The sequence below is a fragment of the Diabrotica virgifera genome, chromosome 2, assembly GCF_917563875.1.
Source record: "Diabrotica virgifera virgifera chromosome 2, PGI_DIABVI_V3a".
NCBI lineage: Eukaryota > Metazoa > Arthropoda > Insecta > Coleoptera > Chrysomelidae > Diabrotica > Diabrotica virgifera.
The window spans coordinates 204,210,333-204,282,421 of NC_065444.1; positions in this window are offsets into that span (position 1 = coordinate 204,210,333).

Below are 72,089 nucleotides of genomic sequence, written 5' to 3' on the forward strand. Positions count from 1 at the left end.
GTATAAAACCTTGAAAAACCATAATCTCTTTAAAAAAAAGTCGTACAACGTTATACAGTGGACCATTTTAAAGATAATTGAGTTCTATTCCTATTACATGTAGCATTGCATATACCTAAAGTTGCGTACAAAAAAGTTACAGAACAATATTTGCGAAATAACAAGGAAAATTGCCCAAAATTGCTGTGAGTGGAGAACTTTGAAAAATCATATTTCGAAAACTTTACATCCTAATTACCTCTACTAAACAATATTTTAAAGAAGAAATATGTAGGTTTTTTTCTCTAAAGCAATGTCTATACTTATATCCTCGTGGACAAAAGTTATGGGACAAAAAACAAAATTTCTTTCTCTTGGGTTTCTTTGTGCTTCCTCTTTTGAGTATATTTTTGTCAAAAAAAGTATCATTGATTTTAAAAAGTGATACTTAGATATAAAATTTAACCAGGAACAATTTTTATGTAGATATGTTTGTACCAAAAGTGCATAGAACTCACACTAATGTAACCTGTGCCCAGGGACTAATTCACCCATTTCTCAAAAACGCACCCCTTTAAATGGTAGCACTCCGCGGTTTTTTCATATATAGTTATCCATTGACTATATGAAATAATGAAACCCCGTTAACGTTGTAGTTCCTTTTAGCTATCTTATTTTGAATATAATCAATAGCCTAAATTCCAGGTAGTCAAGTAGAGGACATCACTCTGTGAACCAGTAAATATTATAGCCAAAATAAAAATATAACTGCTACTTTTGGATACTGCACACGTACCCTCTCAAATAAAGATGATCACAAAAAAGTTTTTAGTGAAAGAGCACATACATATCGAAGCCTACAGTGTTCAGGCTTTGATCGAGAGAAAATGAAAGACACTCTAAAATTTGACCATTTTAACACCATGAGACTGGCAAGAGCCTAGTTAGACAAACATCAGCAAGAACTTGCATATTTCAAAAACTTCAAAAAACGCTGTTAGATAAAAACCGTCACGTAATCCTCCTTTTGTACGTACAAAAAATAATGTTAACAAAGAGTTTGCTCTGCTGTCAACATGTGTTTTCCTACAAGTCCAACACATTGGAAAGCTTTTTTATAAAACCGATTTCAATGATAAAAATAATATGAGGTGGATTTCATGAGGTATAGAAGGCAACAAGTAACGTTTACAGCACAAATAAGTCGGCTCAATAAACCAATTATCGATCACAAAACAAAACTACCTGACTTAATTCCACTATTGCCCTTTATTCCTGCGGTTTGTCATGCTTGTTGACAAAATTTAACACATAGAAATGAAGCCACATACGATTACCACCAAGGAGATGAAGACGATGGCCTCTAACAATTTTGATCCTTGTCGTCTATAATTGTACTGAATTATTATAATATTATATTATTTGTCTCTAATAAAATAATAGTATAAAATAATAATAGTTTAACAAGTTTGTCTTGTTTATTTCGTAGGGACCTTAACATGAAATGTCACCTTATTTAAAAAAGTTGTTAGACGTAAACAACACTATGTCCAACTATAAATTAAAAAAAAAATTATAATGAAAAGTAAACTTCAGGTGTACAACACTTCATAGAGGGAAAAACGATTATACATACGACACAAATAATATATTAATCTTGATTAAATATAAGAAACATTCGAGTATTTACTGATTACAAATTTTAAAAATGTTAAAAGTACTCTCCTGAAAAAGTAGAAAAATGGACATATGTCCTTTACCTCCGGGGTACAGAAATATAAATATTATACACTAAAACTGCAATTTGGTGAATGTGGCCATAAGAAATAACACGAACGCCTCCACCAAAATATAAGGTGCATTCTGATCGTTTTTGACGTTTTTGTCGTGCAGGCTTGTCGGATCGTAAGTAAGAGGGGTCGTTGAAAATAAAAGGAGATGGTGAATACAAAGACATAGAAAAATTAATCATGGCGGCATTGGCAAAACGGCATTACATCATATATCCTCGCTATTATCGGTCCGATTGTTACGTTTGAGGGAGGGGTTACATGAAAAGGGAGGGGATATCAAGGCTAAAAGAGAAAAATACAAACACAATGGTATTGCCGAAAACACAATATATCATATCTTCGTTGTTATTGATCCGATTTTGACGTACGAGACGTTAAATGAAAGGGGAGTGGATATCCAATAAGTAGAGATAGAAAAAAAACACAATGACATTGTCAAAAGGACACTACATCTAAGCTCCAATGTTATTGGTATGATTTTAACGTTCGAGACGTTAAATGAAAGAGAAGGGGGTAGATAATATATGCTAAGATAAAAAAACACATCAACATTACTAAAAGTCTCATATTTCGTTGTGTATCTTTGTTGCTATTGGTCCGATTTTAACATAAAAGATATCGAATGAAAGGGGATTAGACACCCAGAGTATCATAGAAAAATCGCAAACATGACAATATTGCCAAAAGAGCACTTCATCGTATCTTCGTTGCTCTATCAAATACAAATGGGCGAGAAGGTATCACTCCAGATAACAAATATAAATATAAAAGATTTATCACACAAAGATTTATCTGAAGCTATTTCCTTGTGGCATTTTTATAATGAACTATTTTAAATGGGAAATAAGCCACAATTTTACCAAAAAAATGAATTTATTAACGTTTCGACGCCCAAGTCGGGTGTCGTCGTCAAAATACAAAATAATACTGATTTATTAATTATATTTAATATATATAATACAGTATTATTTCGTATTTTGACAACGACACCCGACTTGGGCGTCGAAACGTTAATAAATTCATTTTTTTGGTAAAATTGTGGATTATTTCCCATTTAAAATAGTTCATTACACAAAGTTAAATTTTCAATTATTCATAAAATTGACGTTTTTAACTTTTTTAAATTTGTTTTAAATATAAATAGAAAGAAATAGACATTTTAATACAAATTTCAGTTCTCTACAAATAGTCATGATTTTGATGTAAAATAATTATGGTAGGGGGGAGCCCAACCGGGGATTTTTGCAGTTACTTGAGCGCGTCAGATTATCATATGGGGAGAAACCTGGTACCCTGCAGATGTACCTCTACCATATATTGCCTCTTAAGACAGGGGAGTTCGTTAAGGGGGGCCCGAAGAAAAAAATCTATCCTTAAAAAAACTCGAAATTGTCAGATTAAGATAAGGTAAGTTAAGTACATGCAAAAGAGTATATATTTCAAAAATCTGATGATTTGAGCGGGGCGTGAGGAAATTGGTGAGTCCCAAAGTTTCAGAAGAAAAAAGCGAATATTTCGCGAAATGAATGACAGATCGAAAAACTAAGAAATATGTGCTTAATATTTTTTAAAAATCTATCGAATGATACCAAACACGACTTCACACGGAGAGGGGTGGGGAGTAAATTTAATATTTTAAATACGAATTCCGCGATATTTCGCGAAATGAACATCAGATCGAAAAACTGTAAAATACACTTATTTAATATTTCAAAAAAAATCTATCGAATGGCCCCAAACACGACCCCCCACGGAGGTGGGGTGGGGGTTACTTTAAAATCTTAAAGAGGAGCCCCCATTTTTTTATTGCAGATTTGGATTCCTTACGAAAAAATAAGTAACTTTTATTCGAAAGATTTTTTTGAATTATGAATAGATGGCGTTATAAGCGGAAAAAACGATTGTTGGAAATGGAAAATTAAATTAAAAAATGGAGAGCGCCCACTAAAATGGAAAATGTTACTTAACTTTTTTGGTTTTAGGACCTACTCTTCACCACCCAATTGGTCTCCAAAGCCCTCGAGTGACTGCACATTTAGCTTACTTTGCTCCCCTACCATTAAGGAAGCAGCAATTCAACAACTCAGAATTTCTCATTGAGTTTCTTGTGGCTCGCTTGACGATTCACCACCCAATATACTAACACCTTGTATATCTAGAGTAAAAAGTAAGGTGTGTCGCCATATTTAACAACCCGCCTGCGCCTGTAGATCACACACACCATTTTACACTTTAAATCTAGAGCCTAATACTCTAACTTATCTATGTCGGTTGTCAGCTCTTAGGAAAAATTACTGTACAACATGTTCATTTCTCACAGAGACAAATGTGCTTGAAATTGCGTCCTTGCGCTTTACGCTAAATTTAAACTGAAAACATTCAAGCATGATGGTGAACTTTTACAGAAGAGGAGCGATTTTACACTAATGGTTATTATGTTTATTTGACGGGTGTAATTATCTTTAAATTTAGTTGTGATTTTTGCTGAACTTAATTTGTATGTGTGTTTTAATCCAATTTGGCTCTAATCATTAGGAATCTGTTTACCGATGCGCATGCAAATGACTACATTGTTTGATACGTGAGAGGATAGAAAAAGAATTCAGTAGATATAATTATTTCCGATAATTATTATAGTCCGAGCATTGCGCACAACATTTTGCCATAACCTAAAATAATAAACTAAGGGATGAATATGTGAAAATATATAATTGAAAATGTTCATTATTAAAAAAGTTTACAGTCCTAAAGTACCTCCACTTTGCAAAAAAATTACAAAAAATTTATACAAGACACTAAAGAAAAGATAAGTGCTTCGAACCTGTTATTGGACATAGCGTCATAAAAATTGCAGCATTATGATACTATGCACTTAGCATATTATGACCTTATAGACCAGGGCGGATCTGTAAAAATATTAGTACATTTGGACGTTGAGAGGTGACTCAATTTTTTTTTGCAGAAATTGCTTGAAAATAACTCAAATAATAATATTTGAGTTATCCTCCCTCTCAAAAAGGCCCGGAACATTGTTTAAATAATCAAAATGTCAAAAAATGAAGGAAAAATTCCATTTTTTTCTTCGTTTTTTTATTATAACTTTAAAACTGTTCATTTCCGAGAAAAGTTGTACTGGCATAAAAGTTGCATAATTAAATTTCCTACAATATAGAATTGGTTAAATTTTAAAAACTCTTGTTGCAAAATAGCAATAATTGCGAAAAAACTATACAAAAACAAGTATTCGCATTTTACGTTTTTTCAACCATTTATGCTACACTTATGACCTTCATATTTCACCCAGAAAAACTTTATAATAGAGTAAAACAATGTTGTAAATTTCATTAAGATCAGTTTAATAGATTTCGCAAAATAAATTTTGCAATCCAGCTTTCGCAAAAAAAATTCGTTTTTTTTTAATTGTTACAGGACTGAAAATAAAGAAGATAGCAAGTTGAATTTTTTTTGCGTATAGAAGTGTACTGTACCTTTTATTTGCAATTTGCAAAATTAAAATCGATTAACTGCAACGGCGTCAGGAATTTTTTTAAATAAACATTAATTGTTGGTGCTACGCGCAGGACAGCGGATAATTTGCTCTGATTGGGCATTTCAATGACCTTTGATAATGATTGATACATTTTAATTTTTATTACATTTCGATATAAATAAATAAATTTGTTTATTGCAAAATAAAAACACACTCTATCCTTTGAAATAACACTTTTTTAGCAGAAACTTTCTTTGTTCATATATTTTAACTTAGAGAATAAAAGTTTATTATTTTTAAACATATGCAATTGTTTAAACAATATTTCACAAACAATAATAAAATTAGTTTGATTTTTGTAGAAATAAAATATTAAAATACAACAAAATATAGAGTACGAAAATAATATATTAAATAAAGATTAGAAGAAATTTTGATGGAAATCAACTTGTGTGAATCGAACACCGCTGTCCTGCACGCAGCACCAAAAATTAATGTTTATTTAAAAAATCTCCTGACGCCGTGGTAATTATTCGATTTTAATTTTGCAAATTGCAAATGAAAGGTAGAGTACACTTCTATAAGCAAAATAAAAATTCAACTTACTGTCTGCTTTATTTTCAGTCCTGCAACATTTTTAAAAAATGAATTTTTTTTGCGAAAGCTGGATTGCAAAATTTATTTTGCAAAATCTATTAAACCGATCTTAATGAAATTTACAGTGTTCTTTTAGTATATCATCAAGTTTTTCTGGGTAAAATATGAAGGTTCTAAGTGTAGCAAAAAGTCTATGTAAAGATGAAAGATGAAAGATGAAAGATGAAAGTGGGCAAATAATCAGTGACCAACAGAAAGTCACAGAAACCTGGAAGCATTATTTTCAGACACTACTTGGAACTCAAGTAGACATGGAAGATGAAATGGGTATGATCTACGTAGAAGAGAATGGAGTAGAAGCTCCAACCATAGAGGAAGTTTTCGAAGCCATTAAGGCCCAGAAAAACAATAAAGCTCCGGGAGTTGATGAAATACCAGCAGAACTACATAAGGTAGGTGGCGACCACCTAGCAAGTCACATCCACGCGCTCATCAGAGACGTATGGCAAGAAGAGAAAATACCCGACGACTGGAAGAAAAGTATAATATGCCCGATCTATAAAAAAGGAGACAAACTCCAGTGCAAAAACTACCGTGGAATCTCTCTACTATGTACAGCATATAAAGTCCTCACGTATATTATAAACTAGCGGCTCCAACCACTAGCAGAAAATATTATTGAAGAGTATCAGACGGGCTTCCGACGGGGAAGATCGACACTGGATCAAATATTCACAGTAAAACAGATCTTGAGCAAAGCATGGGAACACGATATTGATGTTCACAACGTGTTTGTAGACTTCAAACAGGCATACGACTCAGTCAAAAGGAACAAACTATACTATATATTGGCTGAATTGGCAATACCACACAAGTTAATAAGACTCATTAAAGCCACAATGGATGAAACTCAGGCATGTGTACGAATACAAAACCACCGGACAGACTTTTTTAACATTTCGCAGGGACAAAAACAGGGAGATGGGCTGGCCCCAACATTGTTTAACCTGGCACTGGAGTATGCGGTTAGGCAAATGCAAACTGGACGAGGAAATCTACTGACCAACCGAACGGTTCAACTGGCCGCTTATGCTGATGATATTAATATTATGAGTAGAACATCAACAGGAGCACAGGAAACATATGCAGAGTTAAAAACACAAACAAAAATGCTAGGTGTGGAAATTAACACAGAGGAAACAAAAATAATGACTCAGACGAGAAGAAATATAGTCCCAGAAAACATTATACATGAAGATGACATTGAAACGGTTGAAAAGTTTACATACCTGGGAGTAGAAATATATGCCGACGAATCAGAAGATGGAGAAATAAGGAAGAGAATAACGCAGGCAAACAGAGCTTATTTTGCCCTCTCCCATATATTTCGGTCAAAAGGTGTCCACCGAAATACAAAGATGAGAATCTATAAAACCTTAATTCGACCAATAACATGCTATGGCAGTGAAGTCTGGGTGCTGAAAGAAACATCCAAAAACAAACTCGACACATTCGAAAGGAAAGTACTTAGGAGAATACTAGGACCTGTGAGGGAAAACGGAATCTTCAGAAGTCGATACAACAACGAGCTTTATCAACTTTATAAGGAAACGCCCCGTCAGACTTCATTAGATTACAAAGATTGCAATGGGCCGGACATGTGATAAGAATGGGAGAGGATAGGCTAATGCTAGAATGCAAGGAAAGAGACCGGTTGGGAAGCCACGAAAGCGCTGGAAAGACACAGTAAACAGCGACGCACAAGCCCTTTTAGGGGTCCGTGTATGGAGAAGAGCAGCCACAGACAGGCAAGGGTGGAGGCAAAAAATAAAGGAGGCCAAGGCTCAATTTGGGCTGTAGTGCCTTAGAAGAAGAAGTGTAGCAAAAATGGTTGAAAAACGTAAAATGCGAATACTTGTTTCTGTATGGTTTTTTTCGCAAGTATTGCTATTTTGCAACAAGGGTGACTATTTTTTTAATTTTTAGCCAATTCTATATTATAGTAAATTTAATTACACAACTTTTATGTCAGTACAACTTTTCTCAGAAATGAACAGTTTTTAAGTTATATTCAAAAAATCAATAAAAAAATCGAATTTTTCCTTCATATTTTGACATTTTGATTATTCAAACAATGTTCCGGACCATTTTGAGTGGGAGGATAACTCAAATATTATTATTTGAGTTATTTTTAAGCAATTTCTGCAAAAAAATTTGAGCCACCTCTCCACGTCCATCTCAAAACAGATGAGGGCTGGACTATTAGTACTGAACAAGTTGTCAACTAGGCCAGTGTCGCAAAATTATCTTTCCGCACATACAAAAACCGGTTTGGAAACAGCTGTTGGGAGTTAGCTAAGGGCCATAATCATAATCCTTCTTCTGTAGGTGTCATATTAGGTGAAACATTGGCGACTTGTTCTTCAGCTAATCGAAATAGTTGTTTGACACTGCGTATTCATGTCCAACCCCGTGAATGTTTTAGAGTCTGTTTCCTTCTGCCGCCCTAGATTTTAACCTACATGATAAACTAAACGATCCTGTACCAGTCGCCTCGTATTATTCGTAGGGTATTCAAGGCATTCTTCTATGCAACCACATCTGAAAAGCCTCTGGGCGATTGAATATATTAGAGTATGGAGTCCAGGTCTCGTTGCTATTTAACTTTTGACCAGATAGAGCATTTGATTATTCTTTGATATAAATTCAGGTTTTAGCGATAGTTACAGAAGAACTATTTTAGTCTTAGAAATTTTTTGTGAGCTGCTTCAATTCTGTATTCGATTTCTTTACTGGGGTCTAGTTGGTCTCTAATGTATCATCCCAGATAATTAAAGTGAGTAACTCTCTCAGTGTTTTCATGATCCATTTTTAAAAAAGCATTATCATGAGTTTGATAATTAAATATCATACATTGACTCATTGATCCATTTCTCTTTCTGTCGTATTTACGCAACCCAATAACTCTTGAAGGCTTTGGAGACTGTCGCATATAAATACAGTGTCGTTAGACTATCTAAGGGTGTACTCACTACGGAGAGCAATGGATTGTATCCTCGCTCCGACCCTTGCTCCCTGGTATTTATATTCGTGAATTCTCGCATTTAAAATAATGTATTTAGTTTACATAGCGATCGAAACTATATTTTTGCACGATTGATCATTTTTGACTGTTTACCGTGACAGATTTTACGTCAGTAGGTGACATTTACTAGCAACTCGACGGTAAGTAATCCAACTCGACGGTAACTACTCCAACTCGACGGTAAGTAATTCACTTACCGTTGAGTTAAGAAATCTCTTAATTTTAATTTATTTTTTGAAAGAATAAAGAAAACTAACGAATTATTTATTAATATCGAAACTTCTTAGGCCTATAGCCAACATTTTTTCTCTTCAAATACGCGATCAAAGTTGAAAACTTGGAAATATCAATGCCATCATAAAGAAACACGGTGGATTTAATCATTGAATATTTTGCCCAGAGGCTTCCAGGAGCTTTCAACTGCATATGTATTTGAACGAAATATGCCAATAGAGTCTTTCCTTCGATTCTTAAATTCTTGCCTTCGCACCATTTTTTAAAACTTTGTAAGGTATTTTGATAACGGATTTTGGATTTTTCGGGAATAATTGCGGAACACCCTTCTTCCCAAGCCTCAATTTCTTCAAATTCACTTTCGCTCATATTTTAATTTATAATAATCAAAATTGTACTTAAAATTATTGACAACTAAATAAAAACTCAATTCTCCATTGTTGTTATGCACCCTAGTTACTACCTAACAACCAAAGTATCTGTCTTGATAAAATGAATGAAACTAGTCTATATGACGAAAATGTTTAATTTAATAATTTATAATGGTATCAATCGTGCAAAAAACGTCATAATCATGTCGAACGTTAAGGGTAACCGATCTCAGACAATAATTGTCTTCGATCGGTATAAAATCCTTACCGTTCTCCATACTTAATATACTATATCGATCGCTATGTAAAATAAATACATTATTTTAAATGCGAGAATTCACGAATATAAATACCAGGGAGCAAGGGTCGGAGCGAGGATACAATCCAGTGCTCTCCGTAGTGAGCATAAATTAAGATTATTGATCAGTTTATCATTGATTTTTACTCTAAAGTACCTTTCAAAGCCGGTTTGAAAATTATTATATCCCATTAAATATTAAATAACAGCGACTTTAGATTGCATTCTTATCTTTGGACATCTCTTTGAATGTAACATTCGTCGGTTACGCTTCAATCGACTCGTACAACTGCTTTTTGCTTCCAGTAAAATTTCTGAGATATATAGGTCTCTACCGTCAATGTGTTTGGTTCTAAATATGTTCAGATGCATTTCATGTTGCACCCTATCAAAAGCCTTTTGGTAATTGACGAAAGCCATATCAATGTGTTTACGCTGGTTGGGGAATTTTTGGAAAAGTGCGTTTAAGCCAAAAAGTTCCTCACGTGTACCCATCACATTTCTATATCCAAATTTGGTTTTATCTAGATCTTTTATACAATTACCTCTTATTCTTCTATAAATATTGCCAAGAAAAATTTTCAATGTGTTGATCATAAAACTACTTAACCTTTATTCGTCGCATCTTTTTGCCCGTTGCTTGTTTGAAATTGCTATAAAACAAACTTTATATTAGCTAGAATAGTATCTGGTTCATTTGCCTTCTTGGTGTTGACTAATTACATTGCATGCCAAATTCCAAATTTTAAAATTGCAGGTCATCCTGGATCAATATTACTCTGTACATTTAGCCTATTATCTTGGAATAGTTGAACTATGTAACTACTGCATGTTTTAAGTATCAAACAACTAATACAGAAACACATAATAAGCAAGAAACCCTACTGATGCTAGATATGCATTCAGCTCGGCGGCAGGAACAAAGCACAGATCAATACCCACGCAGTCCCACTAAGTTTCCACCACACCACTACCAATGGTGGCCAGGAGATGTGCCGCCGAAATTGTATTTAATAGAGAATATTAGGAAAAAAGAGGAAATCAGTTCCACCCAGCCTTCTGAGTTGAAAGGAACTCACAGGGCCACCTACCGGTAACCACAATATTCCCAACGAATTGAGTTGAAAACAACCGGAGTCCTACAGTGCATTGAGCTACTAGACTCATGTGATTAACTAACGCATTGAGTAAGTCAACCAATTGGACTGCGACACATTGAGTCGTAGCCTGCCACGTAATGGTTCTACATTGCACGAAAGATTGCTTCGTTGGTGATCGCGTATAGGGCTTTTCATTCACAGTCATTTGTTTCGAGCTTCTGTCATGTGTCACATAATATTAATATATCTACGTCATACGTTATTGATATAACCAATGATACAAACCAAAGACGTATGACGTAGATATATTAATATTGTGTGACACATGACAGAAGCTCGAAACAAATGACAATTGATGAAAAGCCCTATTTGGAGATCGCCGGTTTCCAGTCGGGGGTCGAGTCGTTGTACGAGCCTGTGTGTAGTTACTAATATTTTGATTTCGTATTGAGGAATTGCGTGATTGCTTCCTGTATTATACTAACACTGTTACTGTATAACTTGTGATTTACTGAGTCTGTTATTCGAAAGAACCACCCGTTATAAGATGAAGAAAGAGATTTGAAAAGTTTATTACGAAAAGAAACTTCCGTATGTTCTCTTTCTTTCTAGCGGGTGGAATAGCGATAAGAGTAATGGCGACAACAGTTATTTCTATATTTGTATTTAATGAAATAGTCAATATCATCTTCCTATCTTAATTGGCCGCGTGTGAATTTTATAACTTAAAATGGGTCCGAAGAGACTTCGATTCTCTTAAACAAATTCTCTGAAATCTCTAAAAAAGGGTCCCGTGGTCACTTTTAGTTCGCCGCGATTTTATGGTAATACTATATGTTTTTTGGGTCGCTGAATTTAATGGAAGGGGCCTGGAAGCCAAAATGTGGTGCGTTTAATTGTTATTAACAAACTAGGGTAAAATTAGGAGCTTTTTAGGAATTATTAGAAGCACTGTAAATTAATTGATGGTGTTAAGGTCTCCTCCGGTGTATTTTTGGTCGCTAAATCGAATGCAACTAGTCGCGATTACTCAAAATGTGTTCTTATTTTGTTAACAAAATAATTGTTTATTCGCCGAAAAGCTCGAAATGCGTTATCTACAGCAAGATTCTGGTCTTTTTCATAGTATTTTTATATGCTAAATCGACTGTCACTATTCGTGATAGCTTAAACCACGTTCCGACTTTGTTGTTAATAAATTATTGCAAAAATAATGGTTTATAGCACGGTTTTTGCTCTGAATGTTAAAAAACCACCTGGAATGACATGAAACTGGCATGCACGTAGCTAACATGTCAAACAAAAGAAGTGATATTGTGCCGATGTGTGGTTTTATCCTGGGGGTGAGTTTCACACCGTTTCGAAAATAAACTTTTAAAATAAGTCCGGAATTGGATAAACTGATTAATTCTAAGCAACTTTTGTTATATACAGTTTTTTCACCAAGTAAATACTTTTTGAGTTATTTGCGAGTGAATTTGTTGATTTTGCAACAAAAATCAAAAATAACTCGAAAAGTATTGACTTTGTGAACAAACTGTATGCAACAAAAGTTGCTGAGAATTATTCAGTTTATCCACTTCCGGACTTATTTTAAAGGTTTGTTTTTTCACCGACGAAAAGGGGTGAAACTCCTTTTCCCCAGGCCTTATTTCCTTTAATTAACAATTTACAGTCGCAATAAAAACCAAAATAATCATGAGACATTGATCAAACTTAGAACGATTATAAAGATGTGATGCCTATTTAATATTTTGTTGACAAAATATCAATTTTTAATTTTTTTGCATAATCTTTATATGTTTAAAAAAAATAGTTATGAACAAATTAATATTTCTCAGAAATTGTTTATTATATTCTAATTTTAATAAATACTTAAAATGCGTATCTCAAAGGTCTTGAAAATGAATGATTCAAAAAATTTTTCTAACCATTTGCAAAAAAGTTATGAAACAGCAAAATAAATATACGATTGCTCCGTTGTCTATAATTTGTTTTAATTGTTTCAAAGGTTAAAGGTAAGTCTGTGGTACAATCTAATTATTCACAAAGGATATCTTATATTATTTCAATGGTTCTATTTTAATCAAAGATTGAAAATACTTTTTTTTGTATTTGACTGACACGCTTTAAACTGGCGCGAGTTGTGTATGTGGACGGGTGTAAAACATAATACATAGCTACGGTATTGTATTAGTCTACTTTCGCGCTTGTAAATTACAAAAAAAAATATTTATAATCTTTAATTAAAATATAACCATTAAACTAATAATCGATATTTTTTATAAGTGATTAGCTTGTACTTTCAACTCACTTTTACGCTTTGAAAGAATTAAAAAATATATAAACAACGCAGTAATCATATGTTCACTTTGCTGTTTCATAACTTTTTTGCAAATGGTTGTAAAACAGTTTTAAAACATTCATTTTCCAGATATTTGAAATACGCATTTTAACTATTTTTTAAAATTAGAATATAATAAAAACTTTCTGATAAACGTTAATTTTTTTATAACTATTTTTTAAACATTTAAAGATTATGCAAAAAAAATAAAAAAATTATATTTTGTCTACAAAATGTTAAATAAGCATCTCATCTTTATAAGATTTCAAAGTTTGATCAGTGTATCATAATTATTTTGGTTATTATTGCGACCGTAAATTATTAATTAACCATTGAATTGTTGCTAAAATGTTCGTTCAATTTTTACCAGCTGCTGGAACTATAATCCAAACCAAGAAGGCTTTTAAGTCACAAAATTATTTAATTATTGGTAGATAATTACTTATCTAAAACTTAATTTGAAAATTAAAGATTTTATTGGGAAAACCCGGAATTTGCGAGGAAAATTTTCATCGGAGCAGATCGGAAAAAATATATCTCTATGCAGAATTTAATTACGGTGAATTTTTATTTAAGTGATTTTGTTGTAAAATTAAAATCTACGGAGTTATAGAGCTATAATTGAAAAAAACACGATTTTCGGGCGAAATTTTGTTTATAAAAAAAGTAGAACACTATCTGCGGACTTTGCATACCTATATTATTAATATATATAATCATAAGCTTCGATTTCAGCAATAAAATTGCTGGTAAATAACTTTTTCCAAAAATGGCCTATTCTCCGATAATCAACCCAGATTATATCAATAGTCGAATAATACCACGAAGTCGAAGTTATTTAATAATAAACTTGACGAGAATAATTTTTTTTATTAAATTTAATAAATAATCTTAAGACATCGACTTATTGTCGATTACTATAGAGCTCATAATGTAGCAATAATGTTATTTTGAGGTTTTACACCTATTCAAGTGGCCAGTTTCAATTACTTGTACACTGGACGTAAGTAACCACATTTTCTTTTTTTAACTGTCAAAATTTCACCCTTTTGCATTTCAATCTAAGTGGTTCACTTATTTCCAGGTTTACACTGAGGATGGTCAGTTTGACCGAAAACGTTTTGTTGTACTTCCACTCCCTTGTGGATAAATTTTAAGAATTTTTTAATAAATTTATATACCTACATACAACAGAAGTGTTTACTTCATTCTACGTTGTCTTAACAAAGGTATACAGCCAACTACAGGGTTTACCCTTTTAAAGGTTTACCCTTTTAAAGTTTTATTAAATTTAATATTATATAAAGGTTTGTTTACTATTTATTTTTATTGAAATAAAAACGACTCCACCTCGAACCACTATATTTTATTACATACGGTCTACTAACATATTCAAAGATATGTATTTTATTACAGCAAATGTTGTTTGACCCACACACTGAACATTTTTATTTCTCCAACTCGCTTCATATATTTTTTCATTTGGCCGACACCTTTTTCTGTGTAAATAAAACGAATACCTTTTTCAATACGGATCCTTGAGGGTGTTTTTCTTTAACTGATCGGATATTCAGAAAAGTAACTTATAAAGACGCACGGATGAGTTTTCCATATAATTCGTGTGTGAAATACTGCCTCCTTTAGAGAACTAGCAATCTTCGCAATATTTGCTTTACGGGTGAAAATGTTTTAGAAAATAGGGCGTGCTTTTGAACCAGTTTTAGAATGTAGAACATTTTAAGGTTTTATGTAGAATCAGCAGGATTTTATGTAGAATCAGCAGGATTTTATGTAGAATCAGCAGGAATTTTACTAGCAGGAAAATGCATTTAATAAGGAAAAAAATCTGCTAAGAAAGGTTTTGACAAAAAATTACTAACTCTTGTCATTCATAAACGAATAATTTCAGAAAATTGAAGAAAGGAAACAAGAAAACACCACAAGCAATCTAGTAACAGCCACAAGAAGGGATTCAAAGATGACAACAATACCATAAATGTAAAGGGGTAATCAGAAAAATTGAAAATAATAATAAGGAAATAAGAGCAACGTCACAAGATTTAACCCATTCGCTGCCGATCACGTGCCAGTGCGTATTACGGTTATTTTAGTCAGGTGCCGTTCATGCGCCAGCGAGTGATATGGTTTTTACCATAATATTTAAATAAAAATATAGTTAAACTGTTTACAATACATTTATTTCACTGAAATGATAATAACAGAAATATAACTTCTTACATGCGTACAAAGTACACACAGTTTTTTTTCATTAGAAGAATGTAATTAAGTAAGTGTCAAGAAGTAAGTTAATGTTTTTTAAAGCGATAAAATTTTGTATGCAACACATCTGTAAAGATTCTTCTCGTATCTGCTCGTAATATCGGACTCGTTCGATAAAGATTCACTTTACTGAATTGGTACATAAACCATAAACAACTACTATGTTTTTAACGTTTTTTGTTGTTTTGTCGTTTATTTTACCAACTTGGACGGTCATACTGATAAGAAATGCTATACAAAAATTAACAAAACTTCAATATGCGTTTTTTTGTCTATATGATAAAAAGTAATATTCCTTTATTGGTACTTTATTTTTGATGTATATGTGGATTTTTATTGAGTATTGTAATTGCCAATAATGGGGAGACCTCATTTAAATCGCGGAACGCAGCGTCAAGTCAAAGAGACATTGCCGAGTCCCTCCACACGAACAGAAGTGTCATTTATCATCTAGGGTTAAGGTTTCGAGAAACTGGTGATGTTTCTGAACGTCATACAAGGATAACCAACCAGATTGAAGATCGTATTATTAGGTAGCAGGCTTTGCGAGATCGCACTGTAACTGCATCACAATTACTATTGAGCCTGCAAGAGACCCATCAGGTGTTTGTAAGTGGTCAAACTATTAGAAATAGACTGCATGAATTAGGGTTAAGGGCTCGAAGACTTGTGAGAATGCCTGTGTTATCCAGAGGAAATTGCGCTCATCGACTTCAGTGGGCCCAAGAACAGGCAAATTATTGATTTAGACGTGAATGGGTCTCTACTTTGTTCACAGATGAGTCTCGATTTGGATTTTCCGCATATAAGACGGAAAAGAATTTGGAGACAATCTGGTAATACTGAACGATTGCGTGTAGGAGGTTTATAGAGAGAACAAGGCGGCAGTATAATCGTATGGGGTAGCATCACTCTCGGTGGAGGAACCAACTCGTTTATCTGGAACGGTTTCTAATTGCAACACGCTACCACGATATTATTCTCTAACCTATTGTTTTACCCTTTGCACAAGAAGCTGGCCCCAATTTTAATTAATGCACGATAATGCGCGTCCACACACTGCAAGGGTCGTCCGAACATTCCTCGAAGATATTGAAATTGAGATTTTACCATGGCCTGTACAATCGTCAGATTTAAACCCAATTGAATATGTATGGGACATATTGGACAGATGCATTTTACAACAAAACATTGCATTTAACACGCGACAGAAACTGTTTGTTTGAGGACCTTTCAATGGAGTGGAACAGAACACCGCAGCAAGACAGTGACCATCTGATCATTTTTTCGCCTAACATAATATGTAGGACAGTAATCAACAACCGTGGAGATCTTATACTATATTATATAAATTAACCTAAAGACTACTTTGTTGGAACTTGAAGGAAAACACTTTATCTCACAATAAAACACTGAAAACCTTTGTTTTCTATACTTCCACAAAATTTATTACAACTATGTTATTACTACAGCTGTTTCGGCAAAGTGCCTTTCTCAAGTGATATATTTTACAATGTGTTTGCCTTTAACAAAGTCTTTAACTGAAGAGGTTGAGGAGTGGGGAGCTGTTTGTCTCGAGTTGGTCATTCAGAATTATATCTGTATTTTTCAATTTATTAATTTGCATTGATTCTAAAAGTGATAGCTTAAGGACTTTATTTTGAATATGTAGAATTTGAAACTCTTCATTAAAAGAATGATTATGATCTAGAAGGTGAAGTGCGTATGTAGAAGTGTCTGTTTTTGTATTGTTGAAAGACCTTTTGTGTTCTGCTATCCGTTTGTCAAAAGTTCTGCCAGTTTGACCGATGTAAGTTTTTGGACAGTCACCACAAGTTAGTTTGTACACACCACTCTGTAGTTGCTTTCTCTTTCGGCTTTTATTGTTTTTAATATGTTTGCTTAAGTTGTTGTTAGTTCTGAAAGCTGGTGTTATTCCTTTCTTTTTTATGTATCTGGCTATTTTTGTTGTTATTTTGCCAGTATATGTGAGAGATCAGAAGGTACTGGTTTTTTTCTGTGGTGGTGGATACATTAATTTCAAGGCTTTCTTATGGAGTTTTTGGTTTAAAATGTTGTTAACTGTTTGTTCGTTATAGCCATTGTTTACTGCTATTTGTCTAATGATATTTAGTTCTGTCTCGAAGTTATTTTTTGTCATAGGAATTTCTGTCAGTCTATGTATAATGCTATGGTAGGCTGCTAATTTGTGTTGTGTAGGATGGGATGATGAATTGTGTATAGTTGTGTCAGTATGGGTAGGTTTATGATATACGGAGAACTCATGTTTATTGTGTAGTCTAGTAACCGTTACATCTAGAAAGTTTATGGAATTATTCTGTTCTGTTTCTATTGTGAACTCAATATTACTATGAAGTGAATTAATGTATGATAGAAATTGGTCAAGTTGTCTGTTAGTTCCTGTAAAGCAGACTAGTATGTCATCCACGTATCTCCACCAATAAAAGAACTGTTTAAATACGGGGTGTTTACAAATTGTTGTTTCAAGTTGGTTCATAAATATATCTGATAGTAATGGGCTTAGAGGATTACCCATAATAAGTCCTGCACTGTTTTTTGTGTAAACTTGATTATTGAATTCAAAATAGTCTTGATTTGTGCAAATTTCAAGAAGGTGTAAAATTTCAGATGCAATGATCGGATTTGTACTATTATGTTCTAAAAGGTTTTTAACTAAAGCAAAAGTTTCTGTAGGAGGAACACTAGGAAAAAAATTTTTTACGTCAAATTAAATTAGTCTGGAGTCCTTGGGCAATTGAAAATGTTGTATTTTATTAACTAGTTCTAGTGTATTTTTTACGGTGAGTTTAGGTGAAAATTTAGTGTATTCTGTAATAATATCTGACAGTTTTTTTGAAAGTTTATATGACGGAGCTGTATAAAAAGAAACTACAAGTCTTATTAGGTGGTCAGGTTTGTGTAGTTTAATAAAAGAGTATAATTTAGGGGGTTGTGGGTTCATAATATTAAGGTATTTCTGTTCTGTTGGATTTAGTATTGATTTTGAATTTTCAATGGCTAGTTTAATCTGTGTTCGGTATTTTTCTGTGGGGTCTTTGTTTAGTGTTATACTATTTAGGTTATTTAAAAATTCTATTGTTTTGTTATTATAGTCACTTTTATCGATAATAATAGTAGTGTTACCTTTGTCTGCTTTTGTAAATATTATGTCATGTTTTATTGAGTTATTTTTAATCGAAACGGCTATTTGGTTTTCTTTGTAACAGGAATTATTGGTTTCACTACCTACATCGGTAATAGATTTTGCAATGATGCTTTTTTTCTATGTTATTGGCAGTTTTGTTTAACGCTACTTCAAATTCTACACCTAAATATTCTAAATTTTTTTATTATTATGTTGAGGCAAGTTATGTTTAAATCCTTTCTCTAAAAGTTCTATCTCACTATTATTGAATTTGGTATCTGTTAAGTTTATAAATCTATAGAAAAAAGTATGATTTGAAAAATTTTTTTTATAATGAGTATTGAGTTTTTTACTATTGCAAATTAGATTATTTAGTTTTTTACATTGTGTATTATATTTTTTGTCTATTATATTATCTAATTATGTTCTTACGTTAGAGTCTAGGATGTCAAATTCTATATTATCTAATCTATAATGTAATTCTGAATGACATACCTTAAGATAAACAACTATAATATCTCGTTTCCTGTACTGGGTGCTTCTATCCCGTTTCAGCCATCTGGTCTGGCCCTGTTGGATACCTGCTATCGCGGCGGCACTGCGGTTGTTGGTTTTTAACTTTATGTATTTCGGGAACACGTTGTTTTTCACGCACATGTTTAGACACCAGATATTTTGTGTTGTTCATCTACGCTTTAAAAGCAATATTGAAAACAATATGGTCAATAGCCCTGTATTGGCTTCCTTTAAATAATTGATGGATTCGACCGTTACTTGATGGAAGTTCATTTTATCTCACAATAAAACACTGAAAAACGTTTGTTTTCTATACTTCCACAAAATTTATTACAACTATGTTATTACTACAGCTGTTTCGGCAAAGTGCCTTTCTCAAGTGATATATTTTACAATGTGTTTGCCTTTTTAAGTCTTTAACTGAAGAGGTTGAGGAGTGGGGAGCTGTTTGTCTCGAGTTGGTCATTCAGAATTATATCTGTATTTATCAATTTATTAATTTCCATTGATTCTAAAAGTGATAGCTTAAGGCCTTTATTTTTAATATGTAGAATTTGAAACTCTACTATTTGAAACTCATAGTAATATTGAATTCACAATAGAAACAGAACAGAATAATTCCATAAACTTTCTAGATGTAACGATTACCAGACTACACAACAAACATAAGTTCTCCGTATATCATAAACCTACCCATACTGACACAACTATACACAATTCATCATCCCATCCTACACAACACAAATAAGCAGCCACCATAGCATGATACATAGACTGACAGAAATTCCTATGACAAAAAATAACTTCGAGACAGAACTAAATATCATTAGACAAATAGCAGTATACAATGGCTATAACGAACAAACAGTTAACAACATTTTAAACCAAAAACTCCATAAGAAAACCTTGAAATTAATGTATCCACCACCACAGAAAGAACCCAGTACCTTCTGCTCTCTCACATATACTGGCAAAATAACAACAAAAATAGCCAGATACATAAAAAAGAAAGGAATAACACCGGCTTTCAGAACTAACAACAACTTAAGCAAACATATTAAAAACAATAAAAGCCGAAAGAGAAAGCAACTACAGAGTGGTGTGTACAAACTAACAGCAACTACAGAGTAGTGTGTACAAACTAACTTGTGGTGACTGTCCGAAAACTTACATCGGTCAAACTGGCAGAACTTTTGACAAAAGGATAGCAGAACACAAAAGGGCTTTCAACAATACAAAAGCAGACACTTCTACATACGCACTTCACCTTCTAGATCATAATCATTCTTTCAATGAAGAGTTTCAAATTCTACATATTCAAAATAAAGGCCTTAAGCTATCACTTTTAGAATCAATGGAAATTGATAAATTGAAAAATACAGATATAATTCTGAATGACCAACTCGAGACAAACAGCTCCCCACTCCTCAACCTCTTCAGTTAAAGACTTAAAAAGGCAAACACATTGTAAAATATATCACTTGAGAAAGGCACTTTGCCGGAACAGCTGTAGTAATAACAGAGTTGTAATAAATTTTGTGGAAGTATAGAAAACTAACGTTTTTTTTCAATGTTTTATTGTGAGATAAAATGAACTTCCATCAAGTAACGGTCGAATCCATCAATTATTTAAAGAAAACACTTTAGTTTTAAATTGTTTTTTGTTACTATTTTTTAACTTCTGGAGTTTTTTTTAATTTGCTTAATAGCTATTTCGATAATTCTAAGAAAAAATGGTGTTTATTTTATATTCGGGACACTTGTTTATAACTTTGTTTTTTAATATTTGAAATAAATTATTTGAAATACTTCTGTAATCTCGCATTTTGTATTTGTCTCCTAGAATATTTTGATGTGTGTATATTGGAATTTTTATTCTCATGGTGCCAAACCGTTATGGGTGTTGGACACTAACATGGTTATTTTGACTTTATTAACTGCTGCTATAAAAAAACTTTTATAAAAATATATTACAAAGTACGTAAATCTCTGTTCTTGGACCATCACTCCTAGTGGAGTAATGGGTGCATCTGCGTTTCTTGGCCGGTGGTGTTAGATGGCTGGTGACCAGCTCAGCGCATTGTCTTTGTGCTTTTCTCTGGTTAAGCTGCGTACCAGTTCCTTTCATTCTCCTCTGTTTCTTGCTTTGTTTTTCACTTTCCCCATCTTAAGCTGATTTTGTTATATTGTCTGGTTAGTGTTTTCTTCCAGGTATTATCTGGTCTTCCACTATTTCTTGCCGCCTCAAGTTGATATTCGAGTGCTTGACTTGGGATGTTATTCGGATCTTTCTTTAACGTATAGCGAATCCGTTTCCATTTCTTCTGCTTAATTGTTGTTAATATACTGGTTTGTGTTGTTCTTTTACATAGCTCTACATTCGTTACATACTTACACCTTTTCCTGTGTAAATAAAACGAATACCTTTTTCAATACGAATCCTTGAGGGTGTTTGTCTTTAACTGATCGGATATATTATATATAAATATCGGAATATTTGCTTTACGGGTGAAAATGTTTTATAAAATAGAGAGTTCTCTTCAAACAGTTTTAGAATGTAGAACATTTTAAGGTTTTGTGTAGAATCATCAGGATTTTATGTAGAATCATTATATCAGTAATAGTCCAGAAAATGCTTGGCAACTTAGAAGGCCGTTAAGAAAACTTCAATGCATGGGGACTACACCCTAACCAAATTTGCGATTTATCTATAACAGAAAAACGAACGTATTATTGCAGCGAAAAAATAATCTCACAGCTAAAATACTTACACGCTTGAATTCCTTCAACCACAAAATCTGAACTCGGAAATCACCAGATTCGAAATAATTCAGAATATTTTTAAGAAATTAATTTACTTTTGAAAGACATTTAACAGCTGAAAGTAACAGCTGTATAGTTTTTGTCATGACCAACGACGCTAGTGTCTATACATTATTATCTCTTTATATACTATTTTCTAGCCAATAAAATATTTCATATATAATTTTTCTCCAGTTTATCTTTTTGACAATGTAAATACCACGGATAAAATTATAACGACATCAAAGCCTGGCATAAAAATGGAAACCAATAAGAAAGCAAAAAGAATATATGTGCAAATAAAAGTGCCACCTCCTTAGAAAATTAAATTAAACAGCCACTTCCCAAAAATGTTGATCGATCAACCACCCTTAACCACCAAGGGAATTCAACGTTCCTGTGGAAATTGGATTTCCAAAATTTAATTTATATTTATCCCGAAAGTAATTCTGTATTTCCTTTGTTTCTTGGTCCGTATATTGAAGTGGACACAAGGAATATCATACTCAGGTTTCCTACTAAATGATAGAGAAACAGAGTAGGACTTACAGGAATTTATTTGTAGATGATTTCGTATGTTATAATACTTGTGAAAATGTAAAAATTTGGTAAAACAATAGTAGTCCAGAAAGCCACTGCGCATCCGCCAGGAAAAATATTCCAATTCGGATTTTTTGCACAATCTTACTCAAAAAGGACCCCTTTTAACAAATTTGCATGTTACCAGGACCAAAAGTGGGTCAAAAATATTCAAAATATCAATAAAATATTCAAAATTCCTTTGTTTTTTAATTACTAATCAAGCGTGCGCGGCACTATTTCCACCGACAATATGATGCAAATGAAAGGAATAAATTCGTTATTTCGTAAACCGGTGACTTAGGAAAAATCCCGAAACAGGTCGATTTTTATTTTTAAGTTATGATATTGCGGCATATATGGTATACTAGTGACGTTATCCATCTGGGCGTGATGACGTAATCAATGATTTTTTAAATGAGAATAGGGGTCGTGTGCTAGTTCATTTAAAAGGATCTTCAATTCTGTATTCAGTAATATAAATATTTATATAATTATTTATACAGGGTGTCCTTCTACTTCTTTTTTTGTCAAATAATGTAATTTAATAAAATTTTTTGGACACCGTGTATAAATAATTTTGTAAATATTTAAATTACTGAATAAAAAATTGAAGAACCTTTCAAATTAGCTACCACACGACCCCTATTCTCATTTAAAAAAATCATCGATTACGTCATCACGCCTAGACGGATGACGTCACTAGTATACCATATATGCCACAATATCATAACTTAAAAATAAAAATCGACCTGTTTCGGGTTTTTTCCTTAAAGTCGCCGGTTTGCGAAATATCGAATTTATTCCTTTCATTTGCACCATACTGTGTATACACATGCAACGGTGGAAAACAGTGTCGCGCACGCTTGATTAGAAATTAAAAAACAAAGGAGTTTTGAATACTGTATTGCGAAAAACTCTTCGGGATTTCATCAATCGATGTTTAAAGAATATCCACCCACCTTGGCAACATTCAAATTTTAAATTTTTCACATAGTTCTTGAAGGTTAAAAATAGCCGATTTCGCTATTTTTCAATTTTTAATCGCTTATATGTCAAAAACTATCAACTTTAGAGTCACTAAAAACAATAGTGACAAAAGTCACTAAAAACTTTTTCTGTTTGCAATGATCCAAAAAATCTAAAAAAACTTTGTTCCATGCAAAAAAAATTATTTTAGGAAAAAAACAAAAATTTTAAACTTTAAAACCTTTAAAAAATTTTTTACCCACTTTTGGTCCTGGCAACATGCAAATTTGTTAAAAGGGGTCCTTTTTGAGTAATATTGTGCAAAAAATCCGACTCGGAATATTTTTTCTAGCAGTGGCAGTGGCTTTCTGGACTATGGTTGCTGTAAAAAAATTGTTGTACTTTTCTGGCTATGAATTTCATAGATATAATAACCTGTAGATTTGGCTAGGTATGGGCCGCCCTGTGCATCGAGGTGTAACGCCGATATCTAGGACCTCATTGGTCGATTTTCATTTTGAGTGGTCTAGCCATCTTTTTCCGTCATATGAGCGGTATCGCTTAGTTAAAAGAGATAGATAGACCACCGATCGACTGCCCGCGCGTTACGCTTTTTTGCTCAGTATGCGTTGTCTACAGTTAATATGTCTCTGATGAGTCCATTTTAATTCAAAAGCTTCTTCTTCTTCAAATATTTGAAGCTACAACCCGTTGTGAGTTTTGGTCTGCTTAACGATACGTGTAATTAAACGAATCATTGTTTGTTTTAAATTACTTTAACTATGTCATGATAATGTAAGTTCTTCTCTCCATACCATGTCCTTTATTGCACGTTTGCTCTTATATTGTTTATCATTATTTTCACCATAGCTCTGAAGAGTGACGATGAAGTCTGATTCACGTAGGTTACGGAGCTATGATGTTTTTCATCGACCACAACCCCATTGTCCACAAATTTTGACTTGAATAATAAAATGAAGAAGATCATATCGTTCTGGATGTCACAGGGCAAAATACTCCAAAATATTCGTAATTTTACCATTTTTTTTAATGAGTTTTGCATTTTTAGATATTTGTAATTCCTACTTCTTCGACTGTCACTCTACTAAATTAGCTTACAGGTTAGGGTAGTGCGAAAAAAGTCAAGTTGATAATCCAGTATCGCTATAGTTCGGAAAAGTTGCGATTGGTAAATACAAGAAAAGCAAAACAAAATTATTCAAATCGTTATCTTCCGATCCCGCAACGGGCCTAAAGATTATGAAAAAATGAAACTTTACCTTTTTTTCGGATATTTTTATTTATTCTCCATATAAATTTTATTTATCGCTATAGTAAAATTTATTTACAGTTTCCGTGGTTGAGTAATAGAAACAATAGTTTTACGGACTTAACGAATATCTTCCGATCCCGCAAGGTCAACCAAAATCTATAAAAATTTGAAATTGTTGATGATTTTGATAAATTAAAAAACATTTAGTTATCTCACTTTTCTGTTATATTGTGAAGCTCCTCGCTTGTTTATATATTGTATAATAATATTTAAACGACCCAGAACTCACAACAAGAAGGTGGTTGCACTTTTTACTCCATCCACACCCTTCTCTCCATACAACCAATGAGTGTGTGGTTTTTACATTATTTACATAGTACATTTCTTTTTCATTTGTTTGTATCCAGCTTTTAAACGTCAACTTTGAATTTTGATTTGGTGGTAAAATCTGGCAGCATGGACCTTGATTTAAGTGTTGCCTTGATGAATCCATCTCTTGATTGGGTCCCACATACATTAGACGATACTTCCGTGACCAACTCTACGTACCGCTAGACAGCTTGCGTAGGACACGGATGGTTTTGTACATTCCAGTTTGGCGTGTTGCCTGATATAATGTAGGAACTTATATCTTCATTTGAAGCGCTTTGAAGAACTGGTGGAGAAGATAGTTTTGCAACATTCCAATCTAATATTTCAGTGTAGTCCTCTGCTTCAAAATTCAAAGTAGGAGGGATGAAATTTCTAATACGTTTACCCTTGGCTTTAGTCTATCCGGCTTTTAACACCCTCCTTAGCTCTAGCTCTCTAATGTGTTTCCTTTCTCCTTATTACTTGAAATTTTGAAGCACTGGACTAAACTGAAATAATAGACTGGAATATAATGTTGCAAAACTATTGCAGATTGTTGCAAAACTACCTTCTCCACCACTTCTTCGAAGTGTCAAATGAAGATATAAGTTATTGCATTACATCGGGCGACATACCAGACTAGAATGTACGAAACTATCCCTGACATACGCAAGCTGATGAGAGGTGCCTAAAGTTGGTCACGGAAGCATCGTCTAATGCAGGGGAGGCCAACCCGTCGATCGCGACCCCTAGGTCAGTCGATCGATGGCAAAAAAAAATTATCTACCTACCTATCTATTCCCGTCCTAAATATTACAAAAATTCTTAGTCAGTAGATCCCAGAGAATTAGAAACGCAGACAGTAGATCTCGAGTCCGATTAAGTTGGTCACTCCTGGTCTAATGTATATGGGCCCCAATCAAGAGATGAATTCATAAGGGCAACGCTTAAATCAAGGTCCACGCTGCCAGATTCTACCACCAAATCACAATACAAAGTTGATGTTTAAAAGCTGGATACAAGCATGGAAAAGAAATTTACTATGTAAATAATGTAAAAATCACACTCGTTGGTTGGTTGGAGAGAAGGGTGTGTGTGGAGTTAGAAGTGCGACCACCTCCTCGTTGTGAGTTCTGGGTCATTTAAGTATTGTCATACAATATACAGGGTGTTTCATTAATAATTGTCCGTATACTAACTGGAGAAACCTTAGCACAAAATACGAAGATTTAACCTAAAACACCTAAATAAAATGTGTTTCCTTACTGAGTTACGGGGTGTTTTATCTAAAAATTTAAAAATTATTTTTGCTCAGCATTTTAAAACTATTCGACGTATCCTTTTCATACTTGACAGGAAGTATAGGTACTGTACACACTACTAAATTATGTTAAACAAACGTATCTGGCTATTACCAGAGGCGTGCGACGGGGGAAAGTGAATGGTTGACACTTTCCAAATTCTACGCCACTGGCGAAATTGCTATTTTAGTTAAATTTTTGGATTTTCCAATATTCTCTATGAAAATAATATATTCTTCATTCGTAAGGATAAAGTCATTAGTTTTCGAGATATTTGAAGTTAAAAATTAAACTAAACGGTTATTTTGATTAATGTATTGTGTCGCTTCATTTTTAATTTCAAATATCTCAAAAACTAATAATTTTATCGTTACGAATAAGAAGTATATTATTTACGGGATTATCAACTTGACTTTTTTCGCACCACCCTGTTACAGGTAGAAGCCTTCGATGGAACCACATTTTAAAAGCTTGAAGTTTAATAGAGGTTTAACGAGCATGCAACTTTTAACTTTATACAATAATATCGAAAAGATTTAAAACTTGGCGAGTTTTATTTTCAGGTATTTGTTAATATCCTCTCCACATAATTCTTTCTTCTTTTAAAAGAACAATGCCCTGGCCTTTTCATTGCAAATTTTTATCTCCTTGCTCATATTGCAATCGTCTTTGTATTTGAACCAAGTAAGGTCATGTTCTAGATTTTCATATTTAAGTACAATATGCTGTAACTACGTGGTTGTCCACTGATGCATTTTTGACTAACAAATTATGTAGTTATTAGAGTATTCAGTTCTTAGCCGTATTCTTTGCATTCTTCAGTGATAGTATCAGATAATAACTCCAGTTCTTCCACAGAACTTGAAAGAAACACAGTAGCGTCCACATATCTCAGATCAATGAACTTAATTTTAATGAACTAAAAGTCCCAATCATTTATTGTTTTAATCTGACTACCCGTTTCGCTCTCTAAAATTAGCAGAGCTCCATCAGGTCAATGGTTACAACTAAACTAAATGCTACAAATAAAAACCAGAGTTAGAACATTGTCTGGTTGTTATCAAATACTATAAGATCAAGCCAATATTTAAATATATATAAATTACAACTACAGACAAAGACATATGTACACACACATGCAAGTAAACACCCATATGTCCGCAAACACATGCAAATGTATGTGGTCTATGATTGTGCAATATAAAAGTGTTGTATTTACATGCCGCTACAAGAAGTGACTCCTAAAGACTTTGAAAATTTTATGTTATTGAAAACTTTGGAAATCACTCCTTATAACGGTATCTAAGTACAACATTTTTACATTGTACAGTCATAGACTACATACATTTGCATGTGTTTCTGGACGTATGAGTGATTAATTGTTATGTGTTCGTACATATATTAAAATATTGGCTTGACCCTATAGTATTTGATAACAATCAGACAATTTTATAACTCTGGTTTTATATCTGTAGCATTTAATTTACTTAACCGTTGACCTGATGATGTTCTTCAAATTTTAGAGAGCGAAATCGGTCGTCGAAGTAAAAAAATAGTCTGGCTTTTACTTCATTCAAAAACAACTCGCAGATGCAATCCATTTAATATTTAAAACGTTTCTGTATACTTGGCTTGTTTGTTATCACGGTCTCTGCAAATTTTGTAATCCATTTTAAAAATAGTTCTCGGCTACCTAGGTACCTGAAATTTTCAGAATAGTTTAGAACTAGCTAACAATGCAATATTTAACTGCTATTATACAGGGTGATTAATTAGTGGGGTAAAGCTCCGTATATCCGTTATAGTAATAGATAGCGATAAAAGTTAATAACAAAAATTATTATGTTTTTTTAAATGGAGCACCCTGTATTTTATTTTATATTCGAAATCTTCTTAACTTCTCCATTACAAAAATATAAAGGTTTAGTATGCTATACAGGATATTTACAAAGTTATAACCAATTTTATATGAAAATCGTAACGTTTAACTCCCTGTATAAATAAAAATAACCACAACGGCAATGGTTTATTGATGCCATATTTTTTTATTTATTTTGAAAATTTTTATAAATGGCCAATATTGGTAATTTTCTTTATATTGAATACAGGGTGAGTCAAAACGCAAGTACATTATTTTCTCAGTAATTTTAAATGAAACACCCTGTATTTTTTATCACTATCGAAAATTACCATTACCGTACTTTAATTTTTATTTAACATTCCCTATGTCTAAATTTATTAGTTTTCGAGATATTTTCTTTTTTCAGGGCAAATTATAAATTACGGGTCTGAATCTATCTAAATTTTAGGCAAGCCATGACTGAATTTTGTAAAACTGAAAAATTACGATTATTTATAATCAATCTGTAATCAAGGTTGGCTATAATTTTTGTTATTATTGCTATCTATTACTATAAAGGATCTACGGAGCTTTACCCTACTAATAAATCACCCAGTATGGATAAATGGAATTTTTTTTATTTCAAACTATTTTGAAAATGTCACTAATGTAATTATATTATAAAGTACATTAATAAATCGATATCTACAAATTAATGGTGGGTCAGAGGCATTAGACTGCAAATCGAGAGTTCCCTAATTCGAACAAGGCTGTTGCGTATCTTTTTTAAACTTTTTTAATAGATAATTAACAGCTGATATACTTTAAATTCATGTTTTATAAGTTCATTATTATATATACCATTTTAAACAACAGCGGTATTATAAAAAGTACTTTTTTATACTAGCCTTATTTGTTCAATTATAATTTTAACAGTTAATACACCTACTAAAAATTCATATTTTATTCTTTCGAAATATTTTGTGTCCTGTATATAACAAAACCGTGTTATTAAAAAAATTACTTTTTTATTATAGTGTAATTTTTTAAATTTTAAGCATTTTTATCATCAAATTATTTTATATTCTCTCCTATTAATAATAAAAACGTTTAATTATAAAAAAGTTCTTTTTTATAAAAGTGTAATTATTTGACATAATTTCGTTGATCCTTATACCGAGATTAACTCTCGCAAATGCATCTTCCTTTGAAAATATGCTAGGAGTAAAAATATTAAGAAGTAGTGGTGACAAGAAACGCCCTTTTCTAACCTCACGAATAATTTCAATTGATTCTGAAGTACCTAAGCCACCTCTGATATTTTCTTGTTGGTGATAGTGTAGATTTTTGCATAGTTGTTAAGACTTTGTTGTCTTTTCTTACTCGTGCAAGAGTTTCGATCATTTTTTCATATCTAGTCTCGTCCAGTGCTTGCCCAAATTCCATTAGCACACGTACCCAGAATATTTGACATTTATACCTCTAAACGAGTATTTCCACATTCAAAAGCGCCCCTCTTGTTCCAAGATTATTAAGGAATAGAAACTGCCTATCATTAGTTTAGCCTTCTATTCTACTATGATCCCCTATAACCTAATATAGTCCATGTGGTGAGACCGCTCCCGTCTGGAAAAATTTCTGATTCGGTTTCTTTGTGGATTCCTATTCAAAAATGTCCCCTTTAAACAAATCTGAAGGGTGCCGGGCGGAATTTTCGGGCAGAAATTGTTTAAACAATGTTTTTAAACAAATACAAAAGATCACGTTTTTTTGTTCCGGAACATATATTTTTGAGTTTTGTCGGTGATTCTGAACAAGGTATCTTGGAAATTTTTTCAAAAATTGATAGTTTTCGAGTTATAGGCGATTTAAAATCTGAAAAATGCGAAAATACGCATTTTCGAGACTTAAAAACTCATATTCAAATTAGTATTCTTGAGGTTGCCAGACACTTAAATAGAATACTAAATATTCAGCTTCCAGATTCTGAAGAGTGGTCGCGTCTAACTTTAATTTACTTATACCGTTGTTTTTTAATTGTTAAATATGCGTGTTTATCCGATTTTTTGCCGGTGCGGCGCGCTCTGTTTTAAAAATCTTCTATTTTCCTCCGAAAATGTTTTTTCTAAATTCTTTGGGACATTCTAAATAAAATAAGTTTCTTGAAATTTTTCTCAAAAGTTAATAGTTTTAAAGTTATAAGCGATTTAAAATCCGAAAATGCGTTTTTTGTCATTTTTCGAATATTTAATCGCTTATAACTGAAAAACTATTACCTTTTGAGAAAAATGTCAAGAAACCTATTTTATTTAGAATGTCCCAAAGAATCTAGAAAAATCATTTTCGGGTGAAAATAGGAAATTTTTGAAATGGAGCGCGCCGCACCGGCAAAAAATCGGATAAACACGAATTAAAAAACAACGGTATAAATTACAGTTAGACGGGATCACTCTTCAGAATTTTGAAGCTGAATGTTAAATGTTCAGTCTTTAATCTAAGTACATGGCAACCTTAAAAATACTAATTTAAATATGAGTTTTTAAGCCTCGAAAATGCGGATTTTCGCATTTTTCAGATTTTAAATCGCCTATAAATCCAAAACTATCAATTTCTGAGAAAAATTACAAGATACCTTTCTTGTTTAGATTGACCCAAAAAATCTAAAAATATATGCTCCAGAGCAAAAAAACATGATCTTTTGTATTTGTTTAAAAAAATTGTTTAAACAATTTCTGCCCAAAAATTCCGCCCGGTACCCTTCAGATTTGTTTAGGGGACATTTTTGAGTAGTAATCCACAAAGAAACCGAATGAGAAATTTTTTTCAGACGGGAGCGGTCTCACCACGTGGACTACTAAAGAAATTCGAACATTTAAGCAATAATTAAACTTAATATAAATGAACAGGGTGTAATAAAAAGGCAGGTCATAAATTAAATCACATATTCTGGGACCAAAATAGTTCGATTGAACCTACCTTAGTACAAATGAGCACATAAAAAATGTACAGCCCATTGAAGTTAAAAAATTAAAACTTATTTTTTCCCATATATAAATATCGAAAACTATTAGAAATTTTGTTCTGAAGCTATTTTATTAACTATTAGAAATTTTTTATTGAAAATTAACATGTTGCATTCTTATGGCAGGAACATTGTAAAGAAATAACGGTGAAGTTTCTGCACCCCATAAAAAGTTTATATGTATTTTTTTCCTTAAATCCCCCCAAATATTTATGTAAGTATGTTCAAATTAAATTATTATTTTAACACTATTAGTTAAACACAATGTTTTTAAAACTTTTTGCCTCTTAGTAGTTTTAAATAAGCCAGTTTTTATCGAGATATTTTGAACATTTATAATATCCTCCACGCATTTTTAATTGGTTAAATAAAATTATAGGATATTATTTTTATATTATTACAAGGTCTATATGAAAAAGCACTATCATATGCAGTAGTAATTGCCCTCTATTTCGCTATTTAATAATAATATTATGATATCAGATTAGTATCAAGTACATTCCTGTGCCAAAATTTAGTTTAAATTATAGCGATGTTTTATATAGTTCTCAGGGGTTTAAAATAGAAACTGTGCAACATAAGAGTAGTCCCCAAAGGTTGAATTGTTCTTATAAAATCGTGTAGTTAACTGTACACTCCAATTCTGCTGAATAAAAAAACAGTATAATATGTAAGGTGAAGAAAAGTAAAAAAGTAAAGCTATTCACAGGGGAATAACTTTTCGTGCGGTTTTTAGGTTGTGTTTTTAGGAAAAAACTTAACCGAAAAACGATGCTCGTAAAGTTGTTCAGCTCGTATCATAATACGAATACCGAACATAATATTTTAAAATATAAAATAAAAATAATAAACTATAAACAAGCAATTATTGGACTTTATAAGTCCCAGCTTTTCTGAGGTATGACACAGAAACATGGACATTAATAAAGGCCAACATAATCAAAATAGAAATTACCCAGAGAAAAATTTAAAAATCCATGTTGGGAATAAAACTACAAGACAGAAAATCAAACAAATGGAAAAGAGAGAAAACAAAAGTAAAAAATGTAACTGAATATATTATTATAACAGGGTTAAAATGGAGATTTACGGGCCACAATGTGAAACAGGAAGATAAAAGATGGAATGCTGAAATAGAAAACTGGAGACCGTGGACAGGAAGAAGAGGAAGAGGAAGAACTCAGATGCAATGGAAGGACGATATTGTTAAAGCTGCAGGAACTAATAAGGTAGTTGATTTCATACAAAAACGAGCTGAAAATGCGAGCATTGTCATAACGAAAATTTTGTATATTTATTTCTATTATGAAAAGTAGTTTAGAATTAATAATTAGGTATGTTTTAATGTGCAATTATATCATTCTAATTTAAATGTTATGAACGATAAAGGTAGTTTACTCTTGATCGAAATTCATATTTTTTTTATACCTCGTATAAAATTAATAAAATTTTATACAAGGTGTCCCAAAAGTAGGGGAACGGTCGAATATTCCGCGAACTGAACATCGGATCGAAAAACTGAAGAATACGTGTTCAATCATTTTCAAAAATCTATCCAATTACACCAAACACCAACCTCCACTACACCCCCTGGAGGTGGGGTGGGGGTAACTTTAAAATCTCAAATGGAAACCCCTAGATTTTCTTGCACATTTGGATTCGTTACGTAAAAGTAAGCAACTTTTATTCAAGACATTTTTTCGAACTGTGGATAGATGGCGCTGTAATTGGGAAAAACGATTTATCCTGACACCATGGGTAAATTATAGAAACGGTCTAATATCTCGAGAAATACACTTCCAAATGAGAAACCAAACAAATTTTTTTAATACTTTTCGAAAACCTATCGAATAACACTAAACATGACCCTCCAACCCACCCCCCTGGAGGTGTGGTGGGGGTAACTTTAAAATATTAAATAGCACCCCCACTTTTTATTACAGATTCGGATTTGTCATGAAAAACTAAGCAACATTTATTCGAAACATTCTTTAGAATTGTTGATAGATGGCGCTTTAATTGGAAAAATACGATTTATTAGCGCCATCTATCAGCATTTTTAAAAATGTTTCGAGTAAATGTCGCTTAATTTTTCATGACGAATTCAAATCTGCAATAAAAAGTGGGGGTTGCTATTTAAGACTTTAAAGTTACCCCCCACCCCACCTCCAGGGGGTGGGTTGGAGGGTCATGTTTAGTGTTTGTCGATAGGTTTTAGAAAAATATTAAAAACCTGTTTTTTGGTTTCTTATTTGGAAGTGTATTTCTCGAGATATTAGACCGTTTCTATAATTTACCTATGGTATCAGGATAAATCGTTTTTCCCAATTATAGCGCCATCTATCCACAGTTCGAAAAAATGTCTTGCATAAAAGTTGCTTACTTTTACGTAACGAATGCAAATCTGCAAGAAAAATTAGGGGTTTCTATTTAGGATTTTAAAATTACCCCCCACCCCACCTCCAGGGGGTGTAGTTGGAGTTGGTGTTTAGTGTCATTGGATAGATTTTTGAAAATGATTGAACACGTATTTTTCAATTTTTCCATCCGATGTTTAGTTCGCGAAATATTCGACCGTTCCCCTACTTTTGGGACACGGTTGCATCATAAATCTTAGAACAAGAAGAGCTTTTTATGAAGAATAACTTTTATTTGTCAAATTAAAAATAAACGAGCTATAAATGAAAATGTTCTTGGTATCCATAATTTGAGAAAAATCTTCAAATATTTTTTTCCATTAGAAGGATGTACACAGACACAATATTGGCTAGTGATTTTAGTCAATAATTTTGCCAATTCGACAAAAAAATAATTTCTAAATAGTTAATAATTATTACTAAATAATTAGTAATTTTGCCAATTTCGGCAAAATTCTCAAAAAACAAAAAAATTACCTTCTACAATCACTAGCCAGTTGTGTCGAGTTTAGGGAACGACTAGGTATACATAATATTTTAATTTTATAGCAAATGGAACAGTCCATGTATCATAAAGGTGTATACTGGTAGGTATACCAGTATTTATACTGGTATAGTATTTTTACTACAAAAGCGATATTACGTAGGTCAAAATTTTTGACGTAAGAGAACTGTCAAAACATTAGAATGTGACGTTATTGTCATGTTTATTATAAACATGGCAATAATGAAAAGTCACATTCTAATGTTTTGACAGTTCTCTTACGTCAAAAATTTTGACCTACGTAATATCGCTTTTGTAGTAAAAATACTATATAAACCTTTTTCAAACTGTTAATAAATTATTGCTTTTAAAATATTTATACTAAAATTGTATTTTTGAACATCGTATTTATTTTATATAATAATTAAATTCACTATCAAATGTCATTGATGTTTTATTAATACTTAATTTAAAATTTAGTTTGACATTCACGAAGTGTCAAACTCAAATGTAAATAACCTATGCTTGGCAAATCGAGATTTAAAAAAAAAAGTAGCCTACTTCCTAATCAACCATTTCAGCTGACGTTTAGTGCGTCTGTAGGAGATAACCTGATTGTGACGTCACATTTTAGACTTTGAGGTCGATTATCTCGAAGACGGTTAGATATATCGAAATGCCGTTTTCAGATTTGGATTCAGAAGGCAAAACTACATAAGAATTCATCGATACACCTGTTTTAAGTATTGCAGGAGCGGCAACGCAATAACACACAAACTTTTGCAAATTTATAAACGAAAAGTTTTCGTTGAAAATAGGGAAAGAATTTATGTTTTTATTTTTATTAGGCTAGTAAAACAATTAATAAGTTTACAGATTCTGAGGATAGGAACTTTTTTCATTATTTTGAACATTTGAGTGGATTTTTTTTAATTTATTAATGTCATTGGTCTTGGCAAATATACCTATATAATAAATGCAACTATGTATATAAATGTAACTATAAAGTGATTTATTCTCGTTTTATTAAATTTCTTCTACAAAAGTTAATATAGGTATCTGAATTAGAATTAGAAATAACCAGTTTTATTAAAATCGTCAAAAATGTACAGGACGTTACATTTAAGGATGTTCAAAGTTGAGGATATTTGCAGTGAAACCGGAATTAGCGTAGTAGGTAAAAATAATATACCAGTAGATGCTTTATGTGTCATTATAATTGCATACAGACTCATGAATATCACAATTTTCGATTAAAAGATTTAGTCCATTAAAATGTTACATTTTTTTAGGCCGTACCTAGCATTTCTTAGAGGAGTCAATTTTATTTCTTTAATGTGTAGGATGGATCAGTAGAAGCTTAAGTTCAAGTTTTTGGGGTCGCCATCCTTGTCCCCCAGTCGCCATCTTGGAAATGGGGTGCAAAGTGGTTTCGCGCTATATCTCGTAAACTACCAACCCTACGGAAAATCTAATTAAACATTATGTAGCAAATTCAATTTTCCACAATTTTGTTTCTATTATATTTTATCGTCAAGTGACCAACAAAAAAGATATAACCAAAAATATGTAAATTTTTTTACAAGTTTCCTTTTGGATGTTATACCTTTTTTTCAGTTCATTTTAAAATAAAATAACATAGCAATTTTGTAGAGGGTTTTTCAGCGAAGAATTTCCACTATAAACTTGTTTAATTCTATTTATTTTTATAGGTTTTACAGCGCAATTTATTATGATTTTAACACTCCTATGCTATTATTAATCTGTTTTTGACCTTTCTTCCCACTATAAAACTTATAACTCTAAGCATATATAGAAAACGCCCAAGAAGTTATTTGAAAATTCGCCGCTTCAGAAGAAGAATGACGCAACCGCAAAATGCAAAATTCTTAAGCAGAGCAAAAAAACGATTTTTGATATCAAAATCATAAAGTATGATAAAAATTAGCCATTCACCACACCGTGGTCAGGATCTCGAGATATAAGCGTTTTTTGGGGTGTGCCGCTTGTATATGAAGTAACATAACTTTTTTCCTATTATATATTTTGCCTTAAAATTTTCCAAAAAACTTCTTCATGAACTATATTTTATTGTTGTGTTGGTTAAAATTATAAACTAAGAAGTTTGTCACTCAACTTTTTTTAAGTAAACATGAAACTAACGAAATATGATGACAAAAAAATAAATTAACAACTCCTTTTTAATGTGTTTAATCATTTTGGACAAATTTCATTGTTAATAATAATAATATCGTATGGCATTTTTGCCGGGGAGATCCTTTCGGATAGTTCCAGCGCCAATTACATCTTTAACCCTGTTTCAAGTAACTAGTGTCGATGTACACTAGCCCAGGGGGACCGACGGCTTAACGTACTCTCCGAGGCACGGTGAGACGGCTCGTGTCATTATTGGAAATGAAAATGGTTTGTCTTTGGCAGGGATCGAACCCACGTCTACTGGCGTATGAGGCCAGCGTTTATGCCGTTACCCACGGCCGCTCACATTACACATCAATTTCATTGTTATCTACATACTTTAAGGGCCGGTTGTTCAAACGCTAATCAACAATGATCATTATCAAATAATTAATTACTGTCAATGTCAACTTTGTTTGGGTTGTTAAAAAGTCTGTGGAGTCTATAATCAATTAATATAACAATAATTATTAACATAATTAATAATAAATCTAATAATTGTAATTAATTATGTTTTCAGCAACCCAAACAAAGTTGACATTGACAGTTTTGGTGACAGTAATTAAATATTTGATAATGATCATTGTTGATTAGCGTTCGAACAACCGGCCCCAAAGATGACACAGTAAAATTTTTAAAAGGAAATATTTACAGCGACCAAAGATACAGCGAGGTAAATTTGAAAAATCATCAGAATTGATTTTTGGCATTTTTGTATAAAATTTATTTTTTTAACATGTTCCACCAACTGTAGATAAAAGTAAACTTCATATTCGGATTCAGCGACCTCGAAAACATAAAAATAGACCAACATTGATCATTCACCTTAAATTTGATTTTCGTGGTTGGCATAACGGTTAATGCCGCTCGTCTAATATTATAGATAGAAAAGCATTATTTTTTTACGAGAATTCGAGAATCTGGTCAAGTTTGGAGCGCTGTAAAACCTAGATAATAAATAAAATTAAACAACTTTATAGTGAAAATTATTTATTGAAAAATTCTCTACAAAATCGCTATGATGATATTTTATTGTGAAATGAACGTAAAAAAGTTATAACCTCCAAAAGGAAATTTCTTACAAAATTTTCTCTTATTTTTGTTTATAACTTTTTTGTTGGTCACTTTACGATAAAAAGTAAAAGATATAAAATTGTAGAAAATTTAATTTGCTTCATTTTATGTTAAATTAAATTTTCTGTAGGGTAGCTAGTTTACGAGATACAGCGCGAAAGCCCTTTGCACCTCTTTTTCCAAGATGGCGGTCGGGGGACAAGGGCCTCAACCCCAAAAACTTGAACTTAAGCTTCTACTGAACCCCCACATATTAAAAAAATAAAATTGACTCCTCTAAGAAATGCACACTAAATGTAACATTTCAATGGACTAATTTACTTTTAATCCGTTGGTTGAAATACCTAGCGGGACGAGAGTGCCTGCACACCTCTTCGCTGTGATAAATACAACCATATGTACAAGTTTCATTTTTTAAACAAAACCACGAAAATATGATACACCACTGATTTTTCATTGATTTTGAATCAATTCTGTAGGTCTTGTTTTCTTTAATATTGTAACGTAAAAAAGCGCTCTTCTGCTTATTAAGCGAACTCCAAAGGTAAATTTATTATATCGCTTTCATTGTCTGCCTGGGCTTATATAAATTTAGCGGGATTATGTCTGGTCTGTATTCGGCGTAGTCGTGAAATAGTAAATAAAGAGAAATTTGTTACGCGCGCGCTGCGGTTTAAAGGATTTCAAGAGCGCCTTTCTGGCGTAATGAATCTTACTAATGTATATTTTTAACAAAGTAGTTGCCATTTCTTGAATAAATAATTATACAGGGTGAGGCAGATAACTGGCCTATTAGAAATATATCGAGAACTAAAAGCAACAGAATCATGAAAATTGGAATACTGGGGTTTTGAAGTATGATCTATTAAATAAAAATATTTTCATCTCTTTGCAACTTCCGGTTATAACTTCGTTTTTTTAAATGGGACGCCCTGTATATTTTTACATTTTTGGATTCTCCTCGATGTCTTCGTTGCTAAAATATAAGGTTTTGTAATGTTATACAGGGTATTTTAAAAGATAATTACGTTTGTTTATTAATTTCGTAGCAATATTCACGCCCTGTAGAATTGTAGTAGTTTGACAACTAACACTCTACTTACGTTCAAATGATTTTTAATATAGTCTACTATTGTCAAGAATCGTTAGTATAGCTAAATTTTTAATTTTAGTATACAGGGTTGGTCGAAACTCGGAATGAGTATTTTCTGAGTTTTCTTAAATGGAACACCCTGTATTTTAGTATTGTAATGAAATGATATTTTATGGTACTTTTTTATTTCTTAAGCATTCCCTATACCTAACTGCTTTAATTTGTGCTTAATTGTTAGTCGCACCAACAATCTTAACTACGTAGCTATTTTGACAGCTAAACCATTATTGGTAATTTTAAGGATCGGTCTGGATTAATATGTATTTATTTCTGAAAAATTGTTTGTGATTGAATATTTTCATGGCCAACCTAATAAAATTTTACGTATTTTTTGTTGCAATTAATGTTTAGCTTGAATCACCAATAACTCACAAATTAAAGCAGTTAGGTACAGGGAATACTTACAAAATAAAAAAGTACTATGAAATATCATTTCATTACAATACTAAAATACAGGGTGTTCTATTTAAGAAGACTCAGAAAATATTCATTCCGAGTTTCGACCAACTCTGTATACTAATATTTCAAAATTAGCTATACTAATGATTCTTAACGATAATAGACTATATTAAAAATCACTTGAACGTAAGCAGAGTTTTTAATGTCAAACTATTACAATTCTACAGGGTGTGAATGTTGCTACGAAATTAATAAAAAAACGTAAATATCTTTTAAAATACCCTGTATAATATTAAATCTCATATTTTAAGAAAGAAGATATTGAGGAGAATCCAAAAATGTAAAAATATACAGGGTGTCCCATTTAAAAAAACCAAGTTATAAGCAACTTCCGGTATAACCGGAAGTTCTAAAGAGATGAAAATATTTTCATTTAATAGATCATCCCTCAAAACCCCTTTATTCCAATTTTCATGATTCTGTTGCCTTTAGTTCTCGAGATATTTCTAATAGGCCAGTTATCTGCCTCACCCTATATACATAAAACAAGCTTAGAAATAAAATGAGAACAAGAAACATAAAATATCGTTGTTGCGATTTCAAAGTGAAGTTTTTGTTTTCTTGATTTTTTTCTATTCATATTTGAGAGATATTGTGACGTCATACGATGCTACGGATTTCCCCTAATTTTTTGGATAGACCTTGATTTTTTGGTCAATTATTCTGGTGGACCCCTCTGGTGCTTAGTGTTAAGAGAGCCTACCTTTGGAACCAAGGGTTGTGAGTTTAAATTCAGCTAAGAGGGATTTTTTTCGTTTATTACAAATTAATAAATGCATATAGTTTCTATCCTTCTGGGATCCGTACTCACTGGAGGGACCGCAGACGTTCGGATAAAATTAGCGTCTCTTTGTAAAGACAATCAAGTCGACATTACTAAGTAACAAGACACTTACTAAACACATAACTTACACATTCCACTATAATCTGATTGCAAAATCAACTACTCTACCATACCAGTGGCTTCAGTTATCAAGGAATTTAAGCTAAATTAAAAAAAAATTAATGCGTTATCCCGTTCGTTCAGATTTTTTTTGTTTTGGACATTTCTTTAATTTATCGTGCTGAAATCCATTGAAGGATTTGTTGTAAAATACAATGGTAAAATTAAATTTGCACAGTTTTGGAAAGAAATTAACAAACAAAATTAAATAATAATATATTATAGAGCTTTGGAATAGGCCATTTATGCCCAGAGCTCCGTTATTTCTTTCAATTTTTTCTGTTTAGTGAAATGGTTCTCCAATTCTGGACATTCTTTTCTTCCAAATCAGCTATAACCGTTTGTCACCATCGTCTTCTACGCCTCCCCTTCTTTTTCGTACAGCATGTTGTCTTCCAAGCTATTAATTGTCTTCGGTCACCGAAGAAAAAATTAATTAAATTTTATTTATTATACAATAGTGCAGCCGCTAAGTGAAACAATTGTGTATTTAATGATAGAGGTATATAATTTTGACCACATATACTGCACATACAAAGGTTCAAATTTAGATCTGTCCATCTTAGATTTTGCCTTTTACAAAAATGGCGGGGATTTAAAATGGCGACTATACATTGTGACTTATAGCACGATAACTTTTGAACGAGACTTGATATGTCAACCAAATTTGGTATATAGGTCCTTTTTTTAATATGTAAGGTCGAAGTCTTAAACTGGAAGAATCGGTTTACCAGAAGATGTGTTTTTCCTGGTTTTTATGTAAAAATATGCTGTTTTTTCTTTAACTCTTTCACCCTGTATGTATTAATTTTTAAAAAAGTTTATAACACCATTGAAAAGAGCGTAAAAATATTTTTTAGGAAATATTTTTAACTTTTTAGTTACGTTAATTACCATTTAATAAATGCAAAACGTATCTTCACATGTACCTATATGCGGCAGATTCGTGCAAACATTATAAGAATTATTGTGCATTTAATGGTAGAAGCATATAATTTGGACCACATATACTACACATATAAAGGTTCAAGTATAGATACAAGGTCATTAAAAAGTCAATGTCGCTGTCGCTGTAAACATCGTGACTGTGAGCTCCTGGCAAAAGAAGTATTTTAGGTGGTATTGTAATCGAAATTAATGATTGTCTAATGCAATATCAGTAGTGAAGTGCATAACAAAGTGTCTGTATGTGCATTTATCTGAAAATATCACTCCTGTAAGTGTCTTGTATTAATATTTAGAATATAAAGAAACAAAGTGTCCATTTTTGCACTGTTGCCAGCCTGTAATTCATTATTTTTCAACAAAATGACAGATAGAACTAGAAGTAAAAGTATTACTGGCACACTGGATGAAGGTATGCTGGAAACTATTCTAAATAAAATTGTTCCAAGGCTGAATTCGAAAACTGATGAAACATTGAATAAGATCTTTGAACAGTTTGAAGTCATAAATGAAAAATTGAACAACTTAATGACGCAGTGTACTAATATTGAAACGACTGCAAATTCAAATAAAAATAATATTGAAAACCTTGCCACGAAATATGAAGAGATGGAAGAGAAGAGAAGAGAAAATTCGTTGATAATTTCTGGAGTAACGGAGGAAAAAAATTAAAATTTATTGTCCAAAATACTAACAGTCTTTAACGAAGCCTTAAACATTAAATGTGCACACTGGGAAATCTACAACATATACAGAATTGGTAAAGTCAATAATGAACAAGTTCGTTCTAGACCTGTTATTGTTTTCTTCGTCTCACTATTAAAGAAGAAGGAGATATATAATGTGAAAAAGTCGTTAAAAGGTACAGGTATATACATTAATGAAAATCTTAGTGATCGAAATTATAAACTTCTAAAATCTGCTAAAGAAAAATATGGGCAACAAAAAGTTTGGTCTAAAAATGGTAGAATTTTCATAAAACATGACAACACTGTTAAAATGCTAAAAGACTTCAATAATATCTAAACAAGTGAGAATAATGGCTATATCATTAAAGATAACTTAGTGTTTTTGTTTTGTCAATCCAATTAGTGCTCAAATTTTTGTTAGAATGTATAAATTTTATTTCGTTTTATTTTATTTTTTTTTCGAAAAGACCATTACACACGTGTGGGTCATCAAATGATATGGTTTTATAAATTTTTGTAAACTTTTTTGTAGAATTTGTATAATGAAATTATTTTTACAGGGCGTTGATTAAATTTGATACAATAATTATGTTTGTGAACTATTTTCTACTGGATAATTGCCTAACAATGTTTATTTTCGTTTTTATTTTATTTTTGCAATAGGGGGCTTACATGTTATATAATAGGTATGTCACAGTACCTTAATGTCTACTATCAGAACTGTAGAGGGTTGAACACCAAATGTACTGACTTTTATAGAAACTCTATGGCTGCCGACTTTGATATTGTGATCGCGATTGAAACATGGTTGCAGGCGGCAGTGCATGATGGGGAAATAATAGATCTGGCCACATATAAACTGGTAAGGTGTGATAGGGACTTAGTATTTACAAATAAAAACACCGGAGGCGGAGTATTTTTCGCAGTAAAAAATCAACATAAAATAATGAAAATTATTAGAAATAATACATCGTTTGAAGCGCTTATTATTGAAATGAAAATTGGTCAAAACAAATATAATTTCTGTGCTCTATATATTCCCTCGGGAAGCCCATCACATGTATACGAAGCGGTTTTTGCATTTTTACAGAATAATCTAACACATTTTGATAATACGTATATTTTCGGAGATTTTAATATAAAAGCCATCACGGGCACTGTATATAACTTACACGTATCCAATAATATTTTAGAAATTTTTCAAGAATTTATGGATTTTAATGGGTATGTATTATATAATAACATTAAAAACTTTCAGGACAGAACGTTGGACTTGGTAATATCATCTGAAAATAATTTTAGAAATATTGTAGTAAATAGGGACTTTTTGCCTTTTGTTAATGTAGATATATATCATCCCTCGCTTGAGATTAATATAAATATAGAAAGAAGCATTACACCAAAGAATACGGAAATTGTAACTAGACTAAATTATAAAAAAGCCGATTTTCTAACCTTTAGTGAACGTGTTAGGGACATGAATTGGGATGCGGTATTGGAAGAAAAATCTGATATAGACAAGGCTGTACTAAATTTTTATGATAGCTGGAATAGGGTTGTTGACGAGTGCGTTCCAAAAATGTTTTTCATAAAAATACGAAATTAAGACCGGTTTAGTTTACACTTGACATAAATAGGGCGCTAAAAGAAAAAGACAGATACAGAAAATTAAAAAATATATCTGATCATTACAAAAATAAATATATAGAATGTAGAAAAGAGCTAAGTAAATTAATTAAGACAAAAAAAAAGAATATATAAATAAAATAGAAAATGAGATAAGTGTTGATGTAAATAATTTTTGGAATTATATTAGAAATAATAAAAAGACGTCTAACAGTGATAAATATTATTACAACGGACAAGATATACCGGAAGAACGGACTGCCGAAAGTTTTGCAACATTTTTTGCATCAGTATACGCAGAGGAGAAACCTTCTTATAATTTAAATTTTAATAGAGATGTAGATATAACAAATGATACTTTTATTTTAGACTCAGTTGATGAGACTGGTTTCAATAATGCGATAAATAAATTAAAACCTAAGAAATCTGCGGGAACTGACAGAATACCTGCTTTTATGCTCAAAGCGTGTGGTGAGTGGGTGCGACAGCCCTTACTACATATTTACAACCTTATATTATCAACTAATGTATTTCCTTCAATGTGGAAAACGGGACTTGTCTCACCCATATTTAAATCCGGGAATAAAATGAACATTGAAAATTATAGGCCTATATCAATTATGTGCTCTCCAGCTAAATTGTTGGAACAAATAATTTATTGTAAACTGTATCGTTATGTTGAAAATTTTATAGTACCACATCAACACGGCTTTGTTGCCAACAAATCAAGTAATACCAATCTATTCCTTTTTACTAACGATGCATTAGAAACTATTGAACGTAAATCTCAACTTGATGTAATATACACGGATTTCAAAAAAGCTTTTGATAAAGTGGATCATGATATTATGTTAAAAAAACTAAGCAGATATGGACTATCAATAAACTTTCTTACATTAATAAAAAATTACTTAGAAAATAGAGGCATAGTAGTTAAACACAATGGGAATACATCTGGAAAATATGAAATGAATTCGGGGGTTCCGCAAGGATCCAACCTAGGGCCACTACTGTTTCTACACTTTATAATTGATTTACCTAAGGTATTTAAATATTCTATGTATCAAATGTTTGCAGATGATCTGAAATTGTACAGGCGGGTTGAAACAGTTAGAGATTGTGTCATGTTACAGAAAGACATAAACAAAGTGTATGAATGGAGTTGTCAAAATAAATTGCATTTTAATATAAATAAATGTTCTGTATTGTCAATAACGCGTTTAAAAAATCCGTGCTTATTCGATTACCTAATGAATGAACAAAGTCTACAGCGGGACTCAGAAAAAACAGATTTAGGGATAACGTACGATAGTATGTTATCATTTAGTAACTACATTAAAAATATCGCAAAATCTGCAAATAGAACATTGGGTTATATAATAAGACAGTCAAATAACTTTACTAACATAAATACGCTCAAAATATTATATTATTCTCTAGTAAGGAGCAAATTAGAATTTGGGTTACAAGTGTGGTACACAGAGTATCAAACTAATTTAGAGCGGTTAGAAAAAATACAAAATAAATTTTTGAGGTCCCTTTATTTAAGAAAATTCCGTAGGTATCCTGATTATCATACTGTTAGAACATCCAGCCTAAGAAAAGAATTTAAAATTTTATCGCTAGAGAATAGGAGGCAAATCTCTGTATTGACTTTTTTATACAAGATCATTAATAACAAAATTAATTCTACCGAATTGCTTGAATTGGTTAAATTTAACGTACCAGCCAGAAGAATGCGCTCTAGCCCTATGTTTCACATACCTCAAGTTTTTTCGACCAATAGATCACCTCTTGTAACCATGTTCCGGTTGGCAAACCACTTTAATGAATTATTCAATTTAAATTGGGCTGATTCTCCTGCTAAGTTTCGATTGAAAATAGTAACTGGAATTATTAATTTGTCCATCTAATAAATTTACAGCTTTCACTACCGTTGATGATGTTCATACTCTACAGTTCTTCATAATATTTGTTATTTTTTTTTTATTGATGTTTACTTTTCTTTAATTAATTACTGATGAATGTATACTCTGTACTTTGAAACCATGTATATAAGTAATATTTATTCATGTAAAAAAACTAATAGTTTGTTTGAATAATAAATAAATAAATAAATAAAAAAAAATCTCAGTTTTTGTTCCATTTACAAAAATGGCAGGCATTCACAATGGCGACTATACATATGTGACGATGTGATGTGAATAGCACGATAACTTTTGAACGAAACGTCAGATTTTAACCAAATTTGGTATATAGGTTTTTTTTTATGAATAATATCGAGGTCTTGAATCGGAAGAATCGGTTTACCAGAATTTGTGTTTTTACTGTTTTTTCATGTATTAATATGTTGTTTCTTTTTCAATTCTTTCACCCTATATATACAAATTTTTCAAAGGTAATAACGCCATTAAAATGAGTGTAAATATATTTTTTAGGAAATATTTTGAACTTTTCAGTTGTGTTAATTACCATTTAATAAATGCATAACGTATGTTCACATGTACCTCTGGGCGGCAGATTCATTTTGAATGCCCGCCATTTTTGTAAAAGACTAAATCTGAGATGGCCTTATATCTAAATTTGAATCTTTGTATGTGTACTATGTGTGGTCCAAATTATATGCTTTTACCGTTAAGTGCACAATAATTCTTATATTATTATTTGCACGAATCTGCCGCACATAGGTACCTACATCTGAAGATACGTTATGCATGTATTAAATGGTAATTTATTAATATAAATAAAGAATTCAAAATATTCCCTAAAAAATAATATTTTTACGCTCTTTTCAACGCCGGTATCACCTTTTTGAAAAATTAATATATACAGGGTAAAAAATTGAAAAAAAGCAACATATTACTTAAAAAAAAGAGTAAAAACACAAATTCTGGTACACCGATTATTTCGGTTTAAGACCTCGATAATAGTCATCAAAAAAGAACTTACATACCAAATTTGGTTGAAATCTGACATCTCGTTGAAAAGTTATCGTGCTATTAGTCACATATGTATAGTCGCCATTTTGGATCCCCGCCATTTTTGTAAAAGACAAAATCTGAGATGGCCTCCTATCTATTTCAAACCTTTATATGTGTAGTATATGTGGACCAAATTATATGCTTCTATAATTAAATGCACAATTCTTATAATATTTGCACCAATCTGCCGCACTACAATAATTCATGTTTTCTAACTGCTAAAAATAATTAGAAAAAAGGGACTTAAAAGACGGGCTATTACATAAACCCTCCAATTCGAGTATTGTGCAACTCATGATTTAAATTAAGATTGTAGAAAGGTAAGAACTTTGCCGAAAGTTTCACAATTTAAAAATTTCAACAGCACCAGTTAAGAGGTATAATTCAAACTCTTTTCTTTTTTTCAGGTAAGCAACAAAAATTTTATTTTATGAGACACATTGCGGTAAGTTTGTTTAATTTTATGATTAAAACCTTCATATTTTTTCAAATACCTATCTTATTGTTTGAAATAGATCTTCTAGAAAATAACCTTAAAGTTGAATATAACAGATCTGTAGGTACTAAAGAGTATTTTAAAACTATTGTCAAAAGTGCATATACAATTTCATATTCTAACTAAAGTATACATATATTATTAAAATAATATAATAGTCTCCTGTTTTATACCGCTGACGCGGCTTTTGGGATTATAGCAGGGTAACCTGCTATATCTAAGACCTACAGTATACAAGAAAGGTAACAGGGTCAGTGCTACGCTTCAACCGCCTATTATTACCCCTGGTTTTACCCAAGGTACTCATTTTATCCAGGCTGAGTCGACCTGGAGCTTATAGACATTTTAAAAATGTCTAGTTGTTCTTGCCGGAGAAGGGATTTGAACTCGGGCCTACCAGCACTCGAGCCAAGCGTACTATCTCCTGAGCTACGCCGGCCCCAAAGTATATTATTCATCATCATCATCATCATCCAACCAATTCACGTCCACTGCTGGACATAGGTCTCCCCCAATTGTTTCCCAAAGTATATTATTAAGTACTATTAAATAAGATACAGAATAGTAACTCCTATAAATAACAAACATTATTTAGGAGATCTACACGTTTTCGGAAAGCGAATAATTAATAATTTGCATAAGCGTCATTGACAAGGATGGAATAGCCGATTACAAGTATATTGCATAGTATAACTTTCTTCATTAAAATTTTAGAAATTATATTGCTATCAGAATACTGCTTATCAAGACGCAAAGCCACACATAACTACGTTATTTGGCAAACAATACCAAGGTACTTTATATGCAGATTTATTATGCAAATGTACATATTTCTGGTAGTCGAAAGCAATTATGAAAATATTCTGTTGAAAACTTTTCCTCTCTGATATATTATAGATTATTATCTTTTAGATAATTTTCTTCAATTTGACGTCAAATCGAAGCTTTTGGTGCCTTTTTCTAGGTAGAATGATCGTTACAATAGTCAAATGGTGTTTGTTTGCTTCATCAGTGATAGAGCTTTGTACTTTCATTGAACCAAACAATATGCTTTTTCTCATGAGGATCTTTCAGTGCGTCACAGTTTTTCGATTTTTTTCTAACGCATTAAATTGTATGTGACAGAAAAAAACGCACGTCGGTGATTACATTTCGTCGGTGACATTTATAACATTTATTCTACTTGTCAATAGATGGCGTTTTAATCGAAAATAAAATAATTTGCGATTACATAATATATCTGCGAATATAATCTGAACAATAAGACTATACAAATCAAAGAAAATACCATTTTATAGATGCAATAAACACAATTGATTTGTTTTTTTGCCAAATTGCAAATAAAATGTGACGACTGTCAGATTTAACTAAAATGTGATATCACTAAAATGTATATTATCACGGACTTACCTTATTTTTTATCATTTGTGACGCACTGAAAAATGCTCATGAAAAGAAGCATACGATCCTTAATCTACTTTGAGAATAAATGAAGATAGATGAAAAATTATATCTCGAAAATGTTATTTTTAAGATGAAAGTAAATAATTACAATGTGGTACAATTTACGACCTATAAATTAACAAAATATAAAAATAAGTAGGTACATAGCTCCATCCAACCTATAACACGAACATGCATTTGTTAAAGAATACAACAAAATTATGGATAGTGGTCAACTTCGAGTCAACAGCGACATTCCCGATATTCTTGGAAACCGTCTCCAATCCAGATTACCTTACCAAAAATTAGCTCAAGCGCTACATAAATCCAATTTCGCTATGAAAAAAAAATTGGAAAGTAGGGCATTACCATAGTCTACTGAACATCATAGACAAATCTGGCGAATTTGAACGTCGCCGTAAGTTTTGAAGGGCCCTTAATCGAATTAGAAGGAACTGTGGAAGATGCGCAGACTTCCTCAAAATATGAGGTAAACTTGCGGCGCTGAAGAGCAGACTATCAGGTACATAGTATAGGACTGCTCAAGCAGAGAAATACTGAGGCGACCCTACATATTTCGTAATGGCAACTGAAGAGTCAATGGGATATATTATTATAAAAACCTGGACATTTGTTTGTAGGGTATTGTATAAAAGTGCAAATTTAATTATTTACTATTAGACAAGGCGGAAACGGCGGGTTCGTTGGGAAAAATATTCCCATGAGATATTTTTGCATAATCACATTCGTGAGACATCCCAGAATAAGGTTCAAGAAGTCGCCCACGAGAAAAGTGGGCCAATTTTTTTTAACAATTTTTTTTTAATCAAATTGCAAAAATTAATATTTTTGGCCGGGACTAATTTTTTTTAGGTTTTTTAAGCTATTCTGGATAAAAAAGGGCTCTTATAATTTTTCTCTCAAGTTGATCTTTTTCGAGTTATAAGCAAGTCAAAATTTGAAAAACGCAAAAATGGCCATTTTTAAGACTTAATAACTCGGTCAAAAATTATTATTTTGAAAGTCAGAAAGTGATAGATCGTATTGACGCTGCTGTAAATGTGAGTGCGAGTAAGATGCACAATTGGACTGCTGGAATGGCTTCTCTCTCGCACTCAGCATTTACAGCCCCGCACGCCGCACACGTGCATGGCGCTTATTATTATTACTTAAAAATAACAGCTTAGTAATAAAATAATGACAAAAATTTCTGCAGCATCTTGTAGGGTGGGCTTTACTTTGATTTAGTCATATATTGACTTTCATAATAATAACTTCTAACCGAGTTATTAAGCCTTGAAAATCGCCATTTTTCGTTTTTTTCATTTTTAAATTGCTTATAAGTCGAAAACGATCAACTTTAGAGAAAAATTATAAGAGAACTTTTTTGTCCAGAATGGTCCAAAAAATTAAAGAAAAAATTGTTCAGGCCAAAAATATTGATTCTTGCAATTTGATTAAAAAAAATTGCTAAAAAAAATTGGCCCACTTTTCACATGGGCGACTTCTTGAACCTTATTCTGGGATGTCTCACGAATGTGATTATGTAAAAAAATCTCATGGGAATATTTTTCCCTTCGAACCCGCCGTTTTCGCCTTGTCTATATATGATATACAGTGAGGAACGCGCTAGTAACCCGCAAAATAGCACAAAAGATGGAAAACGTATTAAGAGTATACAGTAGCGATCAACAGGTAGCAACAAACACGATACAAGATTGCGGCAGTAATTTTGAATATTTTGTCGAGATATTTGGCACACATACTCGTAATATTATAAAGAAGGGCGGTACAGAGCCCAATTTCAGAAATATGTTAGTATATGGAAATTACTCTATAACTATATAAAACATTGCAAAAAGAAGCCTGTACCGCCATTAAGAAAGACAAAAAATACACTTTCTTCAAATAAACTTTTTTATCCCATGCCTAGATTTTGTGTCACATTGGATCTACTAAAAATCGATTTTCTATAACAAGAAATCGAACGTGACTGACTCGGCAACGTTTCGCGCCTATGAATATAAAAATGATTGTTTTTGATATTCTTTTTCTCATGATCATTTTTCAGTGCGTCACAGTTTTTCGATTTGTTTCTAACGCGTTCAATTGTATGTGACAGAAAAAAAGGCACGTCCGTGATTACAGACATTTACAACATTTATTCTAGTTATTCTAGTTGTCGATAGATGGCGCCATAATAAAAAAAATATTTTATTTTTAATTAGATAATAATATTACAATTATAATCTGTATGATTTATAAGACTATATAATCAAAGAAAATACCATTATATAAATGCAAGAAACACATTTGATTTGTTTTTATTCCAAATTGAAAATAAAATGTGATAACTGTCAGATTTAACTAAAATGTCATGTCAGAATAAATGTCATAAATTTGTATTATCACGGACTTACCCTTTTTCCTATCATTTGTTACGCACTAAAAATGATCATGAAAAGGACAGTAGTATAAATGCCACTGTTGTCAGTGTCGAATTACCGACGCACTGTTGCCTCACTCATGAAAGTTCACAGAACTTTCGAAAAACAAAAATATTGATGACGCGCTATTGTTTACTTTTAAGTTGTGAAATAAATAGAAATTAAACTAGTCGAGCTGAGGTATTTAGCGATATAAACCAATAAATTTACATTATATTAATTGTTTCCCACCTTTAGACGTATCGGTCGAGTTTGGCAACTGCCACTGCCATAGTGACATATTGTCATAATTTTAGTTGACACACTCCTCTAATACGTGTAAATGTGGGAAACAATCAATATAATGTAATAAAATAGGTTAATATCCATACAGTTTTCCATCTTTTGCTCTATTTTGCCGGTTATTAGCGCGATCGTCATTGTATAAGCCATAGGCTAAATAAATAAAATAAATAACAATAGCTAAAATGACAAAACTACATAGAAAAGTAATGCACTAAAAATGTTAATATAAAGCAACGGAATAGTTTAAACTTGATATTTACGAAATACTTTAACCCTCCGTTAGTCGCGCGGTCTACAATCGTAGACCACTCTAAGTGTATTGTAGAAAACTGCACATACGCCCCCATCCCGCTTAGTAGTTGTCACTAATACTTCCAACTTACTCTTCAGTTTTCTAAACGCCGCCGATCTGTTTGCATTATTTTTTTACCATTATTCAAAGAGCATTGGTCTACAACCGTAGACCGCGCGACTAAGCGCGTTCCAGTTTTTAGTTGTATATAATAAAGCTAATATGTAGCCAGCTGTGTATATAAAGCTAATAATTTAAATGAAAAGTTGCAAGAAGCGACATCGTTAAAAACTTGGCATGGGAACTAATCAAACCGCAAATTAAATATGGGTCAACTATACCTTCCCTGCTAAGAGAACTTAGACGACGAGCTCGCGTACGCGTACTGCTCGGAGTTCAAGAAGTCGTACCCCCTCCCCCTAATATTCCAACAAATTACGTGGGGCGATGTTGTATTTGTGCACGAATTTGCAATATGTCAACAAAAAGGGCATACCAAAGATGTGACAAATTTGCATGCTGGATCATCTCAGGGATATTTGCACTGAATATTTGACGGACTAAAATATTGTCGTACTTTTACCATTTAATAGTTTTGTTCTTTTTTTAATTTTGAATTCCATTTTTTATTACTCATCCCTATTGGTCATTCTATAAGTTCAAAGATAAAAAATATTTGTGTTTTTTACTAAGTTGAGCTTATTTTTGGGACCATTTTCATTTACTTGCGAATAAAGTCCCAAAAAATCATGACCTCGTTTTTAATTTTTCCACTGTCAAAATGGGAAAATACAAGGAGCAAAACATATCTAATATCAAAGTACGGACCTAAATAAACATACTAATAAAAATTAATTTGTTAATTTTGTCAAAAACCGGTAATACACGGCAAAAAACTATTGGTCTACAATCGTAGACCGCGCGACTAAGCTCGTCAGCAATAACCGCGCGCCTAACGTAGGGTTAACAGTGATGATGGTTTTTAATAAAATCGACCACGTTCTATGATGTAGCCCTTAAAGGGATTTTTAATAAAATTGTATACCTTTTACAAAGATTTTTTCCAATTTTTTTGATTGATGGTATATAGCCAACTACAGGAAAATTTTTCTTTTCCTTGTGGATTTAGTTTAAATTTTTGAAACACTTAAAGTATACTATCAAATTTTTGCGACAATTTAGACCTTTCTGCTTTGCATAACTGAATATATTAGAGGCTTTCTGAAGCCAGGATAGGTTTCTAATTATGCGCAAATATTTGCCAAGAATTTTAATGTCTTGCAAGTCTTCCATCCAGTTTTTGTGCCTGACTCTGAAAAATAATGCTTAATAGTTCGTTAATTAAGCAGTCGTGTCGGCGAATGCGTTAGTTATATAATTAGAGTCAATTTCAGGCAATGTTTGGAAAATACGTGTATGTATGTAGGTACTATTGGTCTTGGTTCCAGCTTTTCTATTCTGATTGGCAAACCCAAGTATTCCTTGTGTATTTTTGGCTTCTGATTACAAATTTCGAGAGTGGATTTCGATGCGAATGGTCAAAAATTTTATAAACAATTTATTTGTTTATAAAATTCTATCTAATCTTAAAGACATAAAAAATTTTTCAAATAAAATTTGTTGTTGTAAAAACACAAAGAAAATGGCCTTAGCTAAACTTTAGTCCAATAATTGAGGCGTGCACCGGAACAACGATTTGTGTTACATGTTGCGAATATGTAACGTACATCATTATTCCAGTGCACGCATAAAATATAACTCAAAATACTGTAAAATTTGTGCAAAATTTGTAAATATTTTTTAAATTTACGAGCAAAATAAGCCCCACCTTTGATTATTATGGACTTAAATTCAATGTTAAGAAAACTAAATATAATAGTTGATGGATGACTGTATTATACTCAGAAATGCCGTACTGGAGAGAGTACAAAATATCGCGTATCTCGGAAGTAATATCAATGGGAGCTGGAATCAACCGTAGAAAATTAAAGAGCCGCAAAAAAATGAGCTCGTGCTACAGTTGTAAAAATGGGGAACTACAGTTGCAGCCACGGTATTGTATTGATATTCGCGTTAGAATGACATTTCGCAATATCTATTATCCAGTTCTACTGTATGGAGCAAAGGCATGGCCTTTAAGTGAGGCTATGCCTAAACGGTTAGAGATGAGGAGTTTGAAATGAGGAGGACCGTAGGCGGGTGAACCAAACAACCCAACTGGTCAATATAAAAGGAAGAAGCAAGCTAAAATACGTTGGTCAGAATATGAGAAACCCTGAAAAATATGAACTTTTTTAACTGTTCATATAGGGAAAACTCAAAGATAAACGTGGTCGTAGTGGAAGAAAAATTATATAGCTGAAAAAATATGAGACAATTGTTCCAATAATCGACTACATACATAATAATTATTTAGAGCTGCTGTCAATAATGCCACGATAGCGAATATGGTAGCCACCATGATATTCAACAATGATAACGGTCATGGAACTATAAAAGGAAGATTTGTTATGTCTGAGATATTTTCTAATCCTTAGTTTAAATTTTCTCATAGATAATTTCTCTTACCTGTCCCTAAAACTAATACAGCTGTTTGTTGAATAACTCAACTTCCTGTAAGATCTCATTTCTTATTGTAACAATTTTTTTTTAATTTTTAATTTTTTTACGTCTTTTATTCCTAAAACAGTAAAAATTCTTTTTAAACTACTTCAAAGAACACAGGATCCCATTAAAGTTTTAACTAAAACTAAGATAGTTTTAATATTGATATATCACTTTACCTTGATATTTTTTAATAGACTAAAAAAGTATTTAAAGTCCGAAGTTGATAACAGGTTTCAGTTTGATATTAATTATTAAAGACAAACTTTACCCTATCTCCAAAATCCGTCTCCATAGTTATCAGGTCAGAGTTCATCATACTTGAACATTTTTTATTGGTTTTGAAGTCGTGGCTTCTTCAATTATTAATAGTGACAGACACCATCGATTTTAATAAATTATCGATTTAGTGTTGAATGCCGCATCATCAACATAATTAGGTTTAATCAATCAATTCAACAGGACATCAAAAATCTGCATCCCTTGGATACTGCCTGTCGTGCATAACAAATTTTTCCCCTGTGTCTTGATAGCCCAGCACAATATCTGCAAAATTTGGCGAACTTAGTTTAATAAGGCTGTAGTTAATAAAAAGTAAAATGTAAGAAAAGCTTTGATGGGTAAATTTAGCGTCAAAGAATTATAAATTTGCAACAGTTTGCAATAATTATTTTTTTTTAAAAAGATCCGCACTTCATATCACCAAAATTAAAGAAGAAATTTGTTTAACTTTTAACTACACGCGCTGGCGTATTTTGTACGCCAGATATAAGAATTATACTGCAAATATATTTAAAAATGTAATTTTTGACCTTGTTTATCGCTCTAACCTATTACTGGAATGTTTTTTACAATTTGGTTTTAGTTTCGTTTTAATCGGCGTTCTGGGAAGATCGTAATTGACAGTTAATTATTTGTTGTCTCCGGTGGTGGACAATATACCCCACGATTGTATTAATACAAGTAGTAATATAAGTACATATTTCAATTTTTTTTAGTCATTATGACACAAAATATATTTTTCTTTATAAACAATACTTTTTCTCCTGTAAAAAATCACATTTAAAAAATTTTTATTAGTAATTTTATTTATCATGAAATCCAGTTATACCATGATTCCAGTTATAAATCCCAATTGGCTTGCTGAGAAGGAACTCCAAATATTCACTGATGCCGAATAAGGTTTATAACAAACAACTAAGTGTATTTTTTCAAAAAAAAAAAACAAATCCGCTGTTTTTACGTGTATTTCACGTATTTCATTTACATTGAAAATCCTACTAAAAGATATTCATAATAAAATTTGCAGGAACCTCGATATAGACCTCAACGATTCACAATTTGGATTCCGTAAAGGGCTAGGAACAATTATTAACAAGCATTATTCGCATTTAACGTCCTATCGCAAAGGTGTCTAGATATGAATCAACAACTGTACGTGTTATAGACTGCAATCCGGCTTTTGTTAGAGTTGGACATGACCAATTGATTAAACCATTAGGAAAAAGAAGCTTAGATTTCAGAGATATAAGAATAATTTAAAACTTATACTATGAGAAAAGACCAGTAGTGAGAATAGGAGACATAACATCAGAAGAAATAGAAATACAAAAAAGTGTCTGACAAGGGTGTATACTTTCATCAATATTATTCAATATAATATACTTGGAAGACATATTCACTAAGGCAATGCATGAACAAAACCTAGGCATTAGAATTATTATCATGAGCATAAATAAGCTGAGATACGCTGATGATACAGTTCTTAGGTAGATAGTAGATAGAATATAAAACGTAGAGGTTAAATAAAACTGTAATGTATTTGACGTTTGATGAGAGCAGATAAATATTTAATATCATACTCCAGGTCATTATGCAAGGAAAAGTCCAGGGAAAAAGATCCATAGGAAGGAGACGTAACTCTTGAATCCATGGCTGAATAGATCCATGGCTGAAGAACCTTATGGAATGGTTTGGATGTAGTAACAACGAATTATTTAGAACCGCGGTCTCAAAAGTAGGGACGGGAAAAACCTACCGGTTTTAACGTAAAACCGGTTTTTTTCCTCTGCAATAATCGGTTTTTCGGTTGTTTTTTGTCCCGGTTATAACCGGTTTTTTCTTTATAAAATAATAACCGGTGAAAACCGGATAAGCGCAAAAAATACTGAACTCAGAGAAAAAAATGGAAAAATTTTTCGCCCCCGCGTCTAAATGAGAAATTTTAAGCTGACTGAAACCAATTTCACCTATACTGATTTCTATACTGATATGGATTCGAATGAAGTGTCGCAAACTAATGCGCAATGTAAATGTAACCTATTGGGTATTATACCGGTTTTTGGAATAACCGGTTCTTTTGACCGGTTAAAACCGCCAGGTTAAACCGTAGGTAAAAAAAAAAACGGTATAACCGAAAACCGGTGTTTTGTCAACAACTGCCATCCCTACTCAAAAGTAAAAAATCACTCTGATGATTGCCAACCTTCGAAGCGAAGACGGTACCTGCAGGAGAAGAGATTAAAAGTATTGCTTAATAATTTTTACCAAACTGGTAGTGTGCTTTAGGGGTTTAATATTAAAAAAACCAAATCAAAAGGTTAGGTTTGAAATATAAAATTGAAAGTAGAAGACCAAAGCCCTCATACTACCCTACCCCTACAACACTTATGTAGTAAGGGGCAAAATTATGGAATATATTCATTTTTTTTTTGGAATGGATTCAATTTTGTAGACAAATCCCGAAACAAGTCGATTTTTATTTTTATAATATGATTTTGTGGCATATATCATATCAGTGACGTCATCCATCTGGGCGTGATGACATAATCGATGATTTTTTTAAATGAGAATAGGGCTCGTGTGCTAGCTCATTTGAAAGTTTATTCAATTATATATTCAGTAATATAAACATTAACCTAATTAATATTACATAATGCCTAAAGAAATAATTTTTTATTAAATTAACTGAAACAGAAAGAAGAATGTATGGAATTTATTTATTTCAAAATACATTCTACTGTTGTCATAAAACAGAAAAATATGTTTATTTGACAAATAAACATTACCTTTCGCTTAGATTCAATGTTCAAACTGCCAAGATTCATATTACACCAAGAGGCAGCGCCGAAAAATCTATTTGAATTTACTAAAGCTAGATTTTTCACATTTGATTAATATGAGTGTGTAGAGAAACATACTGCGGTCGGTCAAGCAAAACGTAGAACAGGGGTTACTGAGAGGGTATCAAAGTTGCTTTCCTACGAAGGTAATTATTTCCATTTACTAAGGCTAAAAATCAGTACACACATTCTAAAGTAAATATAAATAAAAGTTATTATAGTCGGTCCGCTGTATGACGGGACAGAGCTGGTCGGTCGGCCCCAATAGTCGATTGAGGAAATGAAGTATTTTGGCTCGCAATTTTTTCTTCCAGCATGGATTTACTTGAAATATTCACAGAAGGTAGGAAATACTCCAAGGATCATTTTATATATCATGCCGCTATCATACGCTAAAACCTTGGGGTGGTTGCCACCCCATCTCGGGGGTAGGACTTTTTTATTACATTATAACTGAGAAATTCGGTGGAAAAAGTGATTCTAAGAAAAAAATGTTTTTTACATTTTCTTCGTAAAACTAATATTTTTCGAGTTATTCGCGCTTGAAAATAACAGTTTTTCGACGAAAAAATCGACTTTTGTAGAGGGTTTTCTTGAGAATACCTCGAAAAATATGCATTTAATCAAAAAAACTTTAGATTTCGAAATTGTATCTTTTGGTAACACAAACCAAATTCTTTTCCTATAATATCTTTAAGACCAATACAAACCGAGATACGGCATGTTAAAGGTTAGTTTTTTTCGTCAAATGCATAATTTGAAATATTCAAAGCCAAATAATGGGAAAAATTTGCATTTTTCAAGGAAAACTTAAATAATCTTTTTTCAAGTATACAATTAGAGCTTTCAAACAAAAATAATAAAAAGTTTTTAGCATGAAAATTAAGCGACTTATAATCAAAAAAATATCGGTACCTGCTTTTCTCTACAGAAAAAATCAGTGAAATAACTCCCTAACTACCTTCCTAATTTAAAATTGGTCTTTACCTTTCTGTAGTTCCTTTTATATTTATATTATCAATACACTCAAGGAGTTTGACCTATTTAAAATGCCTAATTTTGGAAAAATTGGAGTTTAAAGAAAAATTGATTTTTTCCATTTGGTATGTTTCACCATTTACTTCAAAATATCTCCGAAATACTGAAGATACGAAAAAAATTATTAACTACTAAATTGTAGCTTTTTTAATGACTAAAATTACCCTGTGCATAGATTTTCATTACAGTGAATAGTTAGCCAGATATAGCTGTTTAAAACCTCTATTTACCAGCAAACACCCCCTTATTCGAGCCCTTTAAACCCGCCAAATTAAAAACTAAGGGATCTTATGGAATTTAATTTACACAGTCTTATAGCTCTTTAAAAATCATACAAAATCATTTTTAAAGAAACTTTTTATCGCCAAAAATATATAGAATATTTTTCGAGGTATTCTCAAAAAATCCCTCTAAAAAAGTTGATTTGTTTGTCGAAAAACTGTTATTTTCAAGCGCGAATAACTCGAAAAATATTAGTTTTACGAAGAAAATGTAAAAAATATTTTTTTCTTAGAATCAGTTTTTCCATCGAATTACATGGTTAATATGTAATAAAAAATTCCCGCCCCCGAGATGGGGTGGCAACCACCCCCAAGATTTTAGCGTATGATAGCGGCATGATATAGAAAATGATCCTTAGACTATTCTCTACCTTCTGTAAAAATTTCAAGTAAATTCATGCTGGACGAAAAAATTGCGAGCCAAAATGCTTCATTTCCTCAATCGACTATTGGGGCCGACCGACCGGCTCTGTCCCGTCATACAGCTGACCGCCTATAATAACGTTTATTTATATTCAATTTAGAATGTGTGTACTGATTTTCAGCCTTAGTAAATGGAAATAATTACCTTCGTAGGAAAGCAACTTTGATACCCTCTCACTAACCCCTGTTCTACGTTTCGCTTGACCGACCGCAGTATGTTTCTCTACACACTCACAGTAATCAACTGTGAAAAATTTAGCTTTAGTAAATTTAAATAGATTTTTCAGCGCTGCCTCTCCGTCTATATGGGTAGTACCAACATTTTCTGCAACAGAGAAATTTTATTCATTTAATTCTTTAGTACTATGTATACTAATGTCACAATAAATACGCACTAGAAATAAACAAAACAAGACACGTTGAATATTACAAGGAGCACTCCCAAATAATGATTTACAATATACAGGGTTTTTGTAAAGAATGGACCATAGCTTGACCTTAGATTCCTGAGGTTAAAATAGGTCGATTTAAGCTAACATACAGTCCGTCTAATTTACTTACCGTTGCACGTCATTATCTACGTTAGACATCTAAGTTGACATTGTTGCCCAATTACAAAAAATTCTTGAATTCATTTTAAATCAAATACGTCACACAATTTTCGCGGAAGTGGATTATACAGCAAAACAAATTAATATTCAATGTAAATAAATAAAAATTTTAGAAATAGAAAACAAGAATTAAGTTATAATCTTACATTAAAGTACATAATAAAAACAGTAAATATAATGAAACAAATACTTATAGTTAAGAATATAAACAAATGTGAAGTGTCATCACCGCAACTGTCAAATAAATGTTACCAATTTATGCCAAAATATCACCTTCGTTCGATTATAGTTAGTGTATTCCGAACAAATGTGCTTCATACAAACGCTTTATAATCCATTTATACAAACTAAATGAAACATATTATTGCGTATTTCATTAAGGCTATGGGTACATAATTCGCAAATATTTTACGTGTATCCCTACTTTTTCTGTCTTTACACGGCAAATTACGTGTAGTAAAATTCACACTGGTATGGATAGGTAAACATTACTAGAATGTCATTCTACTTGAAAATGTCATCATTAATTAACAGATGGGTTTTGAATGTCCTTGGATAACTGTTATTTTTATAATTGGAAATTATTAATTCAGTTAATAAATGTGATAATTTTTTCACTAACTATGTATTCAGTGATTGTAATAATTTATTTGTACAACAAAGACTAATACTCAATCGAGAAAAGAGGAAAAGTGTTATGTTGTTATGGAACGCTTACAATTTTGAACATCTTAAACAACAAAATACTTGGATCACAGAATATAATATCCTGATGTATTCTCTGCTTGGATCTTCCACAAATAATACACAATAAATAACTTTTTATTAAATTCACGTCTTAAATTAATTATTTATCAAATACACTATATTTCAATAATATTTAATCAATAACTCAACATATTCCCGATGCAATGTCAAATATTTAAAATTGTCACTGATTGTCAGTGTCTGACTGACAATATATGCTGACAATATTATATTCGGCTGAGTGCGTTGTAAGACAAAGATAGATTTGGAAAATATTACACGGCATTGTGTTTATTTTTTTCGAATCCTGAAAAAACCAATAAATATTTTTGAAAAATTTAAACGCAGAATGAAAGACTAAATTATTACCGAGGGCCGAAAATCCCTTAGAATAAATAAAAAGTTTATTTTGAATGATATATTTGAAATTAAAAATTACACTAAATTTTCTCTTAGTTTTTCACCCCTGTAACTTATTAAAATAAACATTATAGAAGTTCTCAGGGACTTTCCGCCCTCGCTAATACCGCGATCTTTCATTCTGCGTTTAAATTTTTCAAAAATACTTATTAGTTTTCTCAGGATTCGAAAAAAATGAATCCCCATTTGAATAGCATTGCAGCCGAAAATACGTACCGATCCTCTTAAGTTAACATTAATACAAATTTTTAAATATTATTTCTACGCGTATATAATAAAAAATGTCTAGTGGCTGTAATGCCAGTGTACTCGGCAGGGCGCCACATACTCCTTTCAGCGATCATTTAATTTTTAATAGGTTAAATTTTATTTATAGGGCTTTTCATTCACAGTCATTTGTTTCGAGCTTCTGTCATGTGTCACATAATATTAATATATCTACGACATACGTTATTGGTATATACCAATGATACAAACCAAAGACGTATGACGTAGATATATTAATATTATGTGACACATGACAGAAGCTCGAAACAAATGACAATCGATGAAAAGCCCTATTACCCAGTTTATATACTTTTTGAATAAAAACTTTCATTCTCTTGAGCGCATGGGCGCAACATGTCGCCTGTCAAATTGTTCAATGTATTTTAAATGTAATCATTTTTTTTTCTAATCCTAAGAAAACTAATAAGTATTTTTAAAAAATTTAAACGCAAAATGAAAGATTATGTTATTACCGACGGCTGAAAGTCTCTGAAAACTTCTACAGTGTTTATTTTAATGAGTTACGGGGGTGAAAATAAAAGAGAAATTAAGAGTGATTTTTAATTGTAAATATTTTATTCAAAACAAACTATTTAATAATTATTCTAAGGAACTTTCGGCCCTCAGTAATAACGTAGTGTTTCATTTTACGTTTAAATTTTTCAAAAAGACTTTTTTCAGGATTCGAAAAAAATGAATACATTTAAACCACATTTAAAATTTTGGCAGGTCACATTTTGCGCCTTTCCCCTTAATATTTTTACTTAAAAAAGGTATACTACAGTCATCTCGCTAAACTTAACCGTTTTCGAGATAAACGCATTTTAAATCTGAGAGGCAACATAATTTTTTGCATAATATCGTTGTAGTTACATCCGAAAAATAACTTAAAACCATAAAAATTTCCAAAAATTTATCACAAACTTCTTCAAATGGAATTTGCGATGCAATTACATAAATATGAGGACTGGTACAATTATTATGGTTTTAAGTTAATATTTCGGGTGTAACTACAGTGATATTATGCCAAAAATTATGTTGTATCGGAGACTTAAAATGCGTTAATCTCGAAACAGTTGAGTTTACGAGATGAGTGTAGTATACCTGTTTTAAGTAAAAATATTAAGAGAATAAATGTTTTGATTCAAAAAGTATGTAGAGTGGGGGATAAAAAATTTTTCTTCTTCATCTTTTTGTGTAAACATGACTCTGTTTTTCAATATACCTTCAATAAGTTGTCATTCCATCTTTTTCGTGGTCTTCCCACTGATCGTCTTCCCATTGGGGAACTGTCTCTCGCCGTCCTTACTACTCTATTTGAGTGTCATTCGGCTTATGTGGTTTTACTCTTCTGTTTTTCATCCAGTTATTAATGTTGTTCACCTTGTATTTCTGTCGTATATCTGCACTTTTAGCTCTACCCGATAGTGTTTTACCATCGATTTTTCATCTCTGTTGTTTCTAGCATTCTTTTTGTCCTTTGTGTATCACGTCGGGTTTCTACCGCGTATGTCATTATTGGTCTGATGACTGTTTTGTAAATTCTGCCTTTCACTTTTTTCTGATATTTTTATTTCTCCATATTGTGTTATTCAGGCAGCCTGCCTCTCTATTTGCTTTATTCACCTGATATTCCACTTCGGTTTCGAACTTTCCGGAGCTAAATAGGATGCCTAGATATTTAAACTAAATGTCTTGTTCTATTATCTGACCCTCCAGCTCTAATTTACAGCTTATTAAATTTGTTGTTATAACCATGCATTTACTCTTTTTTGGGGAAATTAAAATGTTAAATTTTCTAGCGGTTATATTAAATTGTTGCAGCATACGTTGTAAATCATTTTCACTTTGAGATATTAATCTTGCGTCGCGGCGTCGTCTGGTATTTGGTATCTTTTTTTTTGTTCTTAATTTGTTTATTATTTCTTCCATGATCAGGTTGAACAATAGGTGACTCAGGGAGTCTCCCTGTCTTTTCCCATTGCCCGCTTCAATTGGGCCAGTTAGTCCTTCATCTACTTTTATTCTTATTGTGTTGTTATTTTAGACATATTCGATCGTTTTAATTATTCCTAGAGGTACCTCTCTTGAGTAGGTACAATAAATAAACTACTTCTAATTTGACCTTGTCAAATGTCTTTTTAAGGTCGACGAAACAAAAGTATGCCGGTTTGTTGTATTCTAACGAATTCTCTTGAACCTGCTTCATTATAAATATAACGTCGGTGCATGATCTTTCCGAACTAAAACCCTGTTGTTCTTCTGCTAATCTTTATCATTGTATTCAGTTTGTTTGTTATCACTTTGGTCGTTAATTTTAGTGTTGTGTATAATAAATTAATTACTCTGTAATTCTCCGGGTCCGATTTTTCTCTCTTTTTGAAGAGAGGTATTAGGATGCTGGATCTCCATTCTTGTGGTATTCTGTTTTGTTCTATTATTTTTTGGATTAGTTTTAATAGTTGTTTGTTTAGATATTGTCCTCCGTACTTTAGGAGTTCATTCGACATTCTGTCCTCTGCTGGTGATTTTCTATTTTTTAATTTCCTTAATGCTTCCGTTACCTCTGCTTATTTAATGTTTATTTTTTCATTTGTTGTCACTTCAGGTGTTGGTGGTTTGTTATTGCCACCTTTAGCAAATTGGGATCGAAAATAGTCTGCCCAAGTTTCCTTCTGAATCTCTTTCGTTTTTATTAGTTCGTTCATCTCTTTTCTTTATCCTCTAATCATTCTCCATATTTCCTTTGGTGTTCCCTAGAAGTCGTGTTCCATCTGTTTTGAGAAGCTTTCCCAGTGTCCCCTTGTTGTCTGTCTGACCAAAGTGTTCGTTTCGTTTATAATTCGATTATAGTGGTTGTATGCCTATTGCGTTTGTTTTGTTCTGTATTGTACAAAGGCTTTCTTCTTTTCTTCACATTTTATCTTTACTTCCTCTCGAAATCATGGAGATTTCTTTTTTGATATATTAGTATTCGTTGCTTTCCTCTCTTCAAGTGATTCTGTTTGCTCCGTTAATTATGTCTGTTATCTTTGAGCTTTTACCAGCTTTCCTCGATGTTATCGTTTTCTAATATTCCATTCTCAACAATCTTCTCTGATATTCTTTTTCTGTATAAGTATTTCGTGGATTCCATTTTTAGTCCCTCGACTCTGATTTTTATTTTAGTTGGTGCCGCTCTCTTAGGTGTGAAGTATTTCATAGTGATTCTAATTTTACATGATACTAGGATGTAGTCACTACCTACATCTGCTGAGTTGATGCATCTTACGTCGATTATTTTTGATGGATGTATATCTCCTTTTGATGGGTGTTATTGAATGTATATTTGTGTTGGTCTTTGTGGTCAAAAAAGGTGTTGTTTATTCGAAGTTCGTTATTCGTGCAGAAGTTTATTATCAGTTCTCCATTTTCTTTTTTGGCATTCTCATTGTATTATTAATTCCAGGTATTTCTTGATTGCCTATTCGAGCTTTAAAATCCCCAAGTATTATCAACTTTCCTTTAACTTGATCTACTACTTGTTGCAATTGATAGTAGAATATTTCCCTTGTTGCTTGGGGCTTATTATTTTCTGGGCCGTATTATACTCAGATGATGTTCAGGTCTTCCTTTTTTATTCTCATTTTTGCTGTGACAATCCTTTCTGATGCGTATTGAACTCTTTGATCTTATTTTGGTATTTTTGGTGTATCAGTAAGGCTTCACCCTCTGAGGCCCAGTTTTCTTTTGCTACTTCACTGTAGATTAGTATATATTCGTATATACAAAAAAAATTGAACGTATTAAATGTTGACATGGAAATTTTTACCGTGAAACATATCAGAAAGATAATAGTTAATTACCAGCAATTTTATTGCTGGAATAGAATCTAATTATTGTATATATTAATTATGTAGGTATGCAAAGTCCGCAGATAGTGTGCTACTTTTTTTTTATAAATAAAATGGCGCCCAAAAATCGTGTTTTTTTAATTTTTGCTCTATAGCTCCAAAGATTTTAACTTTACACCAAACACACCTAAATAAAAATTCACCATAATCAAATTGTGCATAGAGACTGGTTTTTCCCGATTTACTTCGACGAAAATTTTTCCCGGAAAATGCGGGTTTTTCCAGCAAAATATTTAATTTTCAACTAAAATTTTAGATAAGTAATTGTTTATCATTAATTAAATAACTTGGCAATATAAAATTTCTTTTCGTATAGATTATAATTGCAGAAGCCGATGGAAATTGAATGAACAGTTTAGCAACAATTGAATTGTTAATTGAAAATTTACGGTCGCTATAATAACCACAATAATTATTATACATAAGAATAACTATGATTTTTATCTAAAAAGACACTGTACCTATCTAATGTATTTTAAAATATTAAAATTGAACTATTTAAGCGGCCTCAGCACTATTTTAAATTTATAAAAAAATTTTGGCTTATAAGCAAATAGAATATCTCGGGAAATATTAAATTAAATTAAATCATGAAAACGATATTGGGAAAAACGGCAGGACGCATATTTTAAAAGAAAAAACGTTTAATTGTGATGAGTGGTTCCTGAGATACAGCCGGTCAAAGTTGACCGGCATTTACGGCCAAGATATAAACAATAGGATCATAATTTTCAAACCATCACCTTTTTATTTTGTCATTTTTCTCCACACCCGTTTTCATGTCTTTAAAGTACTCTACTACTGTAGAGTACTATCGACATTACGAGTGAAAATTGACAAAAACAGCAAAATTCCAATCAAAAATTAGGTTGGAGAAAATGTAATCTCAAAGTTGAAAATCGGTATACGTTAAAAAAATGCATTTTCTCGGCATCCGATGGAGCAATTATCTTCATTCTTTTTTGTTCCCAAGCAACTCGAGTAGAGCCATGTAACTAATGCATTATTAAATGTCAAAGTTGCTTTTGTTTTGTTATAATAAATTACTTTATTTATTATAACAAAAATTTTAATTTGTTTAAATAAATATTGTTTAAATAATTATACAGCTTTCGAATGAGAATATTTGTGTTTAACCTTAACTACCCGCGCATCAAGTTATAACATAACTACACGCGTGGCGTACTTTATACGCCACAAGAAAATACACTTAAAAACATCGGATTTTTTTATTTGTTTTTGAAAAAATACACTTAGTTGTTTGTTATAAACCTTATTCGGCATCAGTGAATACTTGGAGTTCCATCTCAGTAAGCCAATTGGATTTATAACTGGAATCATGGAATAACTGGATTCCATGATAAATAAAATTACTAAAAAAATTTTTTTAAATGTGATTTTTTACAGGAGAAAAAGTATTGTTTATAAGGAAAAATATATTTTGTGCCATAATGACTAAAAAACAATTGAAATATGTACTTATATTACGACTTATATTAATATAATCGTGGCGTATATTGTTCACCACCGGAAACAACAAATAATAAACTGTAAATTACGATCTTCCCAGAACACCGATTATAACGAAACTAAAACTAAATTGTAAAGCACATTACAGTGATAGCTTAGAGAGATAAACAAGGTCAAAAATTAAATTTTGAAATATATTTGCAGTAGAATTCTTATATCTGGCGTACAAAATAGGCCATCGCGTGTAGTTAAAGGTTAACGTTAAAAGGTACACTTGTAGTATGTTTATCTAAAAAAAGTCTACCACTAGAAAAAATATGTAGTTTTCTTTTCTTATAAATAAATTAATTTATTATAACAAAACAAAAGCAACTTTGAGATTTAATAATGCGTTAGTTAGATGGCTCTACTCGAGTTACTTGGGAACAAAAAAAAGAATGAAGAAAATTGCTCCTTGGAAAGCCGAGAAAATTAATTTTTTCAACGTAGGTATACGGATTTTGAACTTTGAGGTTACATTTTCTCCAACATAATTTTTGATTGGAATTTTGCTATTTTTGGCAATTTTCACTCGCAATATCGTTAGTTTTTAGTATAATAATATATGTTATAATTATTTTAAAGATATGAAAATTGGTGCGAAGAAAGAAAATAAAAGTAAAAAGGTGATGGTTCTAAAATTATGATCCTGTTGTTTATGTCTTTCCTGTAAATGCCGGTCAACTTTGACCGGTTGTATCTCAGGAACTACTTATCACAATTAAACGTTTTTTCTTTTAAAAGAAGGGTCCTGCCGCTTTTTCTCCAATACCGTTTTTGTGATTAATTTAGTTTCATATTTCCCGAGAAATTCTATTTGTATATAAGCCAAAAAATTGTTTATAATTTTAAAATATTATCTTAATTTTTATTGTTATTCTTATGTATCTTAATTTTTTTGGTTATTATAGCAACCGCAAATTTTTAATTAACAATTCAATTAATGCTAAACTTTTCATTCAATTTCCATCTGCTTCTGGAGAAACGAGCTTTGATGTTACCAAGTTATTTAATTATTGAGAAACCATTACTTATCTAAAATTTTAGTTGAAAATTAAAGATTTTGTTGGAAAAACCGGCATTTTCCGGGGAAAATTTTCGTCGAAGTAAATCGAGAAAAACACGTTTCTATGCAGAATTTAATTACGGTGAATTTTATTTGGGTGTTTTTGGTGGAAAGTTAAAATCTTTTTAGTTATAGAGCAAAAATTGAAGAAAAAAAAACAGGATTTTCGGGCGCCATTATGTTTATAAAAAAAGTAGCACACTATTTGCGGACTTTGCATGCCTATATTATTAAGATATAAAATCATAAAATTCGATTCCAGCAATAAAATTGCTGGTAAATAACTTTTCCTTGTATTTTGCTAATTAGCCCAGAGTATAAAGATAATGGTTGCAATCTCGGCATTGTATTTTTTATAACTTTTCTTTTGTCGCAAATGCCTGTCAAATTTGACTGGTTGTATCTCAGGATCCACTCCTCGTAACTCAATATTTTTCTTTTCGCTGACGCGTCTTTCCGAATCTATTCCATCACCGTGTTCTGAAGTAAATTTAAGCTAACAGTTAATATACAAATATAGGCCGTTTTTTCACAGACCCGTCCTGGACTAATGGTAGAGGAGCCCAAGCGGGGATTTTTGCAGTTACTCGAGCGCGTCAGATTATCATATGGGGAGAAACCTGTTACCCTGCAGATGTACCTCTACTATATATTGGCTTTTAATACAGGGAAGTTCGTTAAGGGGGGCCTGAAAAAAAATGTATCCTTAAAAATACTCGAAATTGTCAGATTAAGATAAAGTAAGTTAAGTACACGCAAAAGAGTGTGTATTTCAAAAATCTAACGATTTGAGCGGGGCCTAAGGAAATGGGTGAGTCCCAAAATTTCGCAAGAAAAAAGCGAATATTTCGCGAAATGAATGAGAGATCGAAAAGCTAAAAAATACGTACTTAATATTTTTCAAAAATCTATCGAATGATACCAAACACGACTTCCCAAGGAGAGGGGGGGGGTAAATTTAATATTTTAAATACTAATCCCGCGATATTTCGCGAAATGAACATCAGATCGAAAAACCGAAAAATACACTTATTCAATATTTTTTAAAAATCTATCGAATGGCATCAAACATGAGCCCCACGGAGGTGTGGTGGGGGGTTACTTTAAAATCTTAAATGGGAGCCCCCATTTTTATTGCATTCCTTACGTAAAAATAAGTAACTTTTATTCGAGACCTTTTTCGAATTATGGATAGATGGCACTATAATCTAAAAAAAAACGATTTTTGGAAATGGAAAATTAAGTTAAAAATGAAAAGTTCTCACTAAAATGGAAAACTTTACTTACCTTTTTTTGGTTTTAGGACCTACTCTTTACAACTCAATAGGTCACCAAAGCGCTTGAATGACTGCACATTTAGCATATTTGCTGCCCTACCATAATATATTTAGTAATTTTTAACTTAAATTGCAGTTAAAGTAATAAAATTTCTACACTTTATATGAGAAAAATATATGCAATTTATATTTATTGTAAAATAGTAGAGAAACATAGATTGAATAATAAAAAAACTTTCCTTTTGATATGATTTTTTATTTGTATACTTTCTCTACATAATGATATTGAAAACGTAACTTATTTGTCTTTTCTGTATTTTGTAGTCTTTTTTTGGGTGCCAAATCTACCGTTAATATTCGAAATGCTGCACATTGTCATATTCCGTAATAACACTGTATGAAAGACCTTCGTTTTTTATAGGATGCAGGCAATGCAGCTAGTGCCTTGAATGGTAGGTGTATAAAATTGAAGAGTGGAAAATAGAATCTCAAGATGTGTGTTACAACAGCGCTCGCTGTTTGTATTTAGATTATTTCGAAGGAATCTACGAAATATAATTTCACTGTATTAGATAATATAAATATCGATTTTTATATAGAACTGCGATAATTCTTTCACATATTTTTTAAATTATTATGTAAGGAAATTAATATTTACAACTCAATTCTGTTAGATTTCTAACACAGAAGAATGACAATAGAAAAAATTTAGGCGAGTGGCCTTTTTCGAAAAATATTGATTTTATACCCACAAGCTAAAAATTATTTCATTCATAGAGATTTTGACCGATAGAAACCTACAAGAATAAAAATTACAGCGGTTATTTTTTGGGCGACTACGAACTCCCCCACGCTACTTAGATTTTAATGGTTTCAGTTTTATAGTAGGATTAAAAACGACTACGAACTGCCCCACGCTACCTAGGTACTTAGATAATATTTTTGTGAACATAATATGTTCATAATATGAACATAATATGTATGCTACGCACACCTAGTTCAATTGTGCCACAACTGCAAAAAATTCGAATTTTGGGTTAAGGCTGTAAAATGTTGCCTATATGACGGCCCATCTAATTCAATACAGCCTGAAGTAAAATATTGTTTTGGATATGTATAAAGTAAGTTATTTCGGTATTTCACTGTAGGGTTTTTGGAGGTTTTGAGAATGCAATATGGCCATAACTGGGAGATGTGGCGATAATATACACTGTCACAATACAACCGATGTAATTCAATACGTTCAATATGGCCACAACTGCAAAAATCAAGAGAGATGTGGCGACAATATACACTGCCACAATACAACCGATGTAATTCAATACACCCACAACTGCATAAATCAATTGCTTTTTTCATTATATTGCCGCCTTATCTCCTAGGTATCGTTTTATAAATGACTTTCTTCACAATGCAATATCGCCATAACTGTCAAATCATAATAACGTTTTATTTTTAAAAAATTGTAATAAGATCCAGCGAATAACTGTATAATATGCTACCTAAATTGTAATTTCGAAGCCAGTCATTCTCAAAATAAATTATTTACAGGGCATAACGCTTTTGCTACAGAACGTTTTGCTCATTTCTCGAGAATATTGTGTTTTGCACTTGTGGCACTATTGAACTAGGTGTGCGAATATTTAGTTTTTATTTTACTTTATTGTATTCAAAAAGGAACCCAATTCCCAAAGCATGACCGAAAATTTTAAATGATTAAATAATGAAACTATAAAAATATAATCGAATAAAGTTTATTTATATATCTACATTTTCTTATATACAATAAAAAAAACTACAGTTAAACAATAACAATGTTTAATTGTAATGTCTGATTAGTGATTAAAATAAGTAAGAGTGAACACTATATTTTAGATTTTAAAAGTTAGCTGCATATAGTCCAGAAAGCCACTGCGCATCCGCTAGGGAAAATATTCTATTTCGGATTGTTTGCACAATATTACTCAAAAAGGTCTCCTTTTAACAAATTTGCATGTTGCCAGGACCAAAAGGTGGTAAAACATTTTTTAAACGTTTTTTTTTTGTTTTTTTCCTAAAATTATTTTTTTTGCATGGAAAAAAGTTTTTTTAGGTTTTTTGGATCATTCCAAACAGAAAAGATCTTTAGTGACTTTTCTCTAAAAATGATAGTTTTTGACATATAAGCGATTAAAAATTGAAAAATTACGAAATCGGCCTTTTTAACCCTCAAAAACTATGTGAAAAACTGAAAATTTGAATGTTGCCAAGGTAGGTAGATATTCCTTAAACATCGATTGATGAAATCCCGAAGAGTTTTTTGCAATACAATATTCAAAACTCCTTTGTTTTTTAATTGCTAATCAAACGTGCGCGACACTATTTTCCACCGACAGTATGGTGCAAATGAGAGGAATAAATTCGTTATTTCGTAAACCGGCGACTTTAAGGAAAAATACCGAAACAGGTCGATTTTTATTTTTAAGTTATGATATTATGGCATATATGATATACGAGTGACGTCATCCATCTGGACATGATGACGTAATCGATGATTTTTTCAAATAAGAATAGGGGTCGTGTGCTAGCTCATTTGAAAGGTTCTTCAATTCTCTATTCAGTAATATAAACATTTACATAATTATTTATACAGGGTGTCCAAAATTTTTTTATTAATTTAAATTATTTGACAAAAAAAGAAGTAGAAGGACACCCTGTATAAATAATTATGTAAATGTTTACATTACTGAATAGATAATTAAAGAACCTTTCAAATGAGCTACCACACGACCCCTATTCTCATTTAAAAAAATCATCGATTACGTCATCACGCCCAGACGGATGACGTCACTAGTATACCATATACGCCACAATATCATAACTCAAAAATAAAAATCGACCTGTTTCAGGATTTTTCCTTAAAGTTGCCGGTATACGAAATAACGAATTTATTCCTTTCATTTGCACCATACTGTCGGTGGAAAATAGTGTAGCGCACGCTTGATTAGCAATTAAAAAACAAAGGAGTTTTGAATATTGTGTTGCAAAAAACTCTTCGGGATTTCATCAATCGATGTTTAAAGAATATCTACCTACCTTGGCAACATTCAAATTTTCAGTTTTTCACATAGTTTTTGAAGGTTAAAAATGGCCGATTTCGCAATTTTTCAATTTTTAATCGCTTATATGTCAAAAACTATCATTTTTAGAGAAAAGTCACTAAAGACCTTTTCTGTTTGGAATGATCCAAAAAACTTAAATAAACTTTTTTCCATGCAAAAAAAAATAATTTTAGGAAAAAAACAAAAAAACGTTTAAAAAATTTTTTACCGCCTTTTGGTCCTGGCAACATGCAAATTTGTTTAAAGGAGTCCTTTTTGAGTAAGATTGTGCAAAAAATCCGAATTAAAATATTTTCCCTAGCGGATGCGCAGTGGCTTTCTGGACTAATAATAATTGCAAACTGACTTAGATTCATCGCCATCTAACTTTTCCATCTTTATAGACATGGGCCTTTAAATATTAGGAATAT